We start from the raw sequence: 71,787 nt of genomic DNA on the forward strand, positions 1-71,787 counted from the left end.
ATATAAGTGACTAATTTGTTAATTTATTTTTTATGTAACCTTTTAAATAAATAAGATATTTTTTTTCATTTAAATTTATATTAAATCTCTCTCTCTTGTGTTGTTTTTTTTTATTTCAGTTTCATCTCAAAAATTTTTTATACAAATAAATATATAAAAAATTACTTCTCTAAATACATACGGAAAAAAAATGACCATTAAAATACAAAAAATTATTTTACTAGTAGCGCCGCAAAATGAAAATACTCACTAATTCTCCTATGACGCCCGCAAAATGGATAATGAATAACGGACACTCTAGCGCATGGAAAATGAAGTAAATATAAAATAGAATCTTTGGCCATTTCTAACCTGACGCACGTGAAATAGACAAGAGTGAATAATAATAATAATAATAATAATAATTTGAACGTGCGGTTTCATTTTGCGTTCGTCAGCGTATCAGCTATCCATTACCCATTTCGCTAGCGCCATGAGAGAATTGGCGCCATGAGAAAATTAGTGTGTATTTCTATTTCCATTTATTTGGCGCCAATAGTAAAATGGCTCTGTGTATTTTGGTGACCGTTTTTTTTTGTGTGTATTTAAAAAAATAATTATTTTTATATATTTATTTGTATAAAAAAACTCATAACAAGGTGGATCAAATAAAAGAGCAACAAAAAAAATTTAAAATAAAGCACATGGTCAACTCCTCCTTCATTTCCGGTATTACCATCAAATAGCTGAAATTGTCATCACTCCCTTTCTTTTAGTTTTTAAACGACGTAGCAACAATATCAGCAACCCTTGATACTCTATTTTAAAAGACTTTTTGATTTTATTCTAGTCAAACATTCTAAATGATAATGAAAAAAAAAGGTCATCTTCCTTTCAAATTTTCACATATATCCAATTTTAAAAATGTTATTTTAAAGTGCTTAGGACAGCAAAAAACGACCTGAATCGTAAATCTAAACACATTATACATACTATTTAAATTCACAAGCAACAAATAGGTGATATATATTTTTAACATTCTTCTTACACATTATTACTTTAATTTATAACTTCTAATTTACACGGTCTATTTTTCATATTAATTCTATCCAGATAGTTTTAGTGAAGTTAGAGCATCTCCAACGGTAAAGAAATGAGGGACCCGTTCTGACAAAAGTTGAAGACCAACCATTGGAGCAACATAAACATGAGTCTCAGCACATATTTCAAAGCAAGGAAGGCCTGCTCAAAGGGACTTGCTTTGTTTTCATTATAATCAATAAAATTTTAATATCTGGCACTTAAATTTAAAAAAATAAATAATATGGTATTAATATAATAACTAATAATGTTACATAATATGTTATCAATAAAGGGTTAATCTTCATCTTATTATATACCAACTTATTTAACTTTATGTATATAATTAAATATTATAATTATTTATAAATTAAATATGATTTAAGTATTTAATTTAGTTATTTAAAAAATTATATTAAATAATTAAATTATATTTAATTTATTAATAATTATAATAATTAATTATAATTCTATTTAATTAATAATTTATATTAATTATTTAAATTACAATTAATATAAGTAATTAAATTAATATTGTATATTAATTATATTATTATATTAAATTAGCCATTGTAAAATTAGCCGTTGCAAAATTAGCCGTTGGAAACTAGCCGTTACTATGTTATCATTATCATTAACAAATTAATATTTTGTTACTTTATATATACCATTTAGATACACTTCTATTCTCCAAAAAAATGCCCAACTTCAAAATAGGCAGCAGCATAGACAATTGAAAGAGGACTTGATTGAACACATATGACAATTTCACAATGCTTATCGTCAACTATAGAGCTTAATTATGTTTTTCTTTCTATTAAGTAATTTTACAAATTAGTGTAATCCCGAATTATATATTGTATTATTGTTATATATGAATTTATTTAATATTAATATCTTTTAATAGTAAATTATTTTAAATTTATAAATTTAAATTATATTATTCAAAAAAATTAATTACATTAATTTCAAGTATTTTAATTAATTAATTAAGTGAGACCACAACAGGGACAAAAGTTAGTTCCTCCTAATGGAGAAGAGAGAGATGCTTTGAGTTCCTATTTACTGTTTATGACGCAAAAACTGATATGGAGTTACTTTTTATGACAGGTGGGGCCATAGATAGGAATTGGGATGAGTTCCCTATTGGAGATGGTCTATAACTATGTCATCTAAAACGAGTTAATAGTCAAAATCGTCCCTGAAAGATACCTCGTTCTCCATTTTCGTCCTCAAAAGATAAAATTAATCAAAAGCATCCCCAAAAGTTACCGACGTTAATCGATTTCGTCCTTTCGTCATCTCAGTTGTTGAGGTGCGTCGCTTCTAGCCTGGATTCTGACTTAGAGGCGTTCAGTCATAATCCAACGCACGGTAGCTTCGCGCCACTGGCTTTTCAACCAAGCGCGATGACCAATTGTGCGAATCAACGGTTCCTCTTGTACTAGGTTGAATTACTATTGCGACACTATCATCAATAGTGAGCTGGAACGTTAAGTTCCAGCATGGCACACTCCAGCATGGCTAATTCTAATGCTGAGTAGATATGTTTGTTTATTTAGCTCAAATTAGTCCTAATGTTACAACCCTAATCTAATCCCAATCTGAAGCATAAATGTGTGTGATTCTCACAAAATGGCTCCTCTTCATGCCTTTTTCTATCGAGAGTCAGTTCCTCTGCTGAAGCAATACACGTTTGAAGAGCTTTTGAAGCTTATATTTCCTGCATCAAGCCTATGGATTGGCAACTTGATGCAACTTGCTTTGTTCCTTCACTCTCAAGGGTTGAAGTTAAAGCCAAAAATTGAAAGGTCATGTTCTAGTTTTTCAAAAGTTGCTAGAGCATCTGAACAAGAAAATGCAGTATGCCATGAAGATGAGGCCTTTTTTGGAGATCTTTTCTCTGAGACTGCATGTTCTATTGGGTCTACAGATGGATGTGAACAACCTGGTACTGAAAATGCTTTTGGGGAAGAGAAATTTGTTGAACTGGCTGGGAGCATGATTTCCTCCCTGGTGGAGTCTGGTAAATTTGTATGTCTAATAAGCGCGCTCTCATTTGTTGGACAAGTACTTGCAAGCCCATCAGAAAGCTTTTTTTGGTAGCCTTAGTTACCAACAAAAGTCAGCTTCTGATTTTTCATCATTCTTGCTCATGAAACATACTAAAATTGACAAAAGCCTGCAGGATGAGCTGCTTGAGAGGAGTGGCTGTAATGAAGGTGAGCTTCAATCTGTCCTTGGCCTTCTATCACAGTTGGATGCTGCTGTTGATAAAAAAGCTTCAGGAGTTCTTCCTAAGGCCTACTGGGAGGCATGTTGCATGGGTTTCCTTGTCATCTTTCTACTCCTAGTGCTACTTTGCTTTCTTGTGCTCTTAGCATAAGATGAATTATCTGTATCCTAGATGGGTTATTTAGAATAACAGCAGGGAGAAAGGTTGATTTGGACATCGAAGCTCTTGGACAAATTCTTGATGTTGTAATGATTATCAAGTATGATAGGATATTTGAAGGTATTCATGGAAAATGTGATGCTGTTTATCAAAGCATAAGTACAGAACTGGAATGGTCAAGTTATGCTGACTTAATTCTAATGAAGCAAATGGAAGGGTTTCTGAAAGACATTGATTGTAGGGGAGAAGGTCATGACAATGTCCAAGAATGGATAATCTGCAGAATTATTGAGTGGCACTAGGAAAGACCCTTCAAAGTATGCTATTTTTCACTTTTATCTTGGTATTGAAAATGTGCTTGGACAGATCAGTAGGCATTTACGATTGCATAATGGTGACTGTATAGTGCTAATTGATTCGCTGAATACCTGTTACTCTGAATCTGTGAATGTGAAGATTTTCGATTTCTTTGTGGATAATTTATCTGGAGAGCAATTTCTTGATCTCAGGCTGAGAATACAAAGGAAATTCCTTGGAAGAGATGTACATATGGTGTCTAAGTAGTTGGAGAAGAGGCTCTTAAGAAGCATAATAAAATTAGATACTGGCGTCTGTGCAAAGGAGACCTCCATTTTTCTACAGGAATCAACAACGAATTTTATCCTATGCCTTCTATCACCAACCTCTGAACGGTCCAAAGAGTTGTAGCATCATATTTTTAATTCTTTGCTATTGTCACTTGATGCTGCATTTTTGCAATTTGATATACTTGCAGCAAAGTCATATTTTAGTTTCATTGTTAAGATTTCAAGAGGAGAGTCATTAATGAAATAGCTTTTGAAGAGAACTGTTGTGTTGATGGATAAATTGGTAGGCAATGAAAGTTTGCTTCCAGGGTTGAAGTTTCTATTGGGCTTTATTGAAATTGTCTTAAGTAATTGTAAATCTGGTAAAATTTTACTTCAAAGAACAACTAAAAAGTGTTCATCTAGCAGTAGTCTTGGGATAGAGCATGTGTCTGCCCGACCAGTTGGATCCAGAAAAAACTCAGACACATTTATTCTTTTTGCCAATCAAGAAGGGGGATCAACGTCGCTTGAATGTGATGCAACTTCTGTTGACAAGGACGAGGATGATGCAACTTCCGATGGGGAGGTTCTGAGCATAGATAAGGAAGATGAAAAGGATGGTAGTAGTGAAAAGGCCTTGTATGCTTTTAATGTCCTCATAATAGCGACTGAACAAACATACAGGGTCAACTACTACGAGAATCACACACGTTTATGCTTCAGATTGGGATTAGGTTAGGGTTGTAACATTAGGATTAATTTGAGCTAAATAAACAAACATATCTACTCAGCATTAGGGTTAGCCATGCTGGAGTGTGCCACGCTGGAACTTAACGTTCCAGCTCAGCAAACATTACACACCTCAGCAACTGAGATGACGGAAGGACGAAATCGATTAACGTCGGTAACTTTCGAGGACGCTTTTGATTAATTTTATCTTTCGGGGACGAAAATGGAGATCGAGATATCTTTTTAGAGATGATTTTGACTATTAACTCCATCTAAAACTATTTTTACCTGTAAATTAAAAATATTTTTTATATCAAATTTTAAATACAAACGTGTCTTTTTTTTTTTTTTTTTTTTATCTCTAATCAGCTTAGCTAAATGTAAAACACCATAAAACTAATTTAACTGATCTATTTTTCATTGAAAGAACCCGCCTCTACAGCCCACTCTATTCCATGAGAAAACCTGTATTTCCTTTGGACAAATATTTTCTGATTTGAAATCAGAAAAAGCCTTGAAAAAGAGGCCTTTAGAGTTTATTTTATACAGCCCACTCTGTTATTTTATACACAAACACAATGCAACTCTATAAACAAGTTAGAACAGAATGCTTAAACACAGTGCTTTTAATTACTAATTAGTAAAAGAAACATAGTGCACAATTCAGTCTAAATAAAAGAATGATAAAGCAAAAGGGTAGCTATCCTAAGGAAATAAGAAAACAGACACGGGATTTGGTACTTTGGTTATTTGGTAGGGCACACTTTCCCTCAAATACCCACAAATTTTGCCCTTCTCCTAACTATTCTTCATTTCTTCCTTTTTGTTGTGTTGTTAACTTGTTATGCGCTTTTCTTTAATTGTTTTTGGCTGCTTCTTGGGTCCGAGTCCGACACTGACTAGCGACTAGCTAGTAATAATAATTAATAATGCTTATGCAAGGAGGACAATTTGGAAAGAGAGAATGGCTCTTTTACTCAAATGAAATAAAATCTGTAGCCATCACTTTCACACTTCACTAACCCCACTTTAATTCAAATCAAAAGCCTCTTATTATTATTATTTCTATTCATTCTTGTGCTCCCCCCTTGTCATTCTCAAGTTCCAACTCTCCCTCTGTCTCTTTCTTCCTTTCTTTATTTTTTTTTTTTTTTGGTATTTTTTTCTCCACCTGCTGCATTCTTCTGTCGAAACCCTAGATTCAAATCTAGGGTTTTGTTTTTGTAATGTGTTCAAACGTGATTCTAGGAATTGCCAGCTTGCCACTTTGATTTTTTCTGTAAGCTTAATGATTTTTCAGTGACAATATTGTTTCCTTTAAAATTAAGTAGGAACTATTTGATCATTTAATGAAGTTGTTAGATTTGTGTAGGCAAACAGAACTCTTGTATTCAACGTGCACTTAGCACAAAATATTTGAGCTTGTTGACTGAATATATATAGAGAGCTACTGGAATTTAGATCCTCTTCCCTTTCCATTGATTTTTCTGTTAAAAATCCAATCTTTTCACCCTTTCTCGAGCTTTTTGATGCTCCCCATTAGAACAAACTCGGTAAAAACCTCATTTTAGTAACTTCACCAACCGCCGGTTTTGATAGTTCAGCTTTGGGTGGGATTGTGGGCAAGGATTTTAACGTAATTAAATAGGCGCTAGAAAGTTTGTGTATTTGTTTATCATTATCACAGAATCTCTTAGTTAAATGCATGGATGGGAGAGAAGCCATGGCATTTACTAGTGGGTCTTCTTCATTTTACGTGCATAGAGAGAGTGGAGGGTTACAAGGACCTCCAGGATTCAGAGCTTTGTCAAACACTGCCGTTCAATCTCAGTCAAATGCAAAGGGTGGCGGAGGCGGCTCTGTTGGTTCTAATTCCTCATTTGCATTACGGGTTCAACCTCAAGCACAGGCTCGTGCCGGTTTTAGTCATGGCATTGGCATTGGTGCCTCATCTTCTGGTGGTGGAGTGCCTCCTTCTTCCTCAGGTGAGCCTGTGAAGAAGAAGAGAGGGAGACCCCGCAAGTATGGCCCAGAAGGACCAGGACCAGTTTCTTTGAGACTTTCATCAATGTCTGCCCCCGCTTGTTGGAATGCTGGTTCAACCTCTGATTCCCAGAAAAGGGGTAGAGGACGCCCTCCGGGATCTGGAAGGAAACAACAGCTGGCTACTCTTGGTATATTTGTGTGAGAATTATCAGTCCTTGTTGATTCCACAATTTGTATTTGCAATATGTTTAAATAGAAATTCTCTTGCGTATTTGATTATCTGAGTTATGACCATATACCGTGACTTATTTTGGTAGCGAGTGAAACACTTGAATTTCCATATTGGATGTGTGTGTTTTCATTTGTGTAAATAAAATCCATGGAACTGTTTCATTGATGGTTGTAACGAGCAACTTTTTGTTATTTTGCCAAGTGTGTAACCTTTTAACACAGTTGTTTATTGTATCTTAGGTGAATGGATGAATAGTTCTGCAGGGCTGGCTTTTTCACCTCATGTAATCTCCATTGGAGTAGGGGAGGTAATTATCCTCTTCATAAGCAATCTACCTTTGTTATTTTGTTCTGTGGTCTTTCTTTTATAAAATCCTGATTGTGTTATGAAGATAGAGAGGGGGTGCATGCCTCTCTCAGATGCTGCCTAGCTGAGTTGCTCTTTCCTTCCATTGTTTCAGGACATTGTAGCAAAGCTATTGTCGATATCACAGCAGAGACCACGGGCTCTCTGCATCATGTCGGGTACTGGGATAGTTTCTCTAGTTACTCTCAGGCAGCCTGCTTCTACTAACACCAGTGTCACGATTGAGGTTAAAGCACCAATTAGTATTGCTTAAAGCCCCTAAGTTGGTTCTTGTGGTATATTAATAAACTTATTTTATTTTATTTTATTTTTCTAATTTTCTCAGGGCCGATTCCAAATATTGTGTTTATCTGGTTCTTACTTGGTTCCTGAAGATGGTGGACCATCCAATAGAACAGGTGGCATAAGTGTTTCCCTTTCTAGCTCCGACGGCCGTGTTATTGGTGGTGGTGTTGCAGTGCTTATTGCTGGAAGCCCAGTGCAGGTATGTACTGTACATGTGACATAGGCATCTCTCTTTCTAGTCCCATTGGGGCACCTGAAAAGGATGTTGACATGGTTTCTATGATGCATAGGCCTCTTCTTACTTCTATGGCTTGTTGGTTGTAATCATTCTACATGATAACATGCTTTGCATTCGAACCAAAACAATATCATTAACCCCAAAAGAATGTATGAATGAATCCTTTGCTGGCTGCAGGTGGTAGTGTGCAGTTTTGTATATAGTGGTAGCGCTAAGACCAAGCCCACGCAAGCTACCCTCATGAAAGAAGAGAGTTCCGAGCCTCAGCGCAATGACAAGTTAGCTTCTTTGGCCAGTGCTCCGCATAGTCAAAACTACATCCCTTCTGCTACAGGCATTTGGCCTGGATCACGACCTGCAGATCTCAAGAGCGCGCACGGACACACTGGCATTGACTTGACACGTGGATGAAAATTTTTATTTTGGGAGATATTGCAGTTTTGTAAATAACTTGTTGTAAATGAGGAGAGTTTGTGAGCATTGTGAAACAGCTTGTTACACCCATTGGTGGTGGGACACAAGTTTGGACTAAAATGCTTAAACAAATGGATCATTCAGCATTGAATTACGATTCTTAGTCATGCGAAATTTCTTGTCAAATCAAGGCAAAATATACACTTAATTGGGAAGTATATTATTATCTCCATGAGAAAACATTTATGAGCAAAAAATGCCGAGTGCTTATTCTGAAGTCTGAACCATCTTTTGCTGATAGTTTGACATGATTTCAGATGATGACCTATCTTTTGGTTGTGAATTGTGATTGACTTGGCCAATTCCCTCATAGTATTTTTACTTATTCAGGCTGTGGTACTAATTAGGTTTTGTATCACACATTGCCTAAGGGAAGAGACATCTCGTCGTTATCATATCTTCTCTATAGTTGTTTAAATTTTAAAGCATTAATCAGTGGTTGTGATCTCATCTTGGATAAATATGTCATGCATTGTTGCAAAGAACCACATCGTTGGCCTTTTTATCTTAGATGCTTTTGTAATCAATAATTGATGCTTTTAAAATTCAGATATTTCCAACTTTACAATAACCCACTAATCAATGACGATCTATCTTAATGTTACGTAGTAATATTGGCGTCTGTTTATATAGTTTTGCTTATCAAGACTGTAAACCAAGTCAATAAGGTTAAACTCAACAAAATCAGGCATCATTGCATATTTGCATCATGTACTCCACCAGGATAAGCAACTAAGCAAGTCTTATTTAGGTTATCAAACCTTATATGTACCACATTAAGACTTCAAAGAAGGAACATAATAAACACAAGAAAAAGAAGCTTGACATTGAGAAGTCGATTCATCCTTCATTGAATACCTAGTAGCTTACAAATGTCTCGCTGCAATATAAAACAAGTTTCACAAGAATTAGAAAGGACAGCATAAACCATATTAAAAAAAAAAAAAGAAGAAAGAAAAGAAAAGAGCAAGAACAAGAATGATATAAAGAAAATAGTACAGTTAGTTACCTCAAGGCTGAGAGGAGAAGTTGTGGGGTAATAACGATCAACCACTTGGCCATTCTTATCAACCAGAAACTTAGCAAAGTTCCACTGAATATCATCCCCAAATATTCCCCATTTACCTGACTTCAAGAACTTATACAAAGGAGCAGATTTGTCTCCATTCACTTCAATCTAAAACAGTAAAGGATTAATGAACTTAATATTCCAATTTCCATGTGAACATATAAACAGGATTCATAACAAGTCAACACAGAATAACAGCAGTCACATAAATCTGTGTCCAATTAAACATAACTAGTGAAGTGGCAGGGGTTGACTTTTCTCACCAAGCTTAGCGTTGACCTACCTTAGCGAAGATGGGGAATTCTGATTTGAAGCGCGTACAGACGAACTCCACAATTTGATCATTGCTTCCAGGTTCTTCATCGCCAAATTGATTACATGGAAATGCCAAAATCTCCAACCCTAATTTTGGAAGCTAGACAACTCAGTTGTAATATGATTTGTACAGTTTGAAATGATGAGAATGAAATTAATCACAATTTACAAACCTGTGTGTTTATACTTGTGATACAGTTGATTCAACTCCGCATAATTTGGGTTGGTCATGCCACTGCCCCAATCCAGAAACATTGTAGAATGGAAGTATTCTCACTTTACATAGATAAATGAAAATGAAAAAGAAGCAGAGAGAGATACCACTTAGAAGCAACATTGACAATGAGTAAGACTTTTCCTTTGTAAGTGGAAAGATCTATGTCATCGCCCTTAGCATCCTGAATATTTGTTTGGGTTTACCGAAATAGAGTCGAGGCAGATAAAAATAACATGAAGCATAGTCAAGTGAATGAAACACCAACAAAAATAAACGAACCTTCACAACAAAATCGTAAACGGACTTTGGATCCTTGCTGGTTTCGTTGCTAGTCATGAAGAACAGTTCCACTCTTCTGTACAATCCAACCGGCGACCGGTGTTAAGTGCGCTAGACGAAGGTATTACCTTTCCTGTTACCTCTATGTGGCCACCATTAGTATTTTCCATTTTTTTTTAAATATCATTTAGCTTTCTTTTTCTTTTTCCTTTTTTTTTTTTTTTCATCTTACCAAGCTCGGTTGATATCATAATGATTTGGTTAGAAGTTGTTGACTTGTTATCAATTTTTTCTTTTTTTTTTTAAATCTAGGGAGTCAACACAACTAATAAATTTGTGCCTTTTATTTGTATTTTTATTTATAGTATTTTTTTAAATTTTATGATAAAAAACAGTAAAAATAATAAAATATTTATTTTTTATTTTCATCTCATATTTTTTATTTTTTTATAAAATATTAAAAATAAAATTACAAATCAAACGTATACTTAAAAATCAACAATTAATCTAATACTGAATACAAACATTTAAAATTAAAAACAATAAAAATATTTAAAATTCAAATAAAATGAATATTTTAAATTAAAACAAAGTAAAATTAATTTAAATCATAAATTCAGAGTTTTAAATCTAAGATGACCAAGAAATAGTGAAAGAAGCCAACGCAATGGAAAGTTGTGGTGGGCGGCAGTGATTGGATAAAGCTGTGGTGTCGAAAAATACCAGAATATTATCTAGATTATTTTTTAGGATGAATCTCTACGTATAAGCGATTTTGTTATACAAGTTTTACAAGTTCTCTAATTGATATTACGCTCAAATGCTTGTTATGCATATATGTTTCAGCGTTTCTAACATATTTTTAATTTTTGAAAGGATTCCGTTTCTTTTTTTGAATTTTTTGTCTTTTCTTTTTTCTTCTTCATTTACGTAATTTTCTCTTTCTGTTCTTTTTCTTCGTTATTCTCGATTTCCATTGTTTTTTGACATCAAACTCTGAAATCGTTTTTGAAGATAATGGATAATTCAACTTCAGATTGTCAGATGAACCAGTGCGTGAACCTTGTCTGTGAAATTTGTTATTAATTCTTCCTTGTTTGAATTGAATCTAATGTACTAGTTCTGATTAGAATTAATATAATCTTGTCCATTTTATATCAGATGTTCGGGTGTAGATCAGGAATATTTGGGTGTATTTACAGTTTATGATTTTTCATCTGACGGAGGGTGAATTGTCTTATTCTTTTAGTTGAATTATTTTAGTTTCTGTTTAGTTATGATTCATGAATCTGGTTTTTGTTATTTTTTATGATGGTTTTATAGTTGTATTTGCATTCTATAGTTTATGATTGTTTTAATATGGTGTATTTTGAGTGTATTTTGCAGCCCTTCTATGGTATATTTTGGGTGTATTTTGCAGCCCTTGCTGATTTTGGTGGCTAATTTTAGTGTATACATAACATAACTCATTTCTGTATCTGCAGCAAATTTGGGCGTAAAAACGAAGATATTTGGGTGTAATACAAAGATATTTGGGTGTAAAACGAAGATATTTGGGTGTCTTTTTATTCCGATAAGTTCTGCATAATTCAGAACTCTTCCTCTTCCTCCTCCTCATCTTCTGCTACTTCTTCTTCTTAATCTTCCTATTTCATATTTTCATAATTTTTTTGGAAGGAAAAAATCAAACAAAGAAAAAAAAATACATAATGTTGCAAAATCAAAAGAAGAAGGAGGAAAAACACGACGATGAAGATGAAACACGCGAAGAAAAAGGAGGAGAAACACAAAGGAGGAGAAGAAGAAGGAAGAAGAGGAGGAGGAGGAGAAACACGAAGAAAAATGACAGTTGTGGTTTTTATCGAAGAAGAAAAATAGTCGTTCATAATGGTGAGTAGCGCGCTTTGGAAACAGGAAATGTTTGAGTAACGTGCGTGTATTTACTCTTGAATGTAGAAGTGTAATACGCGTGCGTGTGTTTTGTTAGACTTATGCCAATTTGTAAGACTTGTAAACAAAAAAAATTGTATATATATCATACCTGTTAGCGATAAATGTAGTAATTAATTTTGTAATAGGAGTACATAAGTATTAAAAAGTACATAAAGTGTTATTTTTCAAAAAAATAAAAATCTAAAGATGTTTGTTAGGTGGTTACACCTCATGTAGTAGATTTATTTGTTTATTGGCTAAGATGAGTTGTTTTTTTTTTTTCTTAGTTAGATTGTTTTTTTCCTTTTAATTTTAAGCAGAATTTATTTTCACGATATTTTTTAACATTGCAGATCAAAAATTAATTTATTATTAATCAATAAATTACTATATATACAAGTTAAACTTCAAATTCTAATATAATTATATTTAATAAATCTTTATATATAATTTATAAAAAAGTATAGGTAAATAATTTTTAATTAGCCAACTTTAAACAATTGTAATTAATAATTATTAATTTTATATTTTTTTAATGAGTGTTAGTGCATAATGAATATTTTGAATTAAGAATTTTGTGTCAGTCATATTTGGTGTAATTAGGCCTATCTAGTCATGGAAACAAGAATTTTACAGAACAAATATCCCAACTATCATGAAAAGTAGAAAATTTAACGAGTGAATTTTTTTTATTTGTAGCCAATACACTTAATTAAATAAAATTAGTAGTTAAAGTTCAATAAAATTATTCTCATGTGAGTTACAATCAGCAAGACAGCAATGACTAGGAGGCTAGGGGGGACTAGCACAGGAATGGCGATACTATACATACCTATCCATGGAAAATTAATTACGGATAAGTAATACAACAATAATCTTTTATTGATATATCCAATTAAGATTTGGCTATGAAGTAGAACACTCTGCTGAGTTGTTAGTATTCATGTGTCGGACACATTTCAGATACGATATTCACCGACATTCGTCCAACACGCGTGTCAGTTTTATTCAACCGTGTCTTAATAAAAAGTAAAAAATTATTCTCCGAACAGGTTTGGACACACATAAATATTATCACGTGTCAGCGTGTCCAGTTTTATTTTTAACATATATTCTTAAAATAAATTTAGATATAGTATATATTATTATTTATTAAAACAAAAAATATTTTAAATACTTTGATATAATTAAAATAAGACATTAAAAATAATTAAAAAAATAATTTATATTTTATATATATGCGTGTCCCGATATCTTATACGATTTTAAAATTCGCGTATCGGTCAGTCTCGTATCCGTGAGATTTGGTATAATTTTAGACAGATTGTTGTATTAGAGAAATATTTTTTTATACTTGATCAATATTCAACTATTCATCACTACTAAATTAAAGCTAATAAGTTTTTCGAGAGGTATAATCACGGCCAAAAACAACTACTCATCTTGCTTAGCTCTTGCCGTATATTGCACCACAGCCACGTGGCTGTTGACAGCGGCTTCTCTGCCAACACACAGCCACTTCTCTGCCAACAACCGTGGCCACCAGAATGCGTATGGGGAAGGCATTGCCTTCAATCCTTCATCCTGCTGTCATGCAATGGGACAATAGATGCAAAGAAGGAATTTGAGATGGATTGAGAGACCAACATGCGCATGATAGAATCAAGCAACAAGTACATAGGATTTGGTGTGTAATTTAGAGGAACAGAATGCCATGGTCGAATTTTTATTTTTAATATTGAAGTGGTAGTGGTATTTTTTTTAAATGTGGATTATTGAGGTATTATACTTAAATGTGGGATCGTTTAACTAGAGAAGCAGAAATCAAACCGTCCGATTTGTTAGAGGTATACAAATCGGACCGTTCGATTTCTAAAAGTACAGAAATCAGACCGACCGATTTGTGAGAGGTACACAAATCGGTCCCATAGATTTCTGAGAGGTACAAAAATCGGTCCCAGAAATTTGTGTTGGTACACAAATCGGTGTCAGGAATTTGTGTTAAAAAAATAATTAAAAAATTTTAAGTATAGAATTCAGTCCCAGGAATTTGTGTACTTCCACAATTTTAAAAAACACCAAAAATTACTATGTTAAAGTATATCACCACTTTTACTTCCATAACAAAAAAAAATTAGCCCACCGTGGTCCTCCTGCCAATTCTTACAACCGTTGTTGCAGTAGCCATAATCGCTGCAGGGGCGGCGCCGGCGGTTCCACCCATAGTTAAATTAGTCATAATCTTCTTTTTCGTATTTATAGTGTCATTATTAGAACATATAGCTTTATGTCAATTGGATTATTGGAGCCATGAACAGCTCTAGGTATATGGTTATAGCAGGCAGCACTCTGATTATTTTGCTTATTTCTCTTTTTCCTCGTGTCTTATTGATATCCCTCTGTTTTTGAACCCAGCAATTGTTTACTTTGTGCATTCCAATTTCCAGCAATTAATCTAATAAGTAGAATTGTAGAAACATAAAACCAAGACAGAATAGCATTGTTTAACCAGGAACAAAACGATAAACTGTTTTAACAACCAAATTCACTTAAACGGTAGTAGCAAGTACACAATTTTATGATGCTGAGTAAGCAATACATCTGCAGTAGATTTTGTTATTCATGTTTTACATATCCTAATGATTATTCATTTGATGGTTTTTCTCCAAGCTATAATCTTGGCTTCACGCATCCAACAGCTTCTTTATGTCCTTCTGCATTAACACCACCAACAGATCAGAAGAGAAATGAATCAGATAGTGTTATAGATTTTGAACTATGTAAAAGACAAGACTAATGTAGCCATCATACAAACTGTGTTTTACCTCGATGCTTAGAGGAGAAGTAGTGGGTGCATAACGATCCACAACATTGCCCTCTTTGTCAACAAGGAATTTGGAGAAGTTCCATTTTATGTTGTCCCCAAAGAGTCCACCTTTGCTTGATTTAAGATACTTATACAGTGGAGCAGCATCGTTACCATTCACATCCACCTATGATAAAATGCAACAAGATTTGTGTATAAGTTGAAATTGTTTCAACCAAGACACTAACACCATCATTTTTAGAAAGAAAATGTCTTCCATGTAAAATACACAGAGGAAAGATTTAATATTTCTTTAATGAGCATAGGAATGAAATCAGAGTTTGTACCTTGTCAAAAATGGGATACTCAGCTTTGAAGCGAGTGCAAGCAAATTCTACTATCTGCTCATTAGTTCCAGGCTCCTGTGCCCCAAACTGATTGCAAGGAAATGCCAGAATTTCAAGACCTGAATAAACAAGAACATGGATTTTATAAAGGTTGATGGACCCCAAGCAAGTAAGCTTAATTCTTAAGTGGTTATATGTACCTAAGTTTCAGAAATTTCTCTCTAATTTAATTAGAGATTGTTTATAAAGGTTGTGGAAGCATAATATAAGCCTATGAATTTAAGGGTTTATACAAACCTTTCGCCCTGTATTTTTCGTACAATTGACTCAGCTCTGTATAATTAGAATTGGTCAAGCCACTGCATCATCAAACATGATAGTGTCAAGCTGAATAGATTAATACAAAGGTGAAAGTACATCAAGATAAATTAAACATGTATGATATACACAAGGGCTGTCTACTCTACTGCAATTCAGTCATTAGCCAAGGTTTTTTGACAAAGAAATTGAAAAGCGGAGAGGCGTTATACCATTGTGAGGCAACGTTGACAATGAGAAGAACCTTCCCTTTGTAGTTTCCAAGATTAACATCATTTCCCCTCGCATCCTAAGTCAGAACAACACATCAAATCCCTGGATCTTAAATTTTGTAAATTATGGAAATAAGCAACACAACATGCATACTGTAACCTAGATTATTTTGAATTAATTTTGTAGTAAGAATGCATAAAGAGTACATAAACTATAATACTATAATAACCTAATAAATAGTTTTAAATTTTCCTTTCTTCATGTATTTCTACTAACAAATTAATTATTATATCTATTACTAATGAAAAATATTCTAGATAACACATACCTTAACGGTGAAATCGTGGACTGATTTGGGAGGAGATGATTGGCTGGCCATGGTGTGATCTGTTTTCAAACTAAATCGCAAGGGAGTTGGAGTTGGAGTTAGAGTTGGGATTGATTTGAAGAACGAGATATTATGATGACGAAGATAAGGTCGAGAGAGTGAAAGGGTTTTGGCTTTAGGATTGATCAAATAGTTAATAGAAGAAGAAAGGGGTGGAACCACTCTCCTTATGCCTCTGCCGAACAAGATACGAGTTGAACTATAAAGCATTGAAGATCCAACTAAATTATATAGCGTCTTTTCTCCGCATACTGCACTCTTCTTCTGTATATTGTTCCTTTCCCACTCTGATATACTCTCTGTGCAATGTGAACTATTGAACAATAATGCTTACACGTGGATGCTTGGCGTGCCCACACGTGGGAATTGGTTGTCCAAGTACCGCCTTAGCAACTCATGTTTTATACAAGAATCACCCATTACGTCATCATTAATCTTTAAGAAAACGGGTCAATTATTATTGTTAATCAAGTACTCTAAGTTAATTACTACAAAGAAAAAACACAATGGTAATTCCACAACACTAATAAAACTAAAATTTAGCTAATATAGAATAAGGATCAAAGCTAAAGTTATCGATTAAACTTTTATAAAAATGACAAAATTTGAATTTTAATATATATTGATATTTATATTCATTAAAAATTCCTCCTAACAATAATTTTAATATGTATTCTTAAAAAATATATTTGCTAAATCCATAATATTATATAAAAAGTCACCAAAAAAATAATATTATATAAAAAAAGTTCAATAAAAAACGCATCACCTTAATTAATTTCATTTAGTATGTTTTGAAAATTGTATGATGATAATATAACCTTTACAACTCTCATTGTTCTTTATTTTTTGATGATACTGCATGTTCTTTCACAGTACAAAAGACGGAACGTAGCTTCTTTACAAGCCAAATCAAAAGAAAAGGAAGAAGGAGATATTAATACGGAATTAATTAAGGAATTGAAGGTAAATGCATGTCCAGACAAACTTGAATGAAGAAAACAGGATCAAAAAGGAAAGAAATAAGTTACAACTTAGAACATGCATTATTCTTTACAACATGCTATCTGTTCTTGCGGGCAACCGTCGGAAGAAGTTGATAGGCGCCGACGGAAGCCTATGCCGGAACCTGGGATGCCTCATAACATAGAAGCCAGCCAAAGCAGCCACCACCTGAAACGGAGTAACATACAAAACCACCGCAGCAAGAAGACAAAACACAACGAATATAACCGTCGCACGTGGGTCCCTCCAATTCAACAGCGCCTGAATCCTCTCACCCTGGCTGGCCAAATCACCAACCACCGTCTGAATCCTCCCACCCACACTCCTCAACCTATCATACCTCATTCTCACAAGATCAGGGTTCCGGCTCGTAGGAAACGTATCGAACTCTTCATCCAACTCATCCGGTTGCACCGTGTGCGCCTGCGAAATGATCGTGTTCATGTGTGGCGGGTACCTTGGCCTATACCTATAGTTCCACACACCAATCAAGAACATGTACAGAAAAACCGTTGGTAAAATCAGTTCCGGGAAGCACACCAGCATCAAGAAGAGGACATGAACTAACACAGTGGTTATAACGTTCTTCCACATGCAGATATCAGAGAACCATTTTCCAACGGCGAATAAACCTGAGAATACCGTCATGAGCCTGAAGAAATTCGCCTTGCTTCTCCTCATGCTCCATAGGTGAGAGTCCACGTCAGACATATACTCAACCACCTCCTTCCGGAGCGGTGGCTCGGCTCGACCCAGCCGAGCCGCGACTATGGTTACGGCTTGGTGTCGGAGCATGTCGAGCTGCATGAGGGAGAAGGGTCTAACGTAGTGCATTTTTGGGAGGAGAGGTTTGGAGTATAGATACATCATGTTCGTGAAAGAGGTGCATGAGAATCTTATGGCCAAGTGCAATTCACCCATTTTCTTAACCCCTGTAGGGTGAAGAACTAGAAGCGGATATGAATGTGTGTAGATTCTACCTGTTTCTAAAGTCGAAATTCGGATTCTGACTTTTCCAATTTTCAAGTCTTTTGAAGAACCTTTTTCCCCAATTTGGCTATTGTCAAATACACCTACAGTTAGAACCGTTGCCGGATCGAAAACCTCCCATGTGTATTGCTCGTTGTATTTAGGGCACAAATTATCAACAATTGTTCTTGTTCTGACCCATTTATGTCCATATTTTGCAACGCAGTAAGTGTCAGAAGTGCCTCTTCCATCTCTTGTTTTCATAGGGTGGAGTCCAACAGCATTCAACACTCCAAGCTCAAGAACACCGATCGGTGGCCGCCATAATTGCTTTGCAGTTGGACGGAGATCGCTGCTGTAATGTGTTGATTCATCAAGAACATGGTAGCCTCCATCAAGGCACACACGGAGGTGAATCCTGCTACAGAATTTCTCTTTCTTTAACTGATCAATGTCCACAGCAATTGGTTTTTCCAAATTGAACCATCTTGAATGAATGATTCTGTCATCTGCACGCCTCTCTATAGAGTTCAGTGGAATGATCACCCTGCCAATGATCTCATCTTTTCCTGGCTCGATTCGATCTTCCACCGTCAGGACTAGATGATCATCGAAAGGCTCGGCCGCAACAAACACAAGATCCTCATTCCAGAGTGAACTCAGAGTCCTCGCTGGAACTCTCTTTGTTTTCAATACTTGGTGTCCTATTTGTGCCTTGACGCACACGTCAGGGAATCTGTTTTTCTCCGTAGGAACTAGATCTTGCGCCTCAACAATGTTGACGCGCACGTACCATAGCCTTGGCGCATGGTAAACCTTCGACCGCAGCACTGCGGTCGAAGAAGGTGTGGTGTCAACAGAGCTAGCAGCTGCATCTGAATGCCATGCATCACAGAAAGCCTCATCTGCTTGTGTTCCAATCCACACAGCAAGCATCAACTCCCCCTTCACCTTATCCCCTTTCTTGTCCTCTAATCTGTACCATTGCGGCGCCAGAGGACTATCTGGTGGAACTCTCAATGGAACTTCATTGATATCAAACCTCAAAATCCCTACAAAGTCATCTTTCATCACAAGATTCTTGTCTTTGATCACAACTTCCATTACAGATGCCTGCATCCTCTCCTTTGAGAATGCAAATACCTGATTCCATTCTGGATTCTGATTCTTGTCATAGTGTTTTGTAATTCCTCTGTAGTTTCCAATTCTGACCTCAACAAATGGATCAAGGCTACCAGTGACATCCATGGAAGGAAGCTCGCGGGCCTTGACTACCCTTACATAGAGAAAATACATCCTTTCCACAAGATCATAAGTGCTTGATGTCTTGTCCTTGTGAATAACACGGCCTCCAACAACTCTTCCCCCACCAAGATATGGACTTGTTTCTTTGAGGGCGTAATCAACAGGTTGAACCGACGAAGCGCGCATTAGGACTAGTTTTGGTGGTTGTGCTTCAGATTTTATTGCATCAGCTTCATGCTTTGGTACATAATGTTTATCTGCATAGGCAGAGGAATGATGTTGATGTTCGTTTTGGTGCTGATGTTGGTGTTGGTTATGGTTTGGATTAGGTAGATGATGAAATGTGTGCACCTTTTCTCTAGATGATACATTGTTCATCACCACAGAATCTGCATGTCCATGAACTTGTGCTGCATGATTATTTGTTGTTACAGACTCGGCCGGAGCAGCAACTGGAATTGAGGATTTTATGGCTTGATCGTTGGTGATGTAAACTTTGAGGCCAAGTTCTCCTCTAACACGAGAAAAAATGCCGCGCTTTTCCAGTGGATAGTGCAGTACAACAGCATCGGAGTAAGGGACAAAAGAAGTGCCAGTGAGGCTAACCTTGCCAAGAAATGAAGTGGAGTTTGTGGCTCTGACTTGGTTGTAGACATAGGCATCAAGGGTCAGGTGGTGAAGAATGGAAGGGTCGGAGATGTTGAAGTAGAAGCTTTCATTCCAAACAGGATTCAGATCTTTCTCTTTGATGGTTGTACGGAATCTCTGGCCATCAAAACATAGTTCCACATAGGCGCTGGAAGAACCTTCTCCATCTTTAGAGAGTAGATTGTGGGCACTAACCACATCTATCCCTAACTTGAGGTTGTTCATCATAATCAAAGGTTTCTGGTTTGAAGGAGATTTGAGGTAGTGACAACTGCAAGATAGAAATAAATAATCACTCTATGACATCTACAAGTTTCTATTTGTCAAATCTTCTACTTGATAATACGCATATAACTTTATCTAAGGTGTATGTTTTTAAGAATATGTCAATGAATTTTCAAATGAAATAGGAAAATAGCCACTTATCATTCATTTGATATCCTGGAGCATACTCCTGTCCAAAGTCTTACACCACTTTGTTCTCAATACTAAAATGCTATACTCTATATTAAGTAGCATGTACTAGTACACATTAACACATGAACAAACAGAATAGAGAATAGTATGAAGTATATTGTGTTTTGGGGGGAGGGCTAGGCACTAGCAGTAGTGTTTATAGTATAGTGCACTTAGAAAAGAAAAAGAAAAAGAATCAGTAGGTGACATCAGTTCCAGTTGAAACAGAAAATGAAGTAATAAAATTTGACTCTTAAATCACTCACCTTTAAGAGCAGAACTGCAGATGCTATAGAATAGTGACCCTGTTAAAATCTTTGTTCATCGTCCCTTAAAGTTTTTCTATATCTGCATAATGGTATATTGATTTGAAGTCGTAAACTATAAACATTAAAAAAAGCGGAATGGTTGAGTGCTAATAAATCAAACAAAACTACGGATTTCTTTATAGGTAATAGCAGAAATGGGTTCTCAAGGTAAATATTTTGTTCGATTTGAAGCAGAGGCATGTGCAAAAACTCCCTTGAAGGAAGATCTAGTTACACTTACACGCATTTAAAGAATGAGCATGTGACAGTGACACTTTTTTCAGCTAAAAGTTAGCGATCCATTAAACACGGTATACACATGAGCTTCGTGCAGGTGAATGGAATCATTTTAAAATTGGGAGTAAAAAGTAAAACAATACCGTCAAGCACAACACAACAAATAAAAGTACACGTTCATGGTGCTACTTGCAATGCAATGTTTCCATGTAAAAGGGACAAGTAAAATATATGCAACTCGTTGTATATACTATATAGTATACAAAGGAGGGATAAAAAAAAAGAAAATCAAATCAATGGGGAAGAAAACCTATATATTCCCTTGAGTTTCTCACAAACACAAGTAGCTACTTTCAAGGCTATATATCCAAACATAACAAAAACAAAAAGCGTGAAGCAATGATATTGTACTTTATTATTTCTTGTTTTAGTCTCAGGTGGTTACAGAACAATATAAATGTATGGAAAAAAAAAAAAAAAGAGATAAGATTTCACTTCACAATTGGAGTTTGAAATGATGATGATTCTTGAAGCAAAAGAGCATCCGAATACCTCATTTTCAGAAGCGCCGAGACTATGCAAATGCAAGCAAGAATACTTTGAAAGAGAACAAGGTGGAAGCAACAAAGACACGTGAATGAATATCCCTATGGTAAGTGCCAAAGGAAAACATAGGCTCAATTGTTATATATAGAGGCCGTGTTGTCTTACCTCAACAAGGTGTTTAAGTTTGGAAGATAAGCTTTTCTAGTATTGAGGATCAGGGGTTGTATTATACTAATTAAATTGCTGTATAGCATTCATTTGAGATTACATGGAAAGCCCCTTATGAGCCTACCGTTAATATGATCAAGTCACTCAAGACTCGACTCAAGTAAGTCAAGTCAACTTGGTGGAGCATGAAATAAAGCCAGAGTATGGGTAAAGAGTGGTGTACTGCAACCAAGGAATTAAATGCTTGCATTATCTTACTGCTAAACTTGTCAGCTAGAAATTTAATGTACACATTATTTTATTGTTCTTCCCCTCGGGTCCATTATTTTTATCTCTAAGTAGAGTATAATTAAATTTTTAGTGATTTTGATTTTACATTAATTAAGTTCTTAAGAAAAAAAATATCAATTTATTTTTTTATGATAATAAATTTGTTATGTTCTTTTATTAATTTATTATATAAAATTTAATAGTAGTATTTATATATACGGTTAATTATTATGATGTGTCTATTTATGAAAGATCGTCATATAGATAATAATTTTAAAGTAAAATTTTGCCTGGTTTTAATAGAATTTATAGTAAATAAAGAGTAATTAATAAATGTTATATAAAAATTCAAAAAATAATAAATACTTATCTACTATTTATTAAATTATTTTTATATTTATGTGACAATAATAAAATATGCATTAGTGTAAATAATAAAATACATATCTATTATTTATTATCATAAAAAATTTAATTAGTATTTTTTTAAGACTAATTAGTCTAACATCAAAATTCTCAAAAATTTAATGTCACTTTACTCTCTATTTAATAATCATTAGATACTGGTATTATATTACTAGTATATTATCAGAACATGTCTCTTAATCCATCTATTTTATAAATTAAATGTATATAATAATAATAATGTAAGATTAGTTAAATGATAGTTTTTTTTTTTTTTGTAACACTAAGCAGTAGCAACAAAATAATTGTATGATTAAGTAGAAATCAATAGCAGCAAAATTAAATTATGAATTAGATTTATACACTCAATTTTTTTTTTTTTTGGGGATTGGGCAACTTAATTAAACAAACCCACAACACGCTAAATCTTTTATATCTCCCAACTTTTTCAAAAAGAGAAAGTATGATATAGGTCTCTATTCTTATACAGATTGCAATTGAATAGAAAATACAGAATGAGAATAAAAATGAATGATTAAGCGCATTGATCTCATCATTTCTTTTTTAAACAAAATATAATTCTATTATTAAATAAATAAACACTCTTTTTTTTTTTTTACCATTAGTATATGGATAAAGTATACTTTTAGATCCTAATGTTTGCGATTTTTTAAAAATATTTTTAATATTTAATTTTATTTAATTCTATTTTTAACATTTTTTATTTATTTAATTTTATCCTTCATATTTTTAATTTGTGTTAAAATTATCGTTACAAAATTTTAATTTTATTCATAACAATTTACATGGAGTTAATATATAAAAATAATTTTGATATAAATAAAAAATATTAGAGACAAAATTAAATGCAACTAAACATTAAAGGTATATTTGAAAAAAAATAAGCACAAATAATATTAAGGATAAAAGTTGAGTTAAAACCTATTTTAGTCTCCAAAATTTATAGGCGACCTCAATTTCGACCCCCGAATTTTAATTTACCCAATTAAATTTCTCAAATATTGAATCATGACTCACGTTTATTCCTGAAGTTATCTCTGTTAATAGAGAGCTGATCTGGTACGTTAACTTGCCAAGATGTGTATTCATGCAGGACCCAAATCGCCATGGTGAAAGTGTAACGGTTATATAATGTGACAAAAATTGTTAATACTCAACTTAACCCCTCTAAAAATGTTAAAACCCTAAGTTGCAGCTCTATTTGTCCAAAACGCTCAAAATTTTGCAGGAAATTATGATGAGTTCAGGGAGTGTTGTGAGATCACGCTCCCATAGCGCTTCTGTGAGAAATCCTAATCTTGGTAGATTGAGAAGGATTCTTGACTAGTGTGACTGTAGAATGCGTCTAGTGATTTGGTGGTTTGGGACAGATGCCAATCTTAAGAGACTTTTTTATGGGTGTCCAAATTATAATATAAATTAAATGCCTTCTTCTTCAATATGTTGCTACTGCTACTTTTGTTGATAGATATTCTAAAACTTTTTATTTTTTTTGGTTGTTGAAGGATTGACAAAGTTATGAAAGGATGTAGTAGTTTCTGTATGTGAGCAGATGGTGAGAAAGAACAGAGGATAGTGAAGAAAGCACATCCTATAAATAATAATGATAATTGAAAGATGAGTTTAGCATGGAGATTTAACACAATGAAAGCTGAAATTAGGAGTTTGAAACTATGATTTAGTATTTTAAGTTGGTGAATGATACAGTTTAGAAGAAAAATTCCTTCTATACCTGTAGAAAACATGTGTCATGTTGTTGATGCGGATTTTACAAAACACCGGCAAGTGCACCGGGTTGTATCAAGTAATAACTCATGGTGAGTGAGTGTCGATCCCACAAGAATTAACGGATTAAGCAAGTAATAACCAATTGGTTAATCGAAAAGCTTTAAACATAAACAGCAATTAAAGAAAAGCAAACAGTGAGTGTTGAGAATTAATATGATTCAGAGAGTTAAGGTTTTAGAGATGTTAGAACTTCTTGATTAGTACTTTTCACTTTCTACCTTAATCATACAATGATACTTTCATGGCAAATCATTAATAATCAAATCCCAATCCCTTGGTGATTCAATTTCTCTTTAACCTAATTAAACATTAATTCCTTAGTCACTTAATCAGGAAAAGAGTTACGTGCGTTCTCTGATTCATAAAGCCACACAATTCCTAAGGATTTAGCTTAGTTAATTCGATGTCACTTATCAAGTCTAGATTCAAAACTTAAGAATTGTGAGAATTGGTTTCAAGCTTAATTCAATTAATCAACTTTTTCAAGAGGTTAAGAGAATTCAAATAAGAGAAGAATTGTTTCCCAACATATTCAAACCCTTTAAGATGAAGAATGAAAACCTTTTCTTAAGAAGTAATCAATTACATAAATTAAAGGTAGAAAAACTATTGCATTAATCCATGAAAGTAACAGAGCTCCTAACCTTAACCAATGAGAATTAGTTTCTCATGTTCTTCAAAGAAATCCTTAATTATCAAAAACTCAAAACTGCCGAAGAAGAGAAGAGGTCAGAACCCTCTTCCCTTATATACTAACCCTAGAAAATCATATTCAAATTCAAACTTCAAAGAAGAATCGAAAACTAAAGTGAGAATCAAATCTCTTTCATAATTGTTTTCTCCTTCGAAAAGATATCTTTCTTAATTACTTCCAATATTCAATTAATGCCATCCTTGATGGGCTTGTGATTGATCATCCAAAGGGTTGAAAACTTGGAGATAGGCTGGCCTTGATTGAAGCCCTTGGAGATGCTCTTAAACCTACATACCACATGAGGTTCTTGCATGCCATGTGAAGCCAATTTAGGGTTGATTTGCTCTTTGTTAAGCTTACATACCACGTGAATTAAGGCTACGTTGTACGTGAGCCAATTTTCCTTTGATTGTGGCTCTTCACATTGTACATGGTGAAATCTACGTACCACGTGAACCAAAGGTCGTGCATTTACGCATGATGGCCAAAAATTTCTTGTCACGCGTATGCATACATACATGCGTACGCATGGTTGCTGCGTCCTATGTGAGATCTCCTACGTTCCACATGAAAAGGCATAGTCATGCGTACGCACGCTTGCATGCGTCCGCATGGTAAGTGAATTGTCTACACTTGTGCGTACGCACACATGTATGCTTATGAACAAAACTCTTTTCTTCCCAACGTGGTACGTGGTCTTTCCCATGTTGCACGCCCTTCTACTTTCTCTTTCCAGAGAGCTTTCTGTTCATTACAGAAAGCATTCTGCTTGTCATAGAGATTTTTTATTTGTTGCTTTCTATCTTCTTTTCTTCTCTATTTTTTGTTACTTTCCTTCCAAAGTTCCCTATAATCAATGAATTCAACTAATCAAAGTATGTTCTTCTTAAGCCTTAAGCTCATTGCTTATTCAAAAGGAATTCTTACTAAATCAATTGAAATAAAGAAGGAAAAATACCAAAGATGCGGATGTATCACAATACCAAACTTAAACTCTTGCTTGTCCTCAAGCAAGCAAAGAAAACAAAAAAGAAAATAGAGTTGAATTAGATGGATTGGAGTTAAATCTTTCTTGAGGTTCATGCCTTCCTGAGAAGTGGGGTTTAACAACCTTTGTGATTATCTTGGATACTTTCTATCTGCAACGAATCTTGCTTTTCTAGGAATGGATAATTCCTCAAAGTTGAGACTCGGATAGTATTATGAGATCCTTCTTTAAACTTTTGGTTGATCCTTAGATTTTTTTTTTCATATCAGAGAGCCTTTTGAGTTGACAACTCTAAATGCTCCGTTCTCAAGGCAACTCTTGATTGTGGGCATTCGATCGGTAATCCCGAGCCAGTTGGCTCAAGTTACTGGGTGATGAGTCACCCATCGGACCTAATTAGCCGAGCTACTCTTTGATACGTTCACACTACAAGCATATGGTTAAAGACTTCAAATTCCCTGCCATTCGTGTCCAGAACATCTTTAGGTTTCTAAATGCTCTGCCTTAAGGGAACTCTTGATGGTGAATTTTCGATCGGCAATTCCGAACCAGTTGGTTCAAGTTGCCATGTGATAAAGCACCCTTCAGATCTAATCGCCCGAGCCTTATCCTTGAACAATCACACCACAGACACATAGTAGGGCTCTTTAACCATTAATGCTCAGAGCTTTGTAATCTTTGACTTTTATGTTGATTTTCTTTCTTTGTTCTGTTGGTTGCTATTGATGGAGGATAAATGTCGGCAAAGAATTTTTCAATAAAATCGTGTTGCAAGTATAGTTCTAAACTGACAATTAATCCTCAGTCAACGTTTAATTTGTTTGTCACAATGCAAACCAATAAAAATAACCGAAGTATTTAAACCCCGGGTTGTCTCTCAAGGAATTGCAGGGAAGTGTTTATGTTATTGGTTATGAGGTATATTGATAAACCCAATTTTTAGGGTTTATCTTGTGCTTAATTTAGGGGATTTTATGACCTTTTACCCACATTTATTCAATGAAATAGCATGATTTCATGATTGTCTCCTAATTTGTGCTTAAGTGTAAAAACATGCTTTTTAGACCTTTAATGTGTCAATATTAATTCACCTTTGATTCCACTAGATGCCTTGATATGTTTGTTAGTCAATTCAGGATGGAAAGGCTAGGAATGGATCTAAAGGATGAAGAGGAAAAGCATGCAAGTGGAGAGCTCATGAAGAAACAAGGATTTGGGATGCTGATATCGACGCGCACGCGTAGCAAACACACGCACGTGGAATGTGAGGTCGCATGGCGACGCGTACGCGTGGATAGCAATTTGTCAAGCGACGCGTACGCGTGACCCACGCACACCCGTCGGTGCTCGCACGTGACCCACTTAAAGTGAATCCGCTGGGGGCGATTTCTGGGCTTCCCATGCCCGAATCCAACTCATCTCTGATGCTATTTAACCCAAGGATTGAAGGGGAATCAACATATTACATCACATTAGTTTAGTTTAGTTTAGTTTTGAAGGGAAAGTTAGTTTCTAGAGAGAGAAGCTCTCTCTTCTCTCTAGAATTAGGATTAGGTTTAGGTTAATTTCTTAGATTTAGATCTACTTCTTCTCTTGCTTCAATTTTCCTTTTGCTTTATGAATTCTTATGTAGATCTCTATTTCTCTTTCAATGCAATTTATGATTTCCATGTCTTTTCATGTTGCTTTGATTTTCTATTATGGATATATTGCCTTTGTAGTTAGATCTCTCTTTAATTCTTGCAATTCATGTTGTTTACCTTTATTGCCTTCTATGTATTTGTTGAAATGCCTCTTTTAGTTATGAGTTAGATTTTGTTTCTCTTGGCCTAGGTAGAGTAATTGGTGACTCTTGAGTTATCAAACTCCTTTGTTGATTGATAATTAGAAGTTGCTAATTAACTTGAATGACACTAAAGCTAGTCTTTCATCATGATTAGGCTAGGACTTGTGGAATCACGTTAATTCATCTACTTGACTTTCCTTCATAGTTAGAGGTTAACTAAGTGAGAGTAATGGACAATTGTTGTCATAATTAAGGAGGATAATGAGGATAGGACTTCTAGTTCTCATACCTTGCCAAGAGCTTTGTTAGTTAGTTTATTTCCTTTGCCATTTATATTTCTTGTCTATTACCTCAAAAACCCTAAACATACTTCATAACCAATAACAAGAACACTTTATTGCAATTCCTAGGGAGAACGACCCGAAGTTTGAATACTTCAGTTATTTTTATAGGGGTTTGTTACTTGTGATAACCAAATTTTTGTATGAAAGGATTATTGTTGGTTTAGAAACTATACTTGCAACGAGAATTCATTTGTGAAATTCTAAACCACACAAAAATCTATTCATCAAAATGGTGCCGTTGCCAGGGAATTTGCAATGGTGTTATGTTATTGGTTATTGTATATATGTGAATATTGTGAATAGCTTTATTTTTGGATTGCTTGTTAGTTTTTGCTAGCTTTAGGACTTTGTTTCATTCTTTCTTATTAGCTTTTGTTTCTATTTTCTCTTTTCATTATGAATTCTCACTTTGGCTATGAGTTTGATTCTCACTATGTTATAGGAAATGGAAGCTACAATGATGATGTGTATCAAAGATGGGACAATCAAAGGTGGGAGGAGCCATATGCATATGATCAATCCTATTGGCAACAACCTCCACCAATGCACTATGAACAAGAGCCATTCTATGATGCATATCAATCTAATGGTTATGGTGAATCTCCTTGTGACTTTCAAGAACCACCACCATATGCCTATGAGCCATATCCTCAACATAGCCCTCAACCACACTCACAAGCCCTTTTTACCAAACACCTCCATATGACCCTAACCCATATCCACCATACCAACCACCTTTTGAGCCATATGAGCCACATATAGAATCACTACCATTCTAACCTCAATACTTCCAAGAACCACCTCCTCTATACTATGACCAAGATGAACCACCTCCAATGTGTGCAAAATTTCAACCTCAAGCTGAATTCTATCTCCCACCACAACCCTCCATAGAAGAATATCAATGTCCATCTCTCAAGGAAACTATGGATCGGCTTCAAGAAACCGTTTGTTAAAAGTTAGATGTATGGGACTCATACCACATGTCCATGGATGATTGTGGAAGAGCAACCGAAGAGGGTAGTTTGAAGGGGATTGTAGAATCTCAACTTGAGAACAATGGATTGGAGTGTGTTGAGCAACAAGAAGAACAAATGAAGAATATGGAACCACTACATCCTTACTATAATGAATCACCTTCCTATTATGAACCATTCCTCTGATATAATGAACCCTCTCATCTACTCCAACCTCCAATGGATGACATCCTTGGTGTTCTTCTTCAAGGGCAAGCGGAAATAAAAAGGGATGTACAATAATTCACAGCCGCCTTAGACGAGGTGGTAAACCGGTTAGCATCCTAATGTTTGGGAACCCAAAGTACTCCCATGGCTACATGTGAAGAATCCAAGGAAGAGCATAGCATGAAGGAGAGATTGGATGATGAGAAATATTACTTTGTGTTGGAACAATTGGAGGAAGCTATAATTGTTGAAGAAAAGGAAGAAGTGGTTGAAGACCTAGGAGATGCGGAACCTCCATAGGAACCTAGAGTTGAAGAAAACCCCTCCAAGAAGATTGAATTTGATGCTAAGGAGGAATGTGCACAACCCCCAAGGTATATCCCTTATGAAGAATTGGACGGGATAGAGCAAGAGTTGAGTTCCCTTGGCAATGAAGATCAAGCATCAAGGCTTAGTGGTGAAGAATCCTTTGAACTTAAAGAACCTTCTCCTAGTGAAATTGAAAGTGTTGTGGAGGTAAACCTCTCTCATCCTCCCAATTATGATTTGAGTAAGGGAAAAGGCTTAGATAAAATTGTTGAATAAAGGATTACATTTGAGGAATCTTGTAAAGAGGTGGAAGTCCTTAGAAGAAGAAGGATGGGAGTTGGATACGCTTTGTCAAGATCCTTGGAAGCCTTTTTACCTAGGTTGTCATCTACTCCTTCACTTGAGTGGGTAAAATTCATCTCTATTAGCTTTATTGTCCCACTTGAGTATGGCTTGCTTGAAACGGATGGTCAACTTAGGATGCTTTGCGGGATGAAGCGTAAGAGAAAGATGTTTCGTGGTTGGCGTTGTAAATCAAGACTCATTATGGTTGATACATCAAAAATGAAATATAAAAGATGGAATAGTGCTCAACTAGATGGGTCTAGGAGGATTGTTGGGCACTTAATTGAGAATTTACCTTGCTTACCACCCACATGGATTAATGATAGTCAACTTGAAGATGGGTGTAAAAACAAGATATGGGATCCGGGAATACATGAGGATCCACTTTGGGAGCCCATGGTTTGTGAAGAACCCCATCAAAATTTGGTGCAACTCATGAGAAATCTTGGAGCGCAATGGAGAACCAAGCATTGGTGGGAGTTCCAAGAAGAATTTAAGCACAAGCCACCTTGAGAGGAGCTCCTCATAAGTCCAACTTAAGGACAATAAATAAAAGTGTTAGGTGGGAGACACCCCACCATGGTAAAATCTTTTCATTTTCTCTTTTGTAAATATTGGTAAAATTAGTTGAAATTTCTTGTTTTGATTGATTTGTTGAGTTTGTTTGGTAGTTTGGTATGTTAAATAAGGTTTTATGGTATTTTAGTAGCTGTTTGGAGGTTTGGAATGCTTGGTTTGGTGCAAAAACATGAAAATTTTGAAAAACAGAGCACCAACCCACGCGTATGCGTGCCCCAAGGATTTTCGAGCATCCACGTGCACGCGTCACCCACGCGTACGCGTGGATTGCAAATTTTTACCTCCCAGCCAAAACCCCGAGAGTTGCGCCTGCATCGCGCGAACATTGTGCCCGAGGCACAAAGTCAACCCATGCGTACACGTGCCTCACGCATACGCGTCCCCTCTCTGGTCTGCCGTGCACGCGTACGCGTGACCCACGCGTATGCGTCGTGTCCATTTCACCTCAACCCATGCGCATGCGTGACAGACGCGTATTGACGATCGAATTTCTGTTTAGTAAAGTAATTTTATAAAATTAATCGCGTTGTAAGTATAGCTTCTAAACCAACAGAGAATCCTTTCATACAAAAGTTTGGTTGTCACAAGTAACAAAACCCAATAAAATTTATAACCGAAGTATTTAAATCTCGGGTCGTCTTCTCAAGAAATTATAGGGAGGTATGATTTATTATTGGTTATGTAAAACAATATATTTTTGGGTTTTTGAAATAGGGAACAAGTAATTTAAATGACAAGAAAAATAAATTAATAATAATAAAATCTCTTGGCAACGTATAAGAACTGGACGTCCTATCCTAGTTATCCTTATCAGGTGTGAAGAGAATTGGATTCTGCTCCCCCTTTAATTAACCCTTGCTAAACAAAGGAAAGTCAAGTGGACAAATTGATTTGATCCTCAGGTCCTAGTCAACTCCTATGGAGAGACTAAAGTTATTGGAGTACAAATTAACCAGCAAAGAATTCCAATTTCAATCAACAGCTGAGTTGATAACTCAAGTGTTATAAATTACTTAACCAAAGCCAAAAGGGGAAAATAATTCTAATTTGAATTGAAAGCATCATAAACAGAACAATCATTAATCTGAAATACCTCAATTGCATTTAAACATAAATTCAAATCCTAACATGGAAAGTTCATAAGCCAATTTGGCAACATAAGTAATTAACAAATAAAAGCATTAGAGTATCTAAAAGCAGAAGAGAAATATAAAATAAAAGGAATATTGAACCTGTAATTGAAGAAGATGAAATCTTAATCCTAAGAGAAATCCTAAATCCTAAGAGAGAGGAGAGAACCTCTCTCTCTAAAACTACATCTAATCCTAAAAATTGTGAATATTGAATGACGTATATCCTTTGATTCCTCCATTCTATGGCTTATATTCTGTGTTTCTGGTTTGGAATTGGGCCGAAAAAGGGTTCAGAAATCACTGAGGGCATTTTTTGCAGATTCCTGTACGTGGCGTCTGTCACGCGTTCGTGTGGGTCACGCGTTCGCGTCATCTGGGAGTTTTCCTTGTCATGCGTACGCGTCGGTCACGCGTACGCGTCAATTACGTTCTGCTCAAGGCGCGCGTCCGCGTCATCTACGCGTTCGCGTCGTTGCATTTTTGTGTTAGGCACGCGTTCGCGTCTTCCATGCGTTCGCGTCGCTGCCCTTTTTTTGCTCTAGGCATGTGTTCGCGTCATCCATGCGTTCGCGTCGCTGCCCTTTTCTTCAAAACTCCATTTTTGTGCTTTTCTTCCATTTTTGTATGTTTTCTTTCTGTCCCTTAAGCCATTCCTATCCTATGAGACCTAAAAATACTTAACACACAAATCACGGCATCGAATGACAGTAAAGGGTAATTAAAATTAATATTTTTAAAGCATAGGAAACATGTTTTTCACATATATCATAAAATAAGGAAGGAAAAGTAAAACCATGCAATTTACATGAATAAGTGGGTGAAAGATTGAATAAATCACTTAAATTAAGCACAAAATACTTCATAAAATATGAGTTTATCAACCTCCCCACACTTAAACAATAGCATGTCCTCATGCTAAATCCAAGAGAAAGGGTGAAGTTAGAATGATGGAATCTCATGCAATGCAATCTATTCTAAATGCAAACTATCTACATGAATCATGCAATTTTAATTATCACCCACCTATATATATATATAGCTTACATGTGGTTAATTTGTTTCATATTTTCAAGGAATCATATATGCATTGCCAAACTAGATCATGTTAAAGTACTTTCACAATTGAGTTGGGTAAAGATATTTCACAAACTTGCAAGACAATTAACAATTAAGCAGAGATATATGGTGATGAGCTATTGAACCCTCACTGGATTTGTGTTTACTCTCTAGTCACTCAGTGTTTGGGGTTAACCACTCTATTCTTTTCTATTCCTGCTTTCTAAAAATTTGTTCTTCATCTAACCAATCAACAAATATTGAATATATACATACAAAAACCATGAGGTCTTTTAAAGGTTGTAATGGGGCACGGTAAGGGTAAGGGTATATATATAAGGCTAAGCGAGCTAACAAAGTGAATCCTTGATTAGTCTAAGATCTCACCTAACATATACATATTCTATAATTTATAACTTTCTTGGGATTCCCAATTTTTCACTTTCTTAATACATACTCATGTACCAATTTCAATTTTGATTCTTATCTCATGTGCATTGATTTCTTCACTAAACTTATTATTGGGGTAATTTTGTCCCCTTATTTATCTATATAAAAAGGATTTTTTTAAACTGAAATGTAAGCATATATCAATGCACATAGTATTTTTATTTATTTTGGTTTCATATGAGTATGCTCCCAAAATCCTGATTATTTTATTATTTTAATCCTTTCCTATCAACCCATGTTCTCACGTTTCCCCATACTTAGTGGATACACAATCTCTATCTTAAGCTAACCAAGTATTCCACTTGGGATTTTTAATTTGTTTTTCTGCTTAAGGCTAGTAATGTGGTTATAGAACAAGGGGGAATTAAAAGCTCAAGGGGGCTAACAAGGGTGATGTAAAAGGTAAGCTTATTTGGGATAAGTGAGGAAAAATTTAAATGATGGCCTCAATCATCTCTTGGTATGTATCTATATTCTATATTGGACATATAGATTAAAACAAAGTAAAGATCACCAGAATAAAAAAAGAAGGGCGAACACACAAGAATGAAATAATTATGGTTAAATAATGTAACCATACAAATAAGCTCAAAAACTCACAGGTTGTGTGTTCTTTGGCTCAAAAACTATATATCAGTTATGTATGTCATGCAAGTAGAGATCAAAGGTTCCCATTATTCTCAATGTGAATCTTAGGGTGGCTCTTAAAATCTTAGTGTTCTTCCTTAAAAAATATTGTGTAAATTAACCAATCAATTATTGCTATATATATAGAGTGTGTGGATTGTTGTGATTCTGTTATACTAAAGTTTTTAGTTTACTCTTTTTATTTTCAATTAACCCAATTTATTGTATGCTAAAAGGGTAAACTAAACTAATTAATCTATATATTCTATATCACAACTTAATAACTAAAATTACAACTAGACTAAACTGAATATCTAGGATATATATAAACTAAAGTGCAAAATGTAGAAATAAAGTGAAAATACAGCAAAATGTGCAAGTACTGAAAGATAAATAAGATAAGTTAAAATAAAAATAAAATAAAAATACAGAAAAATAAAAAATAGGATAAAAAGAGAGTCTGAAAAGTGGTTCACCAAAATAAAGTACGCTAGAGATGGCGACTGATAAACCCATATTTTATGATGTATTTTGTGGTCAATTTAGGTGATTTATTCAATCCTTCACCCACTTATTCATGTAAATTGCATGGTTTTACTTTCCCTTCCTTATTATGTGATATATGTGAAAAACATGTTTCCTATGCTTTAGAAATATTAAAATTAATCATCCTTTATTACCATTCGATGCCGTGATTTGTGTGTTGAGTGCTTTCAGGATTTATAGGGTAGGAATGACTTAAAGGATGGAAAGGAAACATACAAGAATGGAAGGAAAGCACAAAAATGGAGTTTTGAAGAAAAGAGCAACGACGCGAACGCATGGACGACGCGGCCGCGTGCCCAGCGCGAAAAGGCAGCGACGTGAATGCGTCACTGACGCGGACGCGTGCCTTGAGCAGAACGCAAATGATGCGTACGCGTGACCGAAGCGAACGCGTGACAAGGAAACTCCCAGATGACGCGACCGCATGATCCACGCGGACGCGTGACAGACGCCACGCACCAGAAACTGCAGAAGACGCTCCCAGCGATTTCTGAAGCCCTTTTGGCCCAGATCCAAGTCCAAAAAACACAGATTAGAGGTTATAAAGTGGAGGAATACATCCATTCATGGAAGAGATTTTTAGATATTCACTTTTCATATTTTAGATGTAGTTTTTAGAGAGAGAGGTTCTCTCCTCTCTCTTAGGTTTTAGGATTAGGATTCCTCTTAAAGGATTTAGGATTTCAACTTCCTCTCAGGTTCAATATTCCTTTTACTTTATATTTCTCTTTTACTTTCAGATACTTTAATGCTTTTATTTAATTATTTATGTTGCCAAATTGGCTTATGAACCATTCATGTTAGTATTTTCTTTATTTGATACAAATTGAGGTATTTCAGATTTATGATTCTTATTTAGCTTTTTTATATTCTTGGCTTTAATTGATTAACTGGAGGTTCTTGAGTTATCAAACTTATCGTGATTGATTGTTATGTTTGCTAATTGAATTGAATTCCACTAACTCTAGTCTTTCCTTAGGAGTTGGCTAGGACTTGGGGATCTAACTAATTAGTCCACTTGACTTTCCCTTGCTTTCGTAAAGGTTAACTAAGTGGGATTAAACTCAATTCTCATAAGAATAACTAGGATAGGACTTCCGAATTTTCATACCTTGCCAAGGGTTTTATTAGATATTAATTTATTAATTCTTGCAACTTATTTTCCTTGTTCAAACCTTTCAAAACCCAAAACACTGTTTTCCATAACTAATAATAAGAACACCTCCCTGCAATTCCTTGAGAAGACGACCCGAGGTTTGAATACTTTGGTTTATAAATTTTATTGGGTTTGTTACTTGTGACAACCAAAACGTTTGTAAGAAAGGATGATTGCTTGGTTTAGAAAATATACTTGCAATGGGAATTTATTCTGAATTCTAAACCGTCAATCTTCCGTTCTTCAAAAATGGCGCCGTTGCCGGAGAGTTGCAAACGTGTGCCTTATTATTGGTTATTGTAAATATTTTTCTTTTACTTGTTTATTTGTTTTTGTTTTTCTCTTTTATTTCTATTAGCTACTATGAATTCTCACTCCTCTCGCTTTGAGTTTGGTTCTGAATTTGTTGAAAGGAGTGGAAACTATAACAGGAATATGCATCAAGGTCTAAGCAATCAAAGATGGATGGAGCCAAGAGGCCCTGATCAACCCTTTAGGCAACAACACCCTCCAAGATATCATGGGCAAGGACCACTCTACAATGCATACCAAGCTGATAGATATGGTGGACCCCCTTGTAATTACCAACAAGCCCCACCCTGTGCTTATAGACCATCATCTCAACGTAGCTTTGAACCACCACACTCACAAGTTCCTTTTCACCATTCACCACCGTATGACCCTTATCCACCACAATCCCAATCCAATTACTCCCAAGAACTACCACATTCTTATTTTGAACCCTCTTCCCCAACCAATGAACCCTCATACCCACCCCAACCTCCAATGAATGACAAACTTCGTGTTCTTCTTCAAGGGCAAGCGAAGATGCAAAGGAACGTACTGGAACTCACTACTGCCTTAACCGATGTAGTAAATATAATAGCCTCCCGACATCTGAGAACTCAAAGTACTCCCATGGCTACATGTGGAGAATCTAAAGAAGAGCGTAGCATGAAGGAGACACTAGAAACTTCAGTGGACAATGAGGAGCATGGCTTTGTATTGGAACAAGTGGAGGAAGCCATGATAGTTGTAGAGGAAGAAGTGGTTGAAGATTTAGGAGATGGTGAACCTCCATGGGAATCGAGAATTGTAAAGGATTCCGCTGAGAAGTTCGAATTTGATGCCAGGAAGGATAGCGCACAACCTCCGAAGCATATACCCTGTGAGAAATTGGACAGAACAGATCAAGAAATTGATTCCATAGGCAGTGATGATCATGAATCAAGCTCTCCTAGTCATAAACTTACATCTGCAACTGAACTCCTTGAGCCTGAAGAACCTCATCCAAGTGAATACGAAGATGATGTCGAGGTAGATTTCTCTCAACCTCCAGCTTATGACTTGAGTGACGAGGAAGACATAGAAGACTTTGATCAGGATGCAGTTGCTGTTGAAAAATTTTGCAAAAAAGTGGAGGAATTCACAGAAGAATACAAGGGAGTAGAGCTTACAGAACCACTGGAAACACCTATCCCAAGGCCATTACCACCTAATGCAAGCTTCAAGTGGGTACAATCCTTAACCTTTATCTTTACTTTTCCACTTGAATATGGTTTGCTTGAAACAGATGGCCAGCTTACAGCTCTCTGCGGCTTTAAGAGTAAGAGGGAAATGGCTCGTGCTCAGAGCTGGTGTGTAAGATTCAATAAGATTTCATGCTTCAATTCGAAGTGCACGGATTGGTACCAAGTTCAATTGAATGGATCTCGGAAGACGTTTGGTCATCTTGGTGAGAATACAACTTCTAAACCGCCCGGATGGAAGAATATAGATCAAGACGAAGGCGGATTTAAAAACAAAGTTTAGGATCCTGGAAAATATTCTGACATTCATCACTCCGGGAGCCTGAGAATCTGTTTGAAGCTGCTCAGAAGCTTTACATGCCTAGTTTGGGACCCCGGAGGCTGTTGGCATTCCAAACATTGGTGGAGATTTGTGGATGAATTTAAGCATAAGCCACCATAATAGGAAGCTCATCAAATGTCCAACTTAAGAACTTTAACTAAAAGTGCTAGGTGGGAGACAACCCACCATGGTATGATCGTTCCTGTTTCAATTTTATTTCGTTTTGTTTGTTTTTATATTATATTATTTTCATTGAACCTGAATATTATTCATAGCATTTGCATCAGCATTGCATACTGCATAATTACAAAAAAAAAATTCACGCGACGCGTAAGCGTCGCTAACGCGTCCGCGTCACAAGTGCATTAGGAAGAAAAAGAAAGTGAACAGAAAGTCACGCGAAAGCGTGGCTGGAGGCGTGCCTTTGGCACAAATTGTTCCACGTGACCGCGTCGCTTACGCGTTCGCGTCAGTTGCGAAAACAATACCTCCCACGCGTCTGCGTCACTCACGTGAACGCATGACCTAGTAATCGGCGTAAAGATCCAACGCCTAGAAATCTGGGCTGGAATCATGCGACTGGTGTGCGTCTAGCACAAAACGGGCCACGCGTTCGCATGCCTGACGCGAACGCGTCACTTGCAAAACACTCATCCCATGCCAAAGCGTGAGCGACGCGTCCGCATCGCGTGGATATTATGGCCCCCTAAATGGAGACAGAGAGTTGCGCTGAGACGACGCTGGAAGTGTGCGTCTAGCACAAATTTCAGCGACGCGGTCGCGTGCCTCACGCGTCCGCGTCATCCATCTTTTACCCAAACCCACGCGATCGCGTCAATCGCGCGACCGTGTCAATCCCATTTCACCCTAGCCACGCCATCGCGTGCTCCACGCGTTCGTGTGGATTCAAAATCACTAACCCCAACCACGCGAAACCCTACCCCCCCGCGTCACCATTCTCCTCCCCCAACTCCCCTCTGCTCCCTCTCTTCCCTCCACCCAACCACCACCACTCCCAGCCACCATTCCTCACCACTTCTGATGAGACCGTCACACCTTCAGCTGCCCCTTCTTTATCCACTTCTGCACCAGGTACCACCACTGCAGCTCCACCTGCCTCAGAGCCTGTTTACCACCTCGTGCACCGCTTATTTCAGCAGCTGGACCAGATGGAGCGCCGCAACCAGCGGCGATATGAGAGATCTGAGCATCGCAACAAGCGACGCTATGAGCACCTCAAGTTGATGATCCGATCTGGCGGCGACATCCCTCCGAGCCTGACACACCATCAGAGCCATCTGAGGAGGAGGCGGACGAGCATGAGGAGGAGACACATGCACAGAGAAAGGCTGAGCAGGCAGGACCAGAGCAGGCTGCACCACAGCATGCGGAGCCACACCAGATTCAGGCCACAGACCCAGAGATCCCTCTACAGTCAGCGCCTCTACTGCAGCAGACAGATCCTCCTACACTTATCCATTCTGCAGACCCTCAGGCCACCACAGAGACTCCAGCAGCCCATCCTTCTTGTGATGACACTCCTTCACACCCAGCTTGAGTGAGCATCGAGGATGATGCTATATTTTAAGTGTGGGGAGGTCACCATCCCTGGCCTATCTTTTTGGTGAACCACTACAGAATCTCTTTTTTAATCTTATTTTGTTTATTTTTCTGTATTTTTATTTTCTTCTGTACTTGCACATTGTTCTTTTGCTATATTTTTACTTTATTTCCGCATTTTGCACTTTAGTTTATACCTTAGACATTTAGTTTAGTTTGTAATTCTAAACTTATTAGTTATAGAATATGTGGATTAATTAGTATAGTTTACCCCTTTAGCATATAATAGTTTGGTTCAATTAAAAATAAAAGGAAGTAAACTAGAAGCTTTAGTAATTTAAAACAATCCACACACCTTGTATATATAGCATTACATGTTAGTTAGTTAACAACATTTCATCAAGGAGGAACACTAAGATTTTAAAAGCCACCCTAATATTCACATCGAGAATAATAGGAACTCTTGATTTCTACTTGCATGACATGTATAACTGATATATGATTTTTGAGCTAGAGAACACACAGCCTGTGAGTTTTGAGCTTAATTGTATGGTTACATTCAAACCATAAATTTTATTCCTGTGTGTTTTGCCCTTCTTTTTTCATTCTGATGTTCTTTACTTTGTTTTAATCTATATGTCCAATATAGAGTATAGATACATACCAAGAAATGATTGAGGCCATAATTTGAATTTTCCCTCACTTATCCCAAATTAGCCTACCTTTTACATCACCTTTGTTAGCCCCCTTTAGCTTTTAAATTCCCTCTTGTTCTATAAACCACATTACTAGCCTTAAGCAGAAAAATAAAATAAAAATCCCAAGTTGAATCCTTGGTTAGCTTAAGATAGAAATTGTGTATTATTTAAGTGTGAAAAATTTTATGGGAACATGGGATGATAGAAACAAAGTAGGAATTTAAAAAGAATAAGTTGTTTCAAAAATAAAAATTTGGGAAGCATGCTCATGTGAAATCAAAACAATTGAATTACCATGTGCATTGATGATTTAAAATTTTTTTTCCCAATTGCAAAATAAAAAGAATCAATGCACATGGGACAAAATTAAAATTAATGCATGAGTTTGCAATACAAAGTGGGAAAATTTGGGTAAATAGGTAAAGGAACTTTAAAATTATATAAAGTATGTATGTTAGGTGAGATCTTAGACTAATCAAAGATTCACTTATCTGCTCACTTAGCCTTATACATATACCCTTACCTTTACCTTGGGCCCATTACAACCTTGAAAAAGACCTTATGATTTTGTGTATGTCTGTATTCCATATTTGTTGATTGGTTAGATGAAGAACAAAGTTTTAGAAAGCAAGGATAGAAAAAGAACAGAGTGAATAACCCAATAAACACTGAGTGACTAGAGAGTAAACACAAAATCCAGTGAGGGTTCAATAGCTCATCACCATATATCTCTACTTAATTGTTAATTGTCTTGCAAGTTTGTGAAATATTTTTACCCATCTCAATTGTAAAAGTGCTTTAACATTATCTAGGGTTTGGCTATGCATGTATGATTCCTTGAGGATATGAATTAATTTAACTACATGTAAGCTTTATATACAAGTGAATAATAACTAGAATTGCATTGCTCATTTAGGTAGTTGCATTTAGAATAGAATGCATTGCATGAGATTCTCCCATTCTAACTTTACCCTTTTTCTTGGATTTAGCATGAGGACATGCTATTGTTTAAGTGTGGGGAGATTGATAAACCCATATTTTATGATGTATTTTGTGCTCAATTTAGGTGATTTATTCAATCTTTCACCCACTTATTCATGTAAATTGCATGGTTTTACTTTCCCTTCCTTATTATGTGATATATGTGAAAAACATGTTTCCTATGCTTTAGAAATATTAAAATTAATTATCATTTATCACCATTCGATGCCGTGATTTGTGTGTTGAGTGCTTTCAGGCTTTATAGGGCAGGAATGACTTAAAGGATGGAAAGGAAACATATAAAAATGGAAGGAAAGCACAAAAATAGAGTTTTGAAGAAAAGGGCAATGACGCGAATGCATGGATGACACGGCCGCGTGCCTAGTGCGAAAAGGCAGCGACGCAAACGCGTGACTGACGCGGACGCGTGCCTTGAGCAGAACACAAATGACGCGTACGCGTGACCGAAGTGAACGCGTGACAAGGAAAACTCCCAGATGACGTGACCGCGTGATCCACGCGGACGCGTGACAGACGCCACGCACCAGAAACTGCAGAAGACGCTCCCAGCGATTTCTGAAGCCTTTTTGGCCTAGATCCAAGTCCAGAAAACACAGATTAGAGGTTATAAAGTGGAGAAATACATCCATTCATGGAAGAGATTTTCAGATATTCACTTTTCATATTTTAGATGTAGTTTTTAGAGAGAGAGGTTCTCTCCTCTCTCTTAGGTTTTAGGATTAGGATTCCTCTTAAAGGATTTAGGATTTCAACTTCCTCTCAGGTTCAATATTCCTTTTACTTTATATTTCTCTTTTACTTTCAGATACTTTAATGCTTTTATTTAATTATTTATGTTACCAAATTGGCTTATGAACCATTCATGTTAGGATTTTCTTTATTTGATACAAATTGAAGTATTTCATATTTATGATTCTTATTTAGCTTTTTTATATTCTTGGCTTTAATTGATTAACTGGAGGTTCTTGAGTTATCAAACTTATCGTGATTGATTGTTATGTTTGCTAATTGAATTGAATTCTACTAACTCTAGTCTTTCCTTAGGAGTTGGCTAGGACTTGGGGATCTAACTAATTAGTCAACTTGACTTTCCCTTGCTTTCGGAAAGGTTAACTAAGTGGGATTAAACTCAATTCTCATAAGAATAACTAGGATAGGACTTCCGAATTTTCATACCCTGCCAAGGGTTTTATTAGATATTAATTTATTAATTCCTGCAACTTATTTTCCTTGTTCAAACCTTTCAAAACCCAAAACACTGTTTTCCATAACTAATAATAAGAACACCTCCCTGCAATTCCTTGAGAAGACGACCCGAGGTTTGAATACTTTGGTTTATAAATTTTATTGGGTTTGTTACTTGTGACAACCAAAACGTTTGTAAGAAAGGATGATTGCTTGGTTTAGAAACTATACTTACAACGAAAATTTATTCTGGATTCTAAACCGTCAATCTTCCGTTCTTCAAAAATGGCGCCGTTGCCGGAGAGTTGCAAACGTGTGCCTTATTATTGGTTATTGTAAATATTTTTCTTTTACTTGTTTATTTGTTTTTGTTTTTCTCTTTTATTTCTATTAGCTACTATGAATTCTCACCCCTCTTGCTTTGAGTTTGGTTCTGAATTTGTTAAAAGGAGTGGAAACTATAACAGGAATATGCATCAAGGTCTAAGCAATCAAAGATGGATGGAGCCAAGAGACTCTGATCAACCCTTTAGGCAACAACACCCTCCAAGATATCATGGGCAAGGACCACTCTACAATGCATACCAAGCTGCCTGCTGAAGCGAAGGCTCTGTCTATAGAGGAATCTCTGGATCTGTGGCCTGGATCTGGTGGGGCTCCTCATGGTGTGGTGCAGCCTGCTCAGGTCCTCCCTGCTCAGCCTGGGCGTGTGCCTCCTCCTTATTATCATCCGCCTCCACATCAGATGGCTCAGAAGTGGTGTCAGGATCGGAGGGGATGTCGCTGCCGGATTGGATCATCAACTTTAGGTGCTCATAGCGTCGCTTGTGGCGACGCTCCATACGATCCAGGCGTGCGAAGAGGCGGTGCACCAGATGATACATGGGCTCAAAAGCAGGTGGAGGTGCAGTGGATGGGGCTGGTGCAGCAATGGATGCAGAAGGGGCATTTGAAGATGTGGCTGCCTCACCCAAGGCAGTGAGAAAAGGAGGTCTGTACCCTAATGCCAGAAACTTCCTGCTGTGAGAAATGATCTTCTTGCAGTCTGCAGCAGTTGGCTTCTCATCAGCAAGCTCCCAAGGCACGTCAGCTCGGCGGCCTAGCTGGGTGATCAGATAAGGAAAAGGGAGAGTGCCTCTGACATGGACCCTGGCCATATAATACCTGATGAAACGTGGAAGATACAGGTCCTTACCCTCCATCACACACCAGATGAGGGTGATCATAGCAGCGAGAACTTCTGTCTCATGAGTGCTTGGCATCACGTAATTACTCAGGATTTGCTGCCAAAGCCGAGCCTCATCATTCAAAGATATCAGCTTGATTTCCTTAGGCATCATTGTATTCTTTTCCATGACCCATGGGGTAGTAGGATCAAGGGCTATTCTCTGCTTGACTGCATCCCAGTCAAATCTCATGTATCGCATATCCTCTTCAGCCTTTTGGTAACCGTCAGGCTGATCTGACTTAGGCTAAAGCCGGAGGATATCCTCAATAGCTTCCTCAGTGACTAAAATCTGTTTCCCTCTGAGGTGCACTGCATCCAGGGAGGTCTTGAAATAGTTACAGTAAAATTCTCTGACCCAGGATGCATTGACCTCTGCAAGTTCCTTTCCATGAAGAACCAGCCTCTTTGTTTTATCTGTTTGGAAGTGTACTGGGTGAGTTCTTCTGGAATTTTAAGAGTTCTCTCCAGGTAGAGGTCCTGGAAGTGGCAAACACTGGAAACTTTAGCTCACAGTATCTGTTTACAAATTTGACTTGATCTGTGGCAGTGAGGAGCTGGTCAGCCTTTTCCTGCGGGGTAAAGTTCTTTTTCCGCCAGGAATCATTGTGAAGGATATCCAGGATAGAGGTAGAAGATTCTCCTATTTTCCGTTTGCCTGTAGTTGCCTTGCCTTTTCCCTTACTTTTGGGATCAGACATCCTGAAAAGCAGAAGTAGCAGGATATAATTGAAGAACTAAAGCAGGAAAACAAGTAGGCAAGTAGGATTTTGTCAATGTAAGCATAAAGGCAAAAGAGCAATTGAAGCATGAAATGAGGTAAATATATGTACATTTTGGATTGAATTCGAGTTAAAAGTCTGAGAGTAAAAATCACAATCCGAAATATAATAGAAGTGGAATTCAAGTTAATTAGGAAAAAAAAGTAATCATGCCTTGAGTTAGAAAGTTAAAGTAGTTAGGTAAAAACTAAAAAGAGAAGTTAGAAAGCTAAACTGGTTAGGAGTTAAAAAGGAAGTTAAAGTCAGTGGCATGAGAATGGTTTTCCTAGTTACAAAGAAATTCACAAACTTGAAGAATAATCAACTCATATTCAAGCAAGGATTGCAGTTTATTGATGATAATTCCTATAGATAAAGTAAGTTTAAAATGAGAATGAATTCATCAATAAGCAATTTATTACGCAGGGAACTAAGAGGGATAAGAATGATAGCCCGTGCATTCATGAATTGGTTTGGTTGTAGCCAAGTAATGCAAAACACTGAATATCAAACCAATACATGAATGGGGATAGATTGAACCATAAATTTGCAGAAAATTTGGGCAGCATTTCGGCTAAAATTGGATGTTTCCGGGTAGTAAACAGCAGAAAAAATCAGTTCATATGAAAGTAAATAGTGCTGAAAAGATTAACAAATAGTAAGAACATTAAAGAACAGTTTAACAACAACATCAAATATAAAGAGCAACATATGAACAGAATCATCACAGCATATTCAGAATTGCGAATCAGATAAAAATAGGTAGCACGAACGGTTCAATTATCAGGCCTAAATCCACTAACCACATCCTAGCTACCTAACCACTTAGAATCCACTACAATCATGCATCTATAACTATCCTATTTCGAACAAAAACTGTAAAATATGCAACTAACTGACTAATTAGAAAACAAAATCGGTGTTCGGCGGAACCTGGTGTGTAGAAACAGAAATTAGGCTCAGAGAGATGATGGCGGTATGGTGGTGACGCAGCGGCGATGGGTGGCAGAGCGGTGGTGGTCTGTGGTGGGGGCAGGGGCGGTTTGGTGGTTGTGGGTGGATGAGGGTGAAGGGGGGAAGAGAGAAGGGGGTGAGGGTTGTGTTGTGGTGGCTGGTGGTGGCGCGGTGATAGGGCGGCGGCAGTGGGGGTTTGGTGGTTGTGGAGGAATGAGGAAAGGGGAGAAGGGGAAGGGGAGAAGGGGAGGGAGGAGAAGAATAAGGGGGGGGGGGGGGCGTCGGCGTTGTGGTGCGGCGCGGCGGTCGGGGCTGGGCGGCCAGGAGTGGTGGTGGTTGGGGGATGGGAGAAGAGAAGTTACAGAGGGGAGGGGTGGGGGGGTTTGGGTGACGCGATGGGTAGTGTTTTGCGTGAATGGGAGGGTTAATATTTTTGAATCCACGTGATCGCGTGATTTGGGCGAAAAGGGTGTTGATGCGATCGCATGAATTAGAAAAAAGGTAAGGGACACGTACGCGTGGAGCACGCGAACGCGTTGCTGAAAACTGTGCTAAACGCACAGTTCCAGCGTCATTTTGGCACAAATCTCTGTTTCCAATGGGGTCCATAAAATCCACGCGATGCGTACGCGTCACTCACGCTTTCGCGTGGGATGTTTGTCGTGCAAGTGACGTGTTCGCGTCAGGGACACGAATGCGTGGGCCAATTTGTGCTAAAGGCACACCAGCCGCACGATTTCAGCCTAACTTTCTGGGCGTTGGATCTTTACGCCGATTTTCATTCGACGCCCACGCGTGGCCTGCGCGCTCGCGTGGGATGATTTTTTTTAATGCAATTATGCAGTATGCAATATCCAATGCTAATGTAGATGCTATGAATAATTCCAGGTTCAATGAAAATAAAATAAAATAAAAACAAACAAAACAAAATAAAATTGAAAGAGGAACGATCATACCATGGTAGGTTGTCTCCCACCTAGCACTTTTAGTTAAAGTCCTTAAGTTGGACATTTGGGGAGTCCTTTGTTATGGTGGCTTGTGCTTGAATTCATCCAAAAATCTCCACCACTGTTTGGAATGCCAACAGCCTCCGGGGTCCCAAACTAGGCATGTAAAGCCCTTGAGTAAATTCAAACAGGTTCTCAGGTTCCCAGGATATTGAATGTCAGAATAGATTCCAGGATCCCAAACCTTGCTTTTACATCCGCCTTTGTCTCGATTTTTACTTTTTTAGCCGGGCGGTTTGGAAGTTGCATTCTCACCAATATGACCAAACATTTTCCGAGACCCATTCAATCGAACTCGAAACCAATCCTTACACTTCAGATTGAAGCGTGGAACCTTATTAAATCTTGCATACCAACCTTGAGCACGAACCATTTCCCTTTTACTCTTAAAGCCGCAAAGAGCTCTAAGCTGACCATCTATTTCAAGCAAACCATATTCAAGTGAAAAAGTAAAGATAAAAGCTAAGGATTTTACCCACTTAAATTTAGTATTGGGTGGTAATGGCCTCGGGATATGTGTTTCTAGTGGTTTTGCAAGCTCTTCTCCCTTGTGTTCTTCTGTGAATTCTTCCACTTCTTTGCAATTTTCTTCAGCTGTAACCATGTCATGATCAAAGTCTTCGATATCTTCCTCATCACTCAAATCATAAGTTGGAGGTTGCGAAAAGTCTACCTCCGCATCATCTTCGTAGTCACTTGGGGAAGATTCTCCCATCTCAAAGAATTCACTTGCAGATGCAAGTTCATTACTAGGAGGATTTGAATCATTATCATTGTCAAGGAAACTCGCCTCTGGAGTTGTTCCGTCTAGCTTTTCATAAGATTCCTTCTTTGGGGGTTGTGCACTATCCTCCTTAGCATCAACTGCAAAATTCTTGACGAAATTCTCCTCAATTCTGGATTCCCATGGGGTTCAGCATCTCCTAAGTCTTCAACCAATTCTTCTTCTTCGATAATTTCAGCTTCCTCCACTTGTTCCAGTACAAAATCATGCTCTGTACTATCCAGTGGGGTTTCTAGTATCTCCTTCATGTTGCGTTCTTCATTAGATTTCCCATATGAAGCCATGGGGTTCCTTGAGTGTCCGAACGTCGGGAAGGTAGTCTATTTATCGCTTGATTCAATTGGTGAAGTGTGGCATGAAATTTTTTAAATGTTTCCTTGAGTTGCTCCCTTGTTTCTTGGGGTGATGGATATGGACATGGTGCATAGGAAGGTGGTGGTTCTTGGGAGTAATTGGGTTGGAATTGGGGTGGATAAAGGTTAGGGTCATATGGAGGTGAATAGTGGTAGTTGGCTTGTGAATGTGGTGGTTCAAAGCTGTGTTGAGGAGGTGGTTCATAGTCATATGGCGGGGCTTGTCGGTAATTACAAGTGGTTCCACCATATATATCATCTTGGTATGCACCTCGGAATGGTTTCTGACTATAGTAATTTGGTGGGTGATGGTTATCACGGAAGGGTCCACCATAACTATTGTCTCTACATGCATTGTTGAATGGTCGTCGTCCATGGTAGTTTGGAGGGTGTTGTTGCCCAAAGGTTTGATCAGATCCTCAAGGCTCCGTCCATCTCTGATTATTTTGACCTTGATGCATGTTCCTGTTATAATTTCCATTCCTTGCAACAGCATTGGAACCAAACTCAAAGTGATATGGGTGAGAATTAATAGTGACTAATAAAAATTAAAAACAAAAATAAAAATAAATAAACAGGTAAAAGAAAATAATTACAATAACCAATAATAAGGCACACGTTTGCAATTCCCCGGCAACGGCGCCATGACGATCGGATTTCTGTTTAGTAAAGAAATTTTATAAAATTAATCGCGTTGTAAGTATAGCTTCTAAACCAATAGAGAATCCTTTCGTACAAAATTTTGGTTGTCACAAGTAACAAAACCCAATAAAATTTATAACCGAAGTATTTAAACCTCGGGTCGTCTTCTCAAGGAATTGCAGGGAGGTATGATTTATTATTGGTTATGTAAAACAATATATTTTTGGGTTTTTGAAATAGGGAACAAGTAATTTAAATGACAAGAAAAATAAATTAATAATAATAAAATCTCTTGGCAAGGTATAAGAATTGGACGTCCTATCCTAGTTATCCTTATCAGGTGTGAAGAGATTGGATTCTGCTCCCACTGTAATTAACCCTTGCTAAACAAAGGAAAGTCAAGTAGACAAATTGATTTGATCCTCAGGTCCTAGTCAACTCCTATGGAGAGACTAGAGTTATTGGAGTGCAAATTAACCAGCAAAGAATTCCAATTTCAATCAACAGCTGAGTTGATAACTCAAGTGTTATAAATTACTTAACCAAAGCCAAAAGGAGAAAATAATTCTAATTTGAATTGAAAGCATCATAAATAGAACAATCATTAATCTGAAATACCTCAAATTGCATTTAAACACAAATTCAAATCCTAACATGGAAAGTTCATAAGCCAATTTGGCAACATAAGTAATTAACAAATAAAAGCATTAGAGTATCTAAAAGCAGAAGAGAAATATAAAGTAAAAGGAATATTGAACCTATAATTGAAGAAGATGAAATCCTAATCCTAAGAGAAATCCTAAATCCTAAGAGAGAGGAGAGAACCTTTCTCTCTAAAAATACATCTAATCCTAAAAATTGTGAATATTGAATGTTGTTCTACGTATATCCTTTGATTCCTCCATTCTCTGGCTTATATTCTGTGTTTCTGGTTTGGAATTGGGCCGAAAAAGGGTCCAGAAATCGCTGGGGGTGTTTTCTGCAGATTCCTGTACGTTGCGCCTGTCACGTGTTCGCGTGGGTCACGCGTTCACGTCATCTGGGAGTTTTCCTTGTCATTTGTACGCGTCGGTCACGCGTACGCGTCAATTGCGTTCTGCTCAAGGCGCGCGTCCGCATCATCTACGCATTTGCGTCGTTGCATTTTTGCACTAGGCACGCGTTCGCGTCGTCCATCCGTTTGCGTCGCTGCCTTTTTCTTTAAAACTCCATTTTTGTACTTTCCTTCCATTTTTGTATGTTTCCTTTCTATCCCTTAAGCCATTCCTGCCCTATGAGACCTGAAAATACTTAACACACAAATCACGGCATCGAATGATAGTAAAGGGTAATTAAAATTAATATTTTTAAAAATAGGAAACATGTTTTTCACATATATCATAAAATAAGGAAGGGATAGTAAAACCATGCAATTTACATGAATAAGTGGGTGAAGGATTGAATAAATCACTTAAATTGAGCACAAAATACATCATAAAATATAGGTTTATCACGTATGCATGGATGCCCTTCTCCCATCACCTTCTTTTCTCATCCTTTTCCCATTCCTTTCCTTCTTCTCTCTTCTTTCCTTCTCCTACCCCTCATCCAACACTACCAAATACCATTCATAACCATTCTTTTTAGTTAGTTAGTTGTCTAGATAGTTTTATTTTTGTTTAATTTTTGTTTTCATAATAAGTGTTGGATTAATTTTGTTTACTGTTTAATGCTGCTTTTCACTGATAGGATGTTAGTTTAACATCAATGTTGTTAATTGTCATTGTTGGATTTTATTGTTGAGGTTATATATTGCTACTTGATTTTGAGTTCTTCATGCTTAATCTTGCGAATACCAAGTACATAAGAATTGCCTTCAAGCACTCTAAATCTTTTTGAATTGCATGTTGTAGCTAGCCACCATGTGATTTGAATCCTATTCTTTGATTAGGCAATCTCTTGGTGGATGATGTTGTACATTTACCTTAATGTATTACGTTTCTTGATCAAATGCATCCATATGTTTTTGGCTTGAATGCTTTCATGCTTCTTTATCGCTTGTTTGGTTGACTTCACCCACAAGTTTAAAGTATTTTAAGCACACTAGAATGAGTGATGTGCATGCTCCTTTTTGTGTAATTGTGACAGAGCTTTCTATGTTAGTGTGTGTGTTCTACACCGCGCGCAACTTAGAATACACACTTACTTTTATCAATGTCACATTAGTTCACTCACTCCATTCTAGTGATTAGTACCTCATTCCAATAATATATGCTTCCTTGCTTTTGCACTTACTTTTCTTACTATCCTGCCTTCTATTTTCAGGATGAGTCATTTTAAGCAAAAATGAAAGCAGAAGAAAGAACACGTAGCACCGGTTGCTCGACCAGCTGAAGGTAGCAATCTGGAGAGTCGCCGTACTCCCTTGCTCATCTTTAGATGCACCGAGGATGGTGCAACCTTTTAAATGTGGGGAGGTCATTCGACCGTTCGGTATTTTTTGGTGACAAGTTTCTAATCCAACACTTTTGCATTTCATTTTTAGGCATTTCATTTTTAGGTCTTCTAGGAATTTTACTTGCATTTTCTTATTTTTGCATATATATACATAATAAGCTTAGTCAAAATAATGAAATTTTCCAAGGATTTTATCTATAGGGCAGCCCAATTGATTTGAGTGAAAATCTTTCATTGAACTTGCTTGAATTATATATTGGGGAACATGTTTTGAGCTAAGAACACACAACCTTGTGAGACTTGAGCCTAATTGTGTGGTTACATTATATAGCCACTTATTTTCCCTTCTTGTGTGCAATTGTTCTCTTCCTATGATTGTAATCTTTGATTTGTTTGATTCTTTATGTCCATTATTTTGTGTATACATGCATTTATATGATTGAGGCCATCATTTCATTTAGCTCACTTACCCAAATAGCCTTACCTTTTATCTTCCATTGTTAACCAACTTTGAGCCTACGATTAACCCACTTGTTCTTAATTTAGCACATTACAAGCCTTTAAGTAAAAAAAAAAAAATAAATATCCTTAATTTGGATCTTTGATTAGCTTAGGCTAGTATGTGTGTGTCATTCAAGTGTGGGAAACTTTGGGACATTGGTTGAGAGAAAAGGGTGTTTTTGTTTTGTATTTCTATATTTGGGAATTGGGTACATACTCATGTGTTAATTAAATGTAAAACTATATGCATTGATGCTTTTGTATATATGTTATTGCAAAAAAAAAATATGATGAGAAAACAAAAAGAAAAAAATAGATACCAATAGAAAAAAAAATTAGAAAGAAAAGAAAAAGGAAAAGAAAGAAATAAAAAGGGGACAAAATGTCCCAAAGTAAAGTTCAATAAGAATCAATGCATAAGTGTTGTGAAATGAAAAGGAAATGCATGAGTATGTGAAAAAGTGAAAAATGGGTAGTTAGATTAGCTTTGAAATTGTATAGGATGTCATAGGTTAGGTGGAAAGTCTAAGCTTATCAAGGATTCAAATTTCAAGTCCACTTGACCAAATGTGCATCCTACCTTAACCCTAGCCCCATTACAACCTATGAAAAGACCTCATGATAATTGTATGCATGCATGAAATAATTGTTGATTGTTAGATGAAAAACAAACCTTGGAAAGCATGATTAGGGGAGAATTGAGTGAATCAACCCTAAACACTGAGCGACTAGAGTGCATACACATCCGGTGAGGGTTCAATTGCTCAATTACATGTTTCCACCTAAAATCATCAATTTTCTTGTAAGTTTATAAAAATATTTAATAACTCAATTCAATTGTGGATTAGATTTGCTATTGCCTTAGCCCTTGTGCCTATATATGTTCTCTTGGGAATTGATTTATTTTGACCAAGTAGTTGCATTCATATAGATAGTTGCATTTAGATAGGATGCATTTAGTAGTTGTTACATTGAATAAATGTTGATACCCTTTGTTTCCTTCTTGATTTAGCATGAGGACATGATATGATTTAAGTGTGGGGAAGTTGATAAATCCTATTTTTAGGGTTTATCTTGTGCTTAATTTAGGAGATTTTATGACCTTTTACCCAAATTTGTTCAATGAAAAAGCATGGTTTCATGATTGTCTCCTAATTTGTGCTTAAGTGTGAAAACATGCTTTTTAGACCTTTAATGTGTCAATATTAATTCACATTCGATTCCACTAGATGCCTTGATATGTTTGTTAGTGAATTCAGGATGGAAAGGCTAGGAATGGATCAAAGGGATGAAGAGGAAAAGCATGCAAGTGGAGAGCTCATGAAGAAACAAGGATTTGGGATGCTCATATCGACGCGCACGCGCAGCAGCGCGCGCACGTGGAATGTGAGGTCGCATGGCGACGCGTACGCGTACATGATGCATACACGTGGATAGCAATTTGTCAAGTGACGCGTAGGCGTGACCCACGCGTACGCGTCGGTGCTCGCACGTGACCCACTTAAAGTGAATCTGCTGGGGGCGATTTCTGGGCTTCCCAAGACCAAATCCAACTCAGCTGTAATGCTATTTAACCCAAGGATTGAAGGGGAATCAACACATTACATCACATTAGTTTAGTTTAGTTTAGTTTTGGAGGGAAAGTTAGTTTCTAGAGAGAGAAGCTCTCTCTTCTCTCTAGAATTAGGATTAAGTTTAGGTTAATTTCTTAGATCTAGATCTACTTCTTTTCTTGCTTCAATTTTCCTTTTGCTTTATGAATTCTTATGTAGATCTCTATTTCTCTTTCAATGCAATTTATGATTTCCATGTCTTTTCATGTTGCTTTGATTTTCTATTATGGATCTATTGCCTTTGTAGTTAGATCTCTCTTTAATTCTTGCAATTCATGTTGTTTACCTTTATTGCGTTCTATGTGTTTGTTGAAATGTCTCTTTTAGTTATGAGTTAGATTTTGTTCCTCTTGGCCTAGGTAGAGTAATTGGTGACTCTTGAGTTATCAAACTCCTTTGTTGATTGATAATTAGAAGTTGCTAATTAACTTGAATGCCACTATAGCTAGTCTTTCATCATGATTAGGCTAGGACTTGTGGAATCAAGTTAATTCATCCACTTGACTTTCCTTCATAGTTAGAGGTTAACTAAGTGGGAGAAATGGACAATTGTTGTCACAATTGAGGAGGATAATGAGGATAGGACTTCTAGTTCTTATACCTTGCCAAGAGCTTTGTTAGTTGTTAGTTTATTTTCTTTGCCATTTATATTTCTTGTCTATTACCTCAAAAACCCCAAACATACTTCATAACCAATAACAAGAACACTTTATTGCAATTCCTAGGGAGAACGACCCGAGGTTTGAATACTTCGGTTATTTTTATAGGGGTTTATTACTTGTGACAACCAAATTTTTGTATGAAAGAATTATTGTTGGTTTAGAAACTATACTTGCAATGAGAATTCATTTGTGAAATTCTAAACCATATAAAAATCTATTCATCATATATTTTTGGAGTTTTGTAATAAGAAACAAGAAAGTAAAATGGCAAGAAAACAAACTAATAACTAAGAAAGCTCTTAGCAAGGAAAGAGAATTAGAAGTCCTATCCTCATTATCATCGTCAATTGTGATGGTAAATGTAAATTGCCTTCACTTAGTTAACCTCTAACCAATGAAGGAAAGTCAAGGCAAAAAAATAACTACACTAAAAAACAGAAAAATCCTAATAGTGATCATGCAAACTCAAACAAAAAAAAATAGAAAATAGAATAAAATACTCAAAACAGACATAAGATAAAGGAAAGAGAGAATGAAACTCAACCACCTCAGTGATGGTGGCTGCTGCTCCCTCCGAAGAATCCTCAAGAGCGCTTAAGCTCTTCAATGTCACACCGTTGCCTCCTTTGCTCCTCCGTCATCTGGTGGAGGAGAGCATACTGATCCTAATGTTCTATCCTCTGCTAATCAATAGATGATGTCAGCTCCCCTAGAGATGTGGTCAATTGGTTCCAATAGTCACGGGCGGGGAGGGGGGAGGGGGAGTACATCCCACGAGGCATCTCTAGAAGATCCTATGGAGGGGGTGGGACTAGCTCCTGCTATGGTCCTTGCACGAGCTCCCTAGCGTGCTCCATACCCTTTTTTGTGATCGGTCTCTCATTGTCGATCGGGTATTTCCCTTAATGTGAGCTCCAGCTGCTACGAATAGGTGGTAAATAAGATGAGGGAATGCCAGCCTCGCAGTGGTGGAGGACTTGTCAACTACTCTATAAAACTCCTGAGGGATCATCTCATGCACCTCCATAGGGATGATCGACCGTTGGATGAACTCCAATCATCCTCGTGCTACTGGCCAAAGGTCATGTCTACCCAACTGGTAAGGTCGACCATGAGCATCCCTCCTCCACTGACCTCAAAGTACGCAGATGTCAACAAGGACTTGATCCAACCGCTAGTCAGTGTTGACCCTATGAGTGTATGAATGAGGGTCCTCTTGTGGCTCTAGCAACTGTAAAACCACCCTCACACTCTTCGGCTAAAATCCATGATGTATCCTCTGACCATGGTGAACCAATCCTTTGGCTCTGGGTTCACGCTTCTATCATGCTTGCTTGTCACCCAAGCATTGGCGTAGAACTCTCGCACCATTAATACTCCAACCTCAGTCATGGAGTTGGCCAAAACTTCCCAATCCCGTCTCAGAATCTGAAATCGGATCTCCGGGTACTCATCATCCTTCAAACTGAAGGGGACCTCGGGAATCACCCTCTTCTTGCGCACCACATCATAAAAATGGTCTTGATGGGTCATGGAAAATAATCGTGTGAAATCCCATGGATTGGAAGTGGGGGTGATGCACCACTATTTCGTGGTACATCTTGTACTTAATTGAGTGGATTTTATCCACTATTCTCACACTTATTCATGTAAATTGCATGTTTTACATTTTCCTTCCTGATTTTGTGCTATGATTGAAAACATGCTTTGTTGCTCTTAAATTTTTACTAATTTTAATCCTCTCTTATTACCATTTGATGCCTTGATATGTGTGTTAAGTGATTTCAGGGTTTATAGGGCAGGAATGGCATAGAGGATGGAAAGGAAGCATGCAAAAGTGGAAGGAATACAAGAAGCTGAAGGAACTGCAAAGCTGTCAGCCCTGACCTCTTTGCACTCAATCGATCATAACTTGAGCTACAAAGGTCCAAATGAGGCGGTTCCAGTTGTGTTAGAAAGCTAACATCCGGGGCTTCAAAATAATATATAATTTGCCATAGTGACCATGCAGCTAGGTGACGCGCACGCGCACTTGACGCGCACGCGCACATTGGCAAAAAGTCCATCGGCGTGCACGTGCACCTGGCGCGTACGCGCAACATGCGCGACGTACTGCAACTGCAGAAATCGCTGGGCTGTTTTTAACCCAGTTTTTTGCCCAGAAAACACAGATTAGAGGCTGCAGAGTGGAGGAATCAGACATAACTTTTTATTCACATAATTTTAGGTTTTAGATGTAGTTTCTAGAGAGAGAGAGGCTCTCTCCTCTCTCTAAGTTTTAGGATTTCTCTTAGTTTTAGGTTTATTTCTTCTCAATTCCAGGTTCAATGTTTCTTTAATTTAATTTCTTTTCTACTTTTATTTGTTCTAGCTTTCTAGTTTATTTAATTCCCTTATTGATTACTTTATGTTGCTATTTGGTTTATGAATTCTCATGTTAGATTTAATTTTCTATTTAATGCAATTTGAAGTATTTTATATTTATTATTTTAATCTAGCTTTTTACATTCTTATCTTGAATTGATTAACTGGAGACACTTGAGTTATCAAACTCCTTGTTGATTGTTAATTGGAATTTGCTGGTTGGTTTGGATCCCTCTAAAGCTAGTCTTTCCTTAGGAGTTGACTAGGACTTGAGGAATCAAGTTGATCAGTCCACTTGACTTTCCTTTATTTAGTAAGGGTTAACTAAGTGAGAACAATGAACAATTCTCATCACAATTGAAAAGGATAACTAGGATAGGACGTCCAGTTCTCATACCTTGCTAAGAGCTTTATTAGTTATTAATTTAATTTCTTGCAATTTTATTTCCTTGTTCCTTATTTCAAAAACCCAAAAATATACTATCTCATAACCAATAATAAATACACCTCCCTGCAATTCCTTGAGAGACGACCCGAGGTTTAAATACTTCGGTTTAATTTTATTGGGTTTGCTTTAGTGACAACCAAATTTTTGTACGAAAGGATTCTTTGTTGGTTTAGAAACTATACTAGCAACGAGAATTTATTTGTGAATTTTTTACTAGCAAAAATCCGTTCGTCAAAATGGCGCCGTTGCCGGGGAATTACAAACGTGTGCCTTATTATTGGTTATTGTAAATATTTGCTTTTTCGTTTCTTTATTAGTGTTTCTAGTTTTAGGAGTTTATTTTCATTAATTTTTATTAGTTTTTGTTTTTACTTGCTACTATGAATTTTCACCCCTTTCGTTATGAGTTTAGTTCAAATTATATTGCAGGGAATGGATGCTATAATGAGAACATGCATCAAGGTTGGAATAATCAAAGATGGGAGGAGCCACAAGGATTTGATCAACCCTCTCGGCATTAACCCCCTCCAATGCGCTATAACCAACAACCATTCTATGATGCATACTAAGATAATAGTTATGGTGGACCTCTTCGTGACAACCAACCTCCACCAAATTACTATGGTCAAGAGCCATTCCAGGGTGCGTACCAAGATGATGAATATGGTGGACCCCCTTGTAGTTACCAACAAGCCCCACCATATGCTTATGAACCACCCCCTCACCATAATTTTGAACCACCATACTCACAAGCCCCTTACCACCAAACACCCCCATATGACCCTAATCCTTCTCCACCCTACCAACTACCATATGAACCATATATAGAATCACCCCAATTCCAAAACAATTGCCCCCCTTCATCTTCTTATGACGAGATGCTTCAATCTCTTGCACAAGGACAAAAGACCATGGAGAACACACTTAACTCTACATTAAACGGTCTGACCTCTGCTTTACAAGCTCTCGCCTCACAGATTGGATCATTGAATACTCCCAACAATCAACCCTCAAGCTCTAGTGCACCTCCTTTTCAACCACATAATGATCTCTCCATCCCATCACCGCCCTCCATGGAAGAGCACCCACATCCATCAATCCAAGAGCAACATGATCCCAATGATGCTACTGACCCGGAACAAGAGAGAAGGGATCGTCTTAGGGACGAAATAGATCTCATACTTCACAAGAAGCTAGAGGAGGCCCTAAAGGTGAAGGTAGTTGACGTGGCGGAAATTGGCGAGTCAAGAATTGTTATAAGATATGCATTGTAAGTATAGTTCTTAACCAACCAGAAATCTGCTTATCAATTTAGAAGGGTGTCACAAAAATTAAAATTAAAATACTGGGAGTATGAATCCCAGGTCGTCTCCCAACGTGTTGCAGAAAGGTGTGCTATTTTATTAATCATATGTTTTCAAAAAGGGTTTGAGTTGAATAAACAGGAAATTAAATTAGAGAAATTAAATAATTTAAATAAAAGCCTTGACTGGGAGTAGATTAGTTGGAAGCCCTATTCTTGTTGAAGTACTCTCAAGATTAATTGATAATTGTATGTTGTCTTGTTTAGTTATCCCTTACTAGGTAAGGGAAAGTCAAACAAGTTGGAATGCTACTTCTATTCACAAGTTCCAATCCACTCAATTAAAAGGGATTTGTGTCAGTGACTAGAGGGCAATCCAACAATAAACCCAATTACAATTTTTCTTTTTGAGAATTCCAACTCAAGGGTTCCTTTCAATCAACTCCCCATCAAGTTAGGGAACTACTCGCTCATTGTGAATGTAGAATTCATAACATAGGAAAGGGAATTAAAGAAAGACATGATAAATAGAAATCAAAGAAATCAATTAAAAATAAAAGTAATTCTTGTATTAATAAATTCTAAAATAATCCAATAGTAAAATTGAGTAAATTAAAGAACATGGAAGAGTAGAGCCAAGTAAAGAAAACGAACTAGAATGATAAAGTCTTGATGAGGTAATAACTCTTCTCAATATCCCAATGCAAAAAGCAATAGAAATAAAATCCTAAGAACTATGAATGTGTAGAGAGAAAACCTAGAGGAGGAGTAAAACTAGATCTAAAAACTAATTTTCTATAGAATGAATGTTGTTGTTGGTTTCTGCATGTTCTCTGGCTCTAGTCTGCTTCTCCGGGCCAAGAACTGGGTCAAAGCAGGGCCCAAAATCGCCCCCAGTGAATTCTGCAGATTATGCAGATCGCGCACGTCACGCGATCGCGTCATTCATGCGGACGCGTCATTCGGCGTTTTTCCCTGCCACGCGAGCGCGTCGTTCACACCTCCGCGTCACTTGTGCTATTCCAATCCGCGCGGTTGTGTGAGCCATGCGGCCGCGTCACTGCGATTTCCTCTCTTTCGCGCTCATGCGACCGCGTCACTTCTCGCTGGTCATCTCCTCAATTTCTTGTGTTCCTTCCATTTTTGCAAGCTTCCTTTCCAATCTCCAACTCATTCATGCCCTGTAAAGCCTGAAACACTTAACACACAGATCACGGCATCGAATAGAATAAAGGAGAATTAAAATACATAATTAAAAGTCTCTAGGAAGCAAGTTTTTAATCATGTAATAATTTTAGGAAGGAAATATAAATGCATGCTAATTATATGAGTAAGTGGGTAAAGATCATGATAAAACCACATAATTAAACACATTATAAACCATAAAATAGTGGTTTATCAACCTCCCCACACTTAAACATTAGCATGTCCTCATGCTTAGTTGAAGGAGATAAAATAAATGAGTAGGAACATGTAAAACTCATGCAATGCAATGCAACCTATATATGTGAATGCAAATATATGATTCTTGTCTACTTGATCAATAGTAAATAAGCTCTTCAAAACAATTACAAATTAAGTTCCACTAATTCAATTCTTATACAGTAAGAACACATAAAAATGCAAGAAGGTAGCTCATGAAAGTAGGAAACATAGAATTTTAAGCATTGAACCCTCACTGATGATGTATGTATGCTCTAATCTCTCTAGTGTATAGGGTAATCACGCTATCCTTCTCTAATCATGCTCTCTAATTTTTGTTCTTCTCCTAACCAATCAACAACATTTAATATACCAATGCAAATATCATGAGGTCTTTTCAAGGTTGTAATGGGGCCAAGGTAATGGTAAGGATACATATATGGCTAAGTAAGCTTATAAACTGAATCTTTAATTAACCCAAGCTTTAATATAACCTATATATATATATATAACTTTAGAATTCATACCTAGCTACCCAGAATTTTCCTTTCACATTCCATACTCGTGTATCAACTTTTTATTTTAATTTTATCATACATGCATTGATCTTTAAATTCTTAACTTAGCATTGGGGTAATTTTGTCCCCTTATTTATTTATTGAATATTTTTGGTTTTTTTTAAATAAATAAACATAAAAAATAAACATAGCTTATCAATGCACATAGATTTTTTTAATTCTTATAGTTTCACATGAGTAGGTATCCAAATTCCCATTGTATTATCATGACACATTCCCTTATTATCTTTTGTTTCCACAATTTCCCATACTTAATTAGCACACACAATTCTATCTTAAGCTAACCAAAGATTCAATTTGGGATATATAATTATTTTTTCGCTTAAGGCTAGTAATGTGGTAAAATATAGAACAAATAGGATTTAAAGGCTCAAAGTGGCTAACAAAGGTAATTGAAAGGGCAGGTTTAATTTGGATAAGTGAGTTTAAACAAATAATGGCCTCAATCATATACAAGCATACAAATATAATAAACATTGGACATATAGGATGGAACAAAATATAGATTACAATCATAGAGAAGTAAATACACAAGAATAAAATAATTATGGTTAAATAATGTAACCATGCATAAAGGCTCAAATCTCACAGGTTGTATGTTCTTTAGCTTAAAAATTATGTTCCAAATACAACTTCAAGCAAATTTAACATAAAAGTTTTAATTAAAGTTAGTGAAATTTTGTTCTAGAAATAAGATCTTAGAGGAAAACTTATTGTCCTTTCGATCAAGTAGAACATGCATGCAACTAACCTATTACTATGCAATTTATCCTATTCTACAAAAGAAAAGCTAACTAAATATCCTAATTTATTGGTGTTTAGGGAAGAGAAATTACCTCCGGAAGTCAGGTACTGACCGACCTCCCCACACTTAAAGCTTTGCACCGTCCTCGGTGCCATCTGTCAGAAACAAAGGTGGGCTGGTAGCAATATCTCCACAGTCGGAACCATCATGGCTTCCTGTGCTGGTAAAGGAGGTGGAGTCCGGGGTGTCTGAGTCCTTGAATTTTCCCATAATCAGCTCCTTGAGGTATGTGAATCGGCGTTTGTTACGGCGCTCTCTTATCTTAGCTTTGTATTCCTGCCGATCCAATCTTTCAAGTATTTGATGGAGCAGTTGGTCTGTTGTAGGTGCTTATGGTGTTGAAAAAGGAATATCTTCAACCGGTTCAGTCTGATGGCTTGTGGCGGCTGGTGGAGGTCTGATGTATTTCCCGTTAGGGACATACTGATCATCCCATGGAAGCATGGCTTTGGTGTCCCCAGCTCTGTAGGAGACTCCGGCTGCTGAGACAAGATCTGAGACCAATGCGGGAAAAGGTAAGTTGCCCGCAATTTGCACATGTCCCATGGCATTCCGGATATGTCTCGGTAGATTCAGAGGTTGGTCTGTAAGGATGCACCATAGTAGAACGGCCATGTTCGCAGTGAAGGAGGACTCGTGAGTGCTCGGAAAGACGTAATGGGACATGATCTGTGGCCATACGTGAGCCGTCAAGGTAAGTTCTGAAGCCGATATTCCCTTAGGGTGGGTACGACGGTATCCGTAGATCCAACGGCTGCCAGGTAGTGCGATAACTCTGAGAACGGCGTCCCAGTCAAATTGGTACATCTGGCGCTTGAGTGTGGCTTCTTGAAAGGCGTCCAATCCTTCGAGAACAGGGGAAAGACCTAGAGCTCTTTGAATGGCCTCTTCTGTAATAGGAACTTGCTTCTGACAGACAAAGACAGACTGCAGGGTTGGTAGGTGGAAGTTGGAGTAGAACTCGACTACCCAAGAAAGATTGACCTGCCTCGGTTGTCTCTGTAGGAAACCCCATTGTCTTTGTGCAATTTGCGGCTCAACAAAGGTAGCAATATGGTTTGGGAGGAGAAGAAGGTATTCGTTGTTGTAACTCCTTTCTGCCAGGATGGAGAACATCTGCTCACAGTAGCGATTGGAAAATCGCGCAGTGTCTTTTGCTGGGAAGGCTTTTTCTTTATCATCAACCTTTATAATCCTCTTAGTTCTTTTTGTTGAGGGTTTAACCGCAGTTGAAGAGGGCTCTGCCACTAATGCTCTTTTTGTTCCTCTTCTTGCTGGTGGTTTGGGAGTAGCTTTCTCTTTTCCTTTCTTGGTGGCCATCCTGAAAAAGGAAAAAAAAAGAAAGTAACATAAATTCAAAGAGATAGAGCAAGGAAGAGGGTTGTATGAGTGATAAACAATGCACGGTAAAGAGGATGTTGTTAACACATGGTCATGACTACATGTTAAAAGTTCATCAATGGAAATATAGCAAGTGCATTGGAGGATAATTAAATGCAACGGGTTTATTGGCATGCAGACAAAGGCATGAGTAGCATAGATCCAGCATTTAATTAGTTGAATATGTTATCACTCGTAACAAACTAGCCATCACGTTTGTATTGACAATTAAATTCAATTGATACAATAGTAAAGGGAATTTGTGAAAAGCAAGCATTGAATATTAGAGTAGAATAACGTAGAAAAGTGCATAATGCCATATGGGCGTTTTTACAAACACATAGCATGCATGGTAAATAAGGCATAGAAAATATTAAAGTGAACATGTAAGCAACCCTTTAAAAAGGTATATAATTGCCAAACAATTTTACAACAATCCACAAGCATATAATGAGAAATAATGACTCAAATAAAATTCCAACACCAAGTAAAAAGGAAAAAGAAAAGAAAAGAAGATAACATATAAAAATAAGGAGAATAATAGAAAAATAAGGGGGAGGGGGGAAAAGAAAACCTTGTTAATGGGGGTGAGAGAGAGAGAGAGAGAGAGAGTAGAAGGGGAGAAAGAAGGAAGAAGGAAGAAAGAAGAAATAAGGAGGGAAAAAATAGGATTTGGGGAAAAGAAAGATAAGATAATTGGCAAATCAGAGAAGCTGTGCGGCGCAAGCGATGCGGTCGCGTGGGGCACGCGGTCGCGCGACTTGCACTTATACTAATTGACGCGGTCGCGTCGGTCACGCGGTCGCGTGACCCGTTTCATGCTATTGGCGCGAGGGCAGCCTCGCACTCGCACAACTCTCTGTTTCAAATTTTATTTTTACCAAATCTGGGGTGACGCGATCGCGTGGGGCATGCGATCGCGTGAGTAGCCATTAGAAGGATATGACGCGGATGCGTGAGCCATGCGTCCGCGTGGAAAGAATTGTGCATTCAGCACCAATCCAGCACCACTCTAGCACAACTTTCGGTCGTGCACCCTTTTTACGTCGAATTCCAGGGCACGCGGCCGCGTGAGTGACGCGGTCGCGTGGGAGGTCAATGTTCCCACTTGACGTAGACGCGTTAGCGACGCGGTCGCGTGGGGTGATTTGTGCCACGGGCACGCCTCCAGCCACGCTCTCGCGTGACTCTCTGTTCGTTTTATTATTTTCTCCAAGCACTTGCGACGCGGACGCATCAATGAGGCGGTCGCGTCGCGTAAATTTTTTTTTTTTAAAATAAAAGTATGTAAATGCAGATGCAGAAAATGTACTAATAAAGAGAAGAGTTATTGAATAGAAAAACTAAGAATAAAGAAAAGAACGATCATACCATGGTGGGTTGTCTCCCACCTAGCACTTTGCTTTAACGTCCGTAAGTTGAACGCTCCACAAGCTCAGTCTTCGACTATGTGGGGATCTTCCAAGAGGAAGATCTCGAGTTTCTTGTTTTTCTTTATCTTCTCGCCATGGTACAGCTTTAAACGTTGTCCATTAACTTTGATAAGTTCAGAGCTTGAAGGGTGACTTAGGTGAAAAACTCCGTACGGTTCGGCCTTCTCGACTCTGTATGGACCTTCCCATCTTGATCTCAACTTGCCTGGCATGAGCTTCAGTCGAGATTTGTAAAGGAGGACTAAATCCCCAGGTTGGAACTCTTTTCTCTTAATGTGCTGATCATGTACAGCCTTCATCTTCTCCTTGTATAGTCTTGAGTTCTCATAAGCTTCTAGGCGAAGGCTTTCCAGTTCTTGCAGTTGCAACTTCCTTTCAGCTCCGGCTTTCTCAATTCCCATGTTGAACTCCTTTACTGCCCAAAAGGCTTTGTGTTCTACTTCAACAGGGAGATGACAAGCTTTTCCATAAACTAAGCGGAAAGGACTCATCCCAATGGGTGTTTTGTATGCTGTTCTGTATGCCCAGAGTGCCTCTTTTAGCCTGGTGCTCCAGTCTCTTCTATGAGGTTTGACTATCTTCTGCAATATATGCTTTATCTCTCTGTTTGACACCTCGGCTTGCCCATTAGTCTGAGGATGGTATGCTGTTGCAACCTTATGAACTATCCCATACTTCTTCATTAATCCTGTTAGTCTCCTGTTACAAAAATGGGTGCCTTGATCGCTCACGATTGCTCGTGGTGATCCAAAGCGACAAATAATGTGGTTTCTCACAAAGGAAACAACAGTGTTAGCATCATCAGTGCGGGTAGGAATTGCTTCCACCCATTTGAAAACGTAATCTACAGCTAACAATATATAAAAATAACCGTTAGAATTTGGAAATCGACCCATGAAGTTAATGCCCCAAACATAAAAAATTTCACAGAAAAGCATAATTTGTTGAGGCATCTCATCCCTCTTAGATATATTACCAAATTTTTGGCATGGGAAACAAGATCTACTAAATTCAGTAGCGTCTCTAAAAAGAGTAGGCCACCATAATCCACAGTCTAAGATTTTTCTAGCTGTTCTTTGAGGGCCAAAATGTCCTCCACTCTCAGACGAGTGACAGGCCTCTAAGATGGACTGGAATTCTGTTTGAGGCACACACCGTCTAATTACCTGATCAGCGCCACATCTCTATAAATATGGGTCATCCCATATATAATATTTAGACTCGCTTTTCAGCTTGTCTCTTTGATGCTTAGAAAAGTTTGGAGGGAAGGTGCGGCTAACTAGATAATTAGCTACAGGTTCATACCAAGGGACTACCTCAGATACTGCTTGCAGGTTATCAAATGGGAAATTATCAGCTATAGGAGTGGGGTCATCTGTAATGTGCTCAAGGCGACTCAAGTGGTCTGCCACTAAATTCTGGTTACCACTCCTATCCTTAATTTCCAAATCAAATTCTTGTAATAGTAGTATCCAACGTATAAGCCTTGGTTTGGACTCCTTTTTAGCTAATAGATACTTTAGAGTTGCGTGGTCTGAGTACACTACTACCTTCGTACCAAGTAAATAGGCTCGGAATTTATCCAGAGCAAAAACAATAGCAAGAAGCTCTTTCTCAGTAGTAGTGTAATTGGACTGAGCGGCATCTAAAGTTTTAGACGCATAAGCAATAACAAAGGGGTCCTTACCTTCACGCTGAGCCAGTGCTGCTCCTACTCCATGGTTGGAGGTGTCGCACATTATTTCAAATGGCTGGCTCCAGTCTGGTCCTCTGACAATTGGAGCTTGAGTTAGGGCGGTCTTCAGCTTATCAAACGCTTGTTTGCAATCCTCACTGAACTCGAACTCAATATCCTTCTGCAGTAGTCTGGATAAGGGAAGTGCTACCTTACTGAAGTCCTTAATGAATCTCCTGTAAAAACCTGCATGGCCAAGGAACGAACGGACTTCCCTCACAGAGGAGGGGTAAGGTAAACTAGAAATAACATCCACCTTTGCTGGATCTATAGAAATGCCAGTATTGGACACAACATGTCCTAGTACAATACCTTGTTTTACCATAAAGTGACATTTTTCAAAATTTAATACAATGTTTGTACTGACACATCTATCTAATACTCTAGATAATTCATCTTAGCAAAGGCTAAAGGAATCGCCATATACACTAAAATCATCCATAAAAACTTCCATACAGTCCTCAATAAGATCAGAGAAAAGGCTCATCATGCACCTTTGGAAGGTAGCTGGTGCTTTGCACAAGCCAAAGGGCATTCTCTTGTAAGCATAAGTCCCAAAAGGACATGTAAAAGTGGTCTTTTCCTGATCCTCAGGAGCTATATGAATCTGAAAATAACCTGTGTAACCATCTAAAAAACAATAATGTGATTTACCTGACAGACGATCCAGCATTTTATCAATGAATGGAAGAGGATAGTGATCCTTACGAGTAGCCTGGTTGAGGCGTCTGTAGTCAATGCAGACTCTCCAGGCGTTCTGAACTCTGGTTGCCATGAGATCTCCATGCTCATTCTTCACTGTAGTGACTCCAGATTTCTTGGGCACCACTTGTACTGGGCTTACCCATTCACTGTCTGAAATGGGATAGATGATATCTGCCTCCAGTAGTCCGGTCACTTCCTTCTTGACAACCTCTAAGATAGTGGGGTTTAGTCTTCTCTGGGGTTGACGGATAGGTCTTGCTCCCTCTTCTAAAAATATCCTATGCTCACAGACTTAAGGGTTGATGCCTACTATGTCTGCCAAACTCCAACCAATTGCCTTCTTGTGCCTCCTCAGCACACTAAGTAACTGCTCTTCCTGTTGAGAAGTGAGTTTCCTTGCAATGATAACTGGAAACTTCTACTCGTCTTCAAGGTAAGCATATATGAGGTGTGGAGGAAGGGGTTTTAATTCTAACTTCTGATCATGGTCAGGCTCTAGGTTGTCTGGAGCTGGTAACAATGGTAAAGCATTGTTATTGTCCTCTGAGAATGTCCCCACACTTGGACCTTGTCCCATGTACTTCTCTTCAAATTCCCCCTGGTGAACTTCAGCCACGGTATCATCTATGATGTCACACTGGAGGATAGAATTATCCTCCGGAGGATGTTTCATAACTCCATTCAGATTGAAGATTACTACTCGGCCATCTATTTCAAAAGAGTATGTTCTTGAAAAAGCATCTAATTTGAACTTCGAGGTCTTCAGGAATGGTCTTCCGAGTAGGATTGATGATGGCTTCTCTGAGTCATTTTGGGGCATCTCTAGGATATAAAAATCAATGGAAAATGTGAGCCCCTTAATGCCCACTAATACATCTTCAACAACTCCAGCCACTGTAATAATGCTTTTATCTGCTAACACAAAATGAGCTGCCGACCTTTTTAAGGGAGGGAGCCTCAAAATATCATATATAGACAAAGGCATTATACTCACACATGCAGTCAGAAAATACTACACCACCAATAGTACAATTAACCATACATGGACCTAGGTCACTACACTGTTTAGGTAAACCTCCCATTAAAGCAGATATGGAACTACCTAAAGGAATAGTTTCTAATTCATTAATTTTGTCTTTATGTATACATAAATATTTTAGAAACTTGGCATATTTAGGTACCTGTTGAATAACATCAAAAAGAGGAACAGTTACCTCAACCTTTTTTAATATCTCTACCATTTTGGGATCAGGTTCCAGCTGCTTCCTGGGCTTCCTTGCAAGTTGTGAAAATGGAATGGGAGTGATGTCTTCTGTAGCATCTGCGCCCTGTGGTGTTTCCTCCTGTGGTTGAATTTTTTCTTTTTCAGCCATGTCCTGTATGTCCTCTTCCTCTTTAACATCTTCTGTTTCCACTACCTCTTCAGCTGAGGCGTGTTCTGGTTGGCTTGGCTCCTCCTGATTCCTCTCCTGCAGTGTGGTTCCGAACCTTAGGGTGATGGCATTAATGCCACCCTTTGGATTGGGTAATGGTTGAGAGGGGATTCCACTGGAGCTCAAAGGCTGGTTATTAGAGTTATTCATTGATCCAATCTGTGAGACAAGATTGTAGTAAAGGTTATTTAGTGTAGCATAAAGGTTATTTTCCATGGTCTGTTGTCTTCGATCAATAGATTGTAGTAAGTCGTCATTAGAAGATAAGGAAGGATAAGTAATTTGAGAGGTCTGCTGTTGGGTATTCTGTGGTCCTTGGGATTACCTCAGGTGAGGTGCTCTGTAAGGCTGGTTCTAGTTCTACTGCCTGTTGTTGTTATTGTTATTCCACCTCTGATTTCTCTGATTGTCTCTGCCTCCTTTGTTGTTGTTGTCCCTCCAATTTTGGTTAGAATTGTCCTGCCATCCATGGCTGTAATTGCCACCTTGATTGTACCCTTGGTTGAGGCGGTCATAGAAGTTATGAGTGGCTGCCACGGTGTTGTCTTCCTGCTGGAGCTGCAGACATTCATCAGTATAATGGCTATAATCAGCACAGACTCCACAAACTCTCTGTGGGACTAACTATTGGCTTTGCTGTGGTGGAGAAGGTTGAGCTTGCTGAACTTGTTGTTGATTCAATTGCATCTGCTTCAGCAAGTTGGTCATTTCACAGATACTCTGAGTTAGAGCAGCAGTCTCTCTGCTAGAGGATACTTCTGCAACAGTTTTTGAACGGCCTTGTTTCTGCCTGTGATTCCGAAGAGATTCAGCTAAGTCGCTGATCAATTGCCATGCTTCATCAGTGGTCTTGTACTTTTTCATAGACCCATTGCTAGCACTTTCCAATGTGGTCTTATCTTGGGGCCTCATGCCCTGTGTGACATAACTGAGTAACACTATCTTGTCAACCATATGGTGGGGGCATGCTTCCAGAAGATTATTGAAGCGCTCCCAGTATTCATAGAGAGTCTCGGATTTGTCCTGAACAATCTTGGAAATGTCTTTCCTCAGTTTATCAGTAACTTCAGCTGGAAAGAACTTTTCTAAAAATTCTCTTCTAAGTGTATCCCAGTCGGATACAGTTGCTGCAGGTTGAGTGTAGTACCACTCTCTTGCCTTTTCCTCAAGAGAAAACGGGAAAGCTTTCAACAAAATTGAAGTTTCATATGCACTATCATGCCTGACAGTAGAACAGGCTGCTTGAAAATCTCTCAGGTGCTTGATAGGGTCTTGAGCAGGTAAGCCATGAAACTTGGGCATCAAATTGAGCAGTGCAGTTTTTATTTCAAAGTCTGTAGCCACTGCTGGGTGATGCGCTTGAAACGGTTGCATTGTAAAATCAGGGGCTCCAGCCTCCTGGATAGTAATTCTCCTAGGTGCTGCCATGTCACCTACACGTAAATCAACCGAATCAGTAGAACGGGAGCTGGTTTCTTCCTCAAATGACGTTTCAGATCCGCCCTCTGAGAGGACTAACCGACGCCGAGCTTGCCTTATTCGTGAAATAGTTCTTTCAATCTCAGGATCGAATACTGGCAAGCTTGGATTAGGAAGTGAACGCGTCATCTAACGAAAGAAACAAGCAGCTCATAGTAGCAAGATAAAATAAAATGCAAATAAATAAATTTCAAACAATAACTTAGCACTCTATTGCAACTCCCCGGCAATGGCGCCAAAAATTGACGTGGCGGAAATTGGCGAGTCAAGAATTGTTATAAGATATGCGTTGCAAGTATAGTTCTTAACCAACCAGAAATCCACTTATCAATTTAGAAGGGTGTCACAAAAATTAAAATTAAAATACTGGGAGTATGAATCCCAGGTCGTCTCCCAACGAGTTGTAGAAAGGTGTGCTATTTTATTAATCAGATGTTTTCAAAAAGGGTTTGAGTTGAATAAACAGGAAATTAAATTAGAGAAATTAAATAATTTAAATAAAAGCCTTGACTGGGAGTAGATTAGTTGGAAGCCCTATTCTTGTTGAAATACTCTCAAGATTAATTGATAATTGTATGTTGTCTTGTTTAGTTATCCCTTACTAGGTAAGGGAAAGTCAAAGAAGTTGGAATGCTACTTCTATTCACAAGTTCCAATCCACTCAATTAAAAGGGATTTGTGTCAGTGACTAGAGGGCAATCCAACAATAAACCCAATTACAATTTTTCTTTTTGAGCATTCCAACTCAAGGGTTCCTTTCAATCAACTTCCCATCAAGTAAGGGAACTACTCGCTCATTGTGAATGTAGAATTCATAACATAGGAAAGGGAATTAAAGAAAGACATGATAAATAGAAATCAAAGAAATCAATTAAAAATAAAAGTAATTCTTGTATTAATAAATTCTAAAATAATCCAATAGTAAAATTGAGTAAATTAAAGAACATAGAAGAGTAGAGCCAAGTAAAGAAAACGAACTAGAATGACGAAGTCTTGATGAGGTAATAACTCTTCTCAATATCCCAATGCAAAAAGCAATAGAAATAAAATCTTAAGAACTATGAATGGGTAGAGAGAAAACCTAGAGGAGGAGTAAAACTAGATCTAAAAACTAATTTTCTGTAGAATGAATGTTGTTGTTGGTTTCTGCATGTTCTTTGGCTCTAGTCTGCTTCTCCGGGCCGAGAACTGGGTCAAAGCAGGGCCCAAAATCGCCCCCAGCGAATTCTGCAGATTATGCAGATCGCGCACGTCACGCGATTGCGTCATTCATGCGGACGCGTCATTCGGCGTTTTGCCCTGCCACGCGAGCGCGTCGTCCACGCCTCCGCGTCACTTGTGCTATTCCAATTCGCGCAGTCGCGTGAGCCATGCGGTCACGTCACTGCGATTTCCTCTCTTTTGTGCGGTCGCATGAGCCATGCGGTCGCGTCACTTCTCGCTGGTCATCTCCTCAATTTCTTGTATTCCTTCTATTTTTGCAAGCTTCCTTTCCAATCTCCAACTCATTCATGCCCTGTAAAGCCTGAAACACTTAACACACATATCACGGCATCGAATGGAATAAAGGAGAATTAAAATACATAATTAAAAGTCTCTAGGAAGCAAGTTTTTAATCATGTAATAATTTTAGGAAGGAAATATAAATCCATGCTAATTATATGAATAAGTGGGTAAAGATCATGATAAAACCACACAATTAAACACATTATAAATCATAAAATAGTGGTTTATCAGTAGTAGAGACCCTTGAGGAAAGTTGTCGTGGAAAGGAAATCATCAAGGAGGAGTACGATTTATACTAAAACAACTGGACAAAGTAGTAATTATTGAAGAGGAAGAAGTGGTTGCAGACTTAGGAGATGCTGAACCTCCATAGGAAACTCAAGTCATAGAGCCTCCTTCCAATGTATTTGATGTTGATGTTGAGGAAGGTGTACAACCTCCAAGGCATACCATGATTGAGGACTTTGCAGAGGTTAATCAAGAGATGGAGATTAAAGAAGAAGAAGCACAACCTCCCATGCCCTTGGTAAGTAATGAAGAAGAGATTGAATTGGAAGAAAGCTACCAAGAGAAAGAGGTTGAAATTGAAGAAGCTTGCAAAGAGGTGGAAGTTGTCAAGGAAGAGCTCAAGAGAATGGAGCTGGAAATCACCTTGCCAAAGTTGTTGAAGACCTCTCCCCCAAAGCCATCACCATCTATTCCTTCATTCAAGTGGATAAATCTTTCATCTCTAAGCTTAATTAGCCCACTTGGATATGCTTTGCTTGAGACGGATGGGCAACTTAGAGCTCTTTGTAGCTATAAGAGCAAGAGGGAGATGGTTAGTGGTAAGAGTTGTCCTGCAAGGTTCAATATGGTTGCATGTTCCAAATTGAAGTACAAAGGTTGGTATAACTCTCAATTGAATGGGTTTAGGCGGTTGTTTGGATGTCTCAGTGAGAATTCCGATTGCTCACCACCCAAGTGGAAAAATGTTGATCAACAAGAAGACGGGTGCATAAGCAAGGTTTGGGACCCTAGAATTCATTCTAGCAATCAACACTCTTGGGGCCTTGTCACTTGCTTCAACTTGCTTGAAGGCGTTATGCGCCTAGTTTGGGATTCCGGAGGCTATTGGAATTGCAAGCATTGGTGGGGATTCCTGGAGGAGTTCAAGCATAAGCCGCCCTGACAAGGAGCTCATCAAATGTCCAACTTAAGGACTTTAACTAAAAGTGCTAGGTGGGAGACAACCCACCATGGTATGATCGTTCCTTTTCATTCTTAGTTTTATTTTGTTTTATTTTCATCGGTGTTAATTCATACATTCTGCATCATCATCTACATTTTGCATAAAAAAGGGGATCGACGTGCCAGCCCTAGTGCGCGTCCGCGTCCTTTGTGGATGCGAAATGGGTTAGATTGAACAGAGAGTGGCGCGGGAGCTGGGCGAGAAATGTGCCTTAGGCACAATCCCGCCCACGCGCAAGCATACTGTACGCATACGCGCCGTTTCCACTTTTGGTGACCCACGCGTCTGCACCCTTAGCGCGTCCGTGTGGTTGGGAAAATCGGCGTAAAACCTCGTCTTACCCGAGAGTTATGCTGGACTGGGGCTGGTACTGTGCTCAAGGCACAAATTCACCGACGCGTACGCGTCCATGACGCGTGCGTGTCCTTTTCATCACATGGCCACCTACGCATCCGCGCACTGTGCGCCTCCGCGCCCTTTCTTTTCTCTCAATGCACGTGTATGCGTACTGTACGCGTGCGCGTCGATTGCGCCGCCAGCTTTGAAATTTCTCTCCTTCCTTCTCCTCCTTATTCTCTTTATTTCTCTTTTGTTTATTCCAATTGCATACTCACATTCATGGCATTTTAACTTTTTTGTTTCCTCTCCTTTTCTCTCTATATCTCTTGTTTTCACATTGGTGTTAAATTTTCTTATTCATTTGCTGCATATTTCTGATAAACCCCGATTTTGTGGTTTATCTTATGCTTATTTTGGGGGATTTTATCACCTTTTCTCACATTTATTCAATGAAATAGCATGATTTTGCAATTCTCCCTTGATTTGTGCTTAAATGTGAAAACATGCTTTTTAGGCCTTAATTTTGCCAATTTTAACTCACTTTAATTCCATTCGATGCCTTGATGTGTTTGTTGAGTGATTTCAGGTTCATAAGGCAAGTATTAGATGGAAAAAGTGAGGAGAAAAGCATGCAAAGTGGGAGAACTCATGAAGAAATGAAGGAACCGTAAAGCTGTCAAGTCTGTCCTCTTCGCACTCAAACGACCATAACTTGAGCTACAGAGGTCCAAATGAGGCGGTTCTAGTTGTGTTGGAAAGCTAACATCCGGGGCTTCGAAATGATATAAATTTGCCATATGTTACTTCACGCTCAGGGGCGCGCACGCGCCATGTACGCGTGCGCGCCGATGCTATCCGTGGCCCATTAAAGTGAAATTGCCCCCAACAATTTCTGAAGCACTTTGGGCCCAA

General features: G+C 37.7%; 4 protein-coding genes and 2 pseudogenes across 5 annotated transcripts; 2 read left to right on the forward strand and 4 right to left on the reverse strand.

Annotated features, from left to right (window-relative positions):
- The first annotated feature begins 5,639 nt into the window (after nt 1–5,639).
- LOC107630799 (AT-hook motif nuclear-localized protein 5) lies at nt 5,640–8,436 on the forward strand. Its single transcript, XM_016334043.3, has 5 exons — nt 5,640–6,926; nt 7,210–7,277; nt 7,431–7,562; nt 7,662–7,820; nt 8,037–8,436. The coding sequence occupies exons 1-5, from the start codon at nt 6,458–6,460 to the stop codon at nt 8,268–8,270; spliced, it is 1,062 nt and encodes a 353-aa protein (XP_016189529.1). The 5' UTR covers nt 5,640–6,457; the 3' UTR covers nt 8,271–8,436.
- A 566-nt stretch (nt 8,437–9,002) lies between these two features.
- On the reverse strand, nt 9,003–10,417 carry LOC107630801 (putative glutathione peroxidase 8). The gene is made up of 6 exons (XM_016334045.3): nt 10,214–10,417; nt 10,039–10,115; nt 9,891–9,952; nt 9,686–9,804; nt 9,343–9,510; nt 9,003–9,213 (listed from the first exon to the last, which is right to left on the reverse strand). The coding sequence occupies exons 1-6, from the start codon at nt 10,268–10,270 to the stop codon at nt 9,181–9,183; spliced, it is 516 nt and encodes a 171-aa protein (XP_016189531.1). The 5' UTR covers nt 10,271–10,417; the 3' UTR covers nt 9,003–9,180.
- A 4,202-nt stretch (nt 10,418–14,619) lies between these two features.
- Nucleotides 14,620–16,566, reverse strand: GPX6 (glutathione peroxidase 6). Its single transcript, XM_016334044.3, has 6 exons — nt 16,158–16,566; nt 15,829–15,905; nt 15,596–15,657; nt 15,299–15,417; nt 14,971–15,138; nt 14,620–14,859 (listed from the first exon to the last, which is right to left on the reverse strand). Exons 1-6 carry the CDS (start codon nt 16,425–16,427, stop codon nt 14,830–14,832), a joined length of 726 nt encoding a protein of 241 aa, XP_016189530.1. The 5' UTR covers nt 16,428–16,566; the 3' UTR covers nt 14,620–14,829.
- A 574-nt stretch (nt 16,567–17,140) lies between these two features.
- Nucleotides 17,141–22,008, reverse strand: LOC107633480 (C2 calcium/lipid-binding plant phosphoribosyltransferase family protein). 2 transcript variants are annotated; one of them, XM_088509714.1, is made up of 3 exons: nt 21,797–22,008; nt 20,807–20,888; nt 17,141–20,355 (listed from the first exon to the last, which is right to left on the reverse strand). In XM_088509714.1, the coding sequence occupies exon 3, from the start codon at nt 20,310–20,312 to the stop codon at nt 17,271–17,273; it is 3,042 nt and encodes a 1,013-aa protein (XP_088365840.1). In that variant the 5' UTR covers nt 20,313–20,355; nt 20,807–20,888; nt 21,797–22,008; the 3' UTR covers nt 17,141–17,270. The 2 variants fall into 2 exon arrangements, with proteins under 2 accessions (XP_088365840.1, XP_088365839.1); XM_088509713.1 differs by lacking the exon at nt 21,797–22,008 and adding an exon at nt 21,638–21,794.
- A 14,258-nt stretch (nt 22,009–36,266) lies between these two features.
- Nucleotides 36,267–37,451, forward strand: LOC148572167 (uncharacterized; annotated as a pseudogene).
- A 22,249-nt stretch (nt 37,452–59,700) lies between these two features.
- LOC148572168 (uncharacterized) lies at nt 59,701–60,300 on the reverse strand (annotated as a pseudogene).
- Between the last annotated feature and the right edge of the window lie 11,487 nt (nt 60,301–71,787).

This window comes from Arachis ipaensis, chromosome B3, assembly GCF_059453495.1.
Source record: "Arachis ipaensis isolate K30076 ecotype BB chromosome B3, ASM5945349v1, whole genome shotgun sequence".
NCBI classification, from domain to species: domain Eukaryota; kingdom Viridiplantae; phylum Streptophyta; class Magnoliopsida; order Fabales; family Fabaceae; genus Arachis; species Arachis ipaensis.

What these genes read in the sequence shown, in the direction of transcription:
- LOC107630799 (XM_016334043.3), top strand. Translation starts at nt 6,458, where the DNA reads ATGGATGGGAGAGAAGCCATGGCATTTACTAGTGGGTCTTCTTCATTT. An exon ending in TCTCCATTGGAGTAGGGGAG is followed by an intron (nt 7,278 to 7,430) that starts GTAATTATCCTC and finishes CCATTGTTTCAG; the next exon opens with GACATTGTAGCAAAGCTATT. An exon ending in ACACCAGTGTCACGATTGAG is followed by an intron (nt 7,563 to 7,661) that starts GTTAAAGCACCA and finishes TAATTTTCTCAG; the next exon opens with GGCCGATTCCAAATATTGTG.
- LOC107630801 (XM_016334045.3), bottom strand. Translation starts at nt 10,270, where the DNA reads ATGACTAGCAACGAAACCAGCAAGGATCCAAAGTCCGTTTACGATTTT. An exon ending in AATTCCCCATCTTCGCTAAG is followed by an intron (nt 9,511 to 9,685) that starts GTAGGTCAACGC and finishes TTACTGTTTTAG; the next exon opens with ATTGAAGTGAATGGAGACAA. An exon ending in CTTCTCCTCTCAGCCTTGAG is followed by an intron (nt 9,214 to 9,342) that starts GTAACTAACTGT and finishes TTTATATTGCAG; the next exon opens with CGAGACATTTGTAAGCTACT.
- GPX6 (XM_016334044.3), bottom strand. Translation starts at nt 16,427, where the DNA reads ATGCTTTATAGTTCAACTCGTATCTTGTTCGGCAGAGGCATAAGGAGA. An exon ending in TCCACGATTTCACCGTTAAG is followed by an intron (nt 15,906 to 16,157) that starts GTATGTGTTATC and finishes GTTCTGACTTAG; the next exon opens with GATGCGAGGGGAAATGATGT. An exon ending in AGTATCCCATTTTTGACAAG is followed by an intron (nt 15,139 to 15,298) that starts GTACAAACTCTG and finishes ATTTTATCATAG; the next exon opens with GTGGATGTGAATGGTAACGA.
- LOC107633480 (XM_088509714.1), bottom strand. Translation starts at nt 20,312, where the DNA reads ATGATGAACAACCTCAAGTTAGGGATAGATGTGGTTAGTGCCCACAAT.